Source organism: Phyllobates terribilis, unplaced genomic scaffold (assembly GCF_046119375.1).
Source record: "Phyllobates terribilis strain yellow unplaced genomic scaffold, ASM4611937v1 Scaffold_4__5_contigs__length_816908805, whole genome shotgun sequence".
NCBI lineage: Eukaryota > Metazoa > Chordata > Amphibia > Anura > Dendrobatidae > Phyllobates > Phyllobates terribilis.
The window spans coordinates 508,276,403-508,348,491 of record NW_027362764.1 but is presented as its reverse complement, the minus strand read 5'-3'; positions in this window follow the sequence as shown (position 1 = coordinate 508,348,491).

The window sequence follows — 72,089 nt, the reverse complement described above, 5'->3', positions numbered from 1 at the left end:
AAACGTGGCTGGGTCTTTCAGAATGACAATGATCCCAAGTAAACCGCCAGGGCAACAAAGGAGTGGCTTCGTAAGAAGCATTTTAAGGTCCTGGAGTGGCCTAACCAGTCTCCAGATCTAAACCAAATAGAAAACCTTTGGAGGGAGCTGAAAGTCCATGTTGCCCAGCGACAGCCCCAAAACATCACTGCTCTAGAGGAGATCTGCATGGAGGAATGGGTCAACATACCAGGAACAATGTGTGCCAACCTTGTGAAGACTTACAGAAAACGTTTGACCTCTGTGTGACCTCTGTGTGAAAGACACAGTATTAACTATTTTCTGCCATCTCACTGCTTTTCATGTACTAATGGAAGGTATTATATTGTTTTAGGACATGAAAAGGCTTTCACGCCAAGATCGTGGTGCTAGGAGCTCCCCTCTCACCTAGCGCACTGCAGCTGCAAGCACAGAACTGGGGGGGCTGAATTGACAGAGGGAAGAGACAAGGCCTTATATCTGCCAGATTCATAATGATTGACAGCAATGCCTTGCATTATTATTTATTCCAAAGTATTGTGCAAGCGATCAAAGGATCGCAGAGTAAAAAAAGTTAAACTAAGTTCGATTCAATAACAGTAAGTAAACAAAACAAAAAAGAAAAGATGTAACATTATTTATACTGCACCTCGCATGATGTTCAACAAAAATCCAAAAATAGTTAGAATTGCTGTTTTTTCCATTCTCCTTGCAAAAAAAATAATTAAAAGAAGCTCTCCTCCTCCCATCAAAATTATTATCTTCTTAGTATATTGCAATCATCATATTATTATATAGAACTGTGCACTTACAATTGCTCATTTTGCCTTTCTACCCAGCGAATTCTTCTTTTCCATTAGGCCTATAACATCACATAATCAAAAACTGATTAGCTGAATCCTTCTAAGCTCTATGTAGAAACAGGAGGTCAATTTTTCCTGCATGAGTCATAATTCACTGCAAAAGTCAATGGTGGGGGGGGCAGGCGCTGGGTCAGAGATTAAAGGAGGGAATGATAAATGCAGGGACAGGAGATTTCCTGTTTCTACAGAGAGCAGAGAAAAGAGAAGAACTTACTGAGTAGACAGCTATATAATATGATGGTTGCAATATATTAAGAGGATAAAAACTTTGATGGAAGTGCTTCTACAATAAATTGTATGTGCCTCAAAATGGAGCCTATAAAAAGTGCAACTTGTCCTGCATAAAACAAGCCCATATTGAATTTCCAATGAAGCTTTGTACGTCCTGACGGCTAAAATTAGGCTAAGGAGGAATTACAGTAAACTGTACCATACATCTATCTTAAGATTCACAAGTTCAGGGGATAATCAGCAGAACAAAAATATTTTATAAAAATGTAGTTGTGTTGAGGTGTTGGTACATTATGGTCAGAAATTGCTACATTAATGTCCAGGGTGAATCCGACGTCATGTGAGAATTTTAGATCATATACTGTATATACAGTACAGACCAAAAGTTTGGACACACCTCATTTAAAGATTTTTCTATATTTTCATGACTATGAAAATTGTACATTCACACTGAGGGCATCAAAACTATGAATTAACACATGTGGAATTATATACTTAACAAAAAAGTGTGAAACAACTGAAAATATGTCTTATATTCTAGGTTCTTCAAAGTAGCCACCTTTTGCTTTGATAACTAGTGTTGAGCCACCCCCGTAGTGTTAGAGTTCGGTTCGGTTCGTCGAACACCCGTGTGTTCGCCGAACTGTTCGTCGAACTGTTCGTCGAACACCTTCGAACACCGTTAAAACCAATGGCAGGCAAACAAAAACACATAGAAACACATAGAAAACACCTTCAAAGGTGTCCAAAAGCTGACAAACTGCTCAGAAGACACAACTAACACATGGAAAAGTGACAAGTACATATAGTCATGCGAAAAGAAAAGAGGTGGAGGAGTAAAAGGAGGGGGAGACACAGATATAGGCATGTCATGCCCTTCTAAAATCCAAAAAGTGAGAAGCCGACACGGCCAGTCCGTTCCTGCCCGTGCCACCTCTGTGTCGCCGGGTTTGTGCCAGAGCCGCGGTAGACCCTGACGGCCAGCCCCCCTATCCCAATACTGGTGCCTGTCCGCCGGTGGGTCGAGGCCCCCCACGGTGGGGGGGAGTAACATCTGCAGAAGAAAGACCATCTTCCAGCCAAACTAAGATGTCGACTTCTTTTCGTGGACAATGTGATACGATCCCATTCTTACGGACACGCCCATCGCTACAAATTCTAAATGAGGCACAAAAACAGCAGGTGCTTCAACGGATGTCAAGTGTTCCTTCAAGTGGGCTCTCCATCACCTCAATTTCAACATCACAAATACTCCAGTCCTCAGAGGTGTCACCCCAATCGCACTTGCTTCCTCACAGCTCCCAAGTCTCCAGCTGCCCGTCTGAGTATGGGGTAGCACAGATGGTTGAGTCTGCACAGCTGTTTACTCATACTATAGCCTGGGAAACGGAGGTCTGCTCCAGAGCTTCTGTTAATCCAGATGAGGAAATGATCTGATCTGATGCCCAGAATCTTTATAAGTCGGATCCAGGACCAGATGAAGAAGGTTCTGAGCATAATGTAGACCCTTGTTCCCAAACTGTAACTCCTGTTGGTGGAGACAATGATGAAGATGATGATGAGACTCAAATACCTGATTGGAGCGACAACTTGACTTTTCGGTCAGGGCAGGAAGAGGTTGGCTCTGAGGACGACGGGTGTGATAACACACAGGGTGATGATGACGAGGTTGGAGATCCCACTTACTGTCAACCCACAGTCAGCCAGTCGATGAGGTCAGCAGAGGAGGTGGAGGAGGATGTGACTAGCCCTGGGGATGGGGATGACTCGGTACCCGGGCATTTGCCTGGCCTTGGGGATGTCGCGGTGGTCGGCTCCCTGGCCCGTACCCTGGGGTCTCTCTTTAAAAGGGTGGATAATTGTTAATTTTATAAGAGTTCATGACGCCACCTGTGGTATCTGGTGACAAGCACCAGCGCTGCAGCAGTCCACTGAGGCCGGTGATAAGGCAGCTCGATGGTATAGCTCCCCACAGGTGGACCTAGGTCTCAGGGCAGCGTATGCAGGGGGAATGCAGGACAGGCGAGACCCAGCTGGGTCAGAGCAAGAACGGGAACGGACACGGTAGTCACTTCAGTACCTTTTACTGGTGGAAATTTAGGCACATCCCGGAGCACTGTAGGGTGAAGGGTGCATATCAGGATCCTCCCCAATGAGCGGGTGTAGGGCCTCCTGTTTCTTGCCTCTGCGTAGTAAGTTTCTGACCTGCCTGGAGCTAGGCCTAACTTTGTCCCTGTCCTGCGCTGGCTGACCTTGTGGTAGGGCCTTCTCTTGGAGTTCACGCTCCCAGTATGCGGGGCCTAAGCGTCTCCTGGCTCTGTTACATATCAGCACCTTAGCGATCCTGGGACTTGTAGTTCTCCAGGGATTCCGGTTATGCCTTACTGGGTCATAGAGATACCGGTAAGCTCGGATCCTGTGTCCGGTAAATGCTTCGGGGTGAGCTGGTTAAGCTCCTCTGCCCCTTATGTACTAACTCGCCACTCGCCTTCGGCCTATGTAAGGTGCCCCAGCGAGGTAGTCGTGGGCGAGCTGTAGCCCCCTCTCGCTATGGCACCCTACAGACAATACGTGTCCTCCCTCTGAAGTGTGGCTGTGTATGTAGTGCTCTTCACTTACTTCAAGCCATCCGATCGCGGCCGTCTCCAGGCAATTTTCTTCTGGGACCAGGGCAGCAATAATTTCAGAGGACACGAGGTTCTTAACCAGAACTTGGACTTTACTTGGGGAAGAGGAATATTTACAGTATTTACAGTCAGATATAATGGATAAGGCCCGACAGGCAATCATCTCCCTCACAGGCGCTGTTAACTGCTTCAGCCCTGGTTCCCTCTTTAGGCGGAGCATCTCTGTGGCTATAATTCCTGGCCCTAGAGACTCCTCTGTATTAACAGTGAACGGATCTGATATCTCTCCCCCACGTCTTGGCTTGGAGTACTGTTTAGCTTCCTCTGCTGCCTGCAGACCAGAAGTGCCCCGTGTCCTCACTACGCTTTGGTGAGTTTCTACGGCGAGCGAACAGGACTCGTGCTCTTGCGTGGGGAGAACTGCGCACTGGGATCTCACTGTCTGAGGGTTCGGAGCTCCCGTCTACCCTAGCAGCCACTATAGTAAGGCTGTCTTATCAGGTCGCAATCCCTTCTTGTACTACTGAATCACTTCCTGATTCAGGAAATTAAAACAGAGACTTTCCTAATATGCCCACCCTCAGTGAGCTGTCATCACAGAACCTTAACCCATCACTGTCTATAGCTCGGCTAGCAGACTCAACCTGACATCTGCACCCCGAACAGTGGCATCTTGTGGCTGTTTTCAGGTACTACAGCCCAGAAGGAACTATACCAGGAACAAGCTCTATATCTCTCTAGGCTTGATAAGGGCACTAAGTTCCCCCTCTGCTCTACCAACTGGACCACTAAAGCTAACCCCTTAGCTTGGCCTACCACAGTTGGGGAGGTCTGTCTTCAGGAACTCTTCCTTTTACTCTCTCAGTCTCAAGGGAAGGCTACGCCCTTCCCCACTATTACACCTACTCGGGCCCTCACTAGGCTATACACACTAACGGCAGCTTGCCGCGCTTCACTGATCTTACGGCACCGGCACACCTTAAGCTCTATCTGGGCTCCCTGAATCTAGCAAGCAGGAGCCTCGTGCTCCACTGCTGAACTATTAACTGCGTTCTCTAGACTAGACTGAGCTCCACTGCAGACTGACCTCTCTTAGGCTTCTCTACTGCAGGAACTCTTCAGAGGAACTGAACTGTCTAGCTCCACCTTCCCTATTTATATCCCTAACGGGCTCCCTCTGCTGGTCTGAGGTGGAAGGTGGAGATGTGTGAATGTTTATGGGGGCCTCTTGTGGAGGATTCCATCAATGCACTCTTCTAGGATCTGTGATACCAAGCGCAGCGGGGCATCACAGATGCTATTGATGACGAGGTTAGGTTGCGCCTTCCTGAACAGAGACGGAGTACTGGAAGCACGTCAACAACTGCATCCTCAACCACAACTCTGCCTCTGACCACAAGTCGTAGTGGCGCTTCGGGTCACATGGGCTCTAAGCCTTGCATAGCCTGGGCATTTATTCAGATCGATAAGGATGACCCAACTCGTGTTATCTGTAATATTTGTCAGCAAAAGCTAAGTAGAGGCCAAAAAATCCATAGTTTGAGTACTTCATGCATGAACCGTCACATGGATATGAAGCATAAGTTGCAGTGGGAAGTTCACTGTGCTACAATGCGGCCTAGCCGGCTGGGCCAACCACCGTCTGCCCCATCTTGTGCATCCGCAGCCTCTTCATCCTCTGTGACTGGGGGGACAGCAGTCACACATGTTTTTGGACGCAGACCTGCCACCTCTTTACCCGCAACAGCCAGTGTGATTGGCAGGTCGTCAGTTCATTGGGAAGTGGAAACACCTGCTAGTGTTGAGCGCTCTCCGACATCGAGAGCACCACCTTTGGATCAAGGCAACCTAACATGTCCGCCTGCATCTTCCTCACAGACCGGCAGTTTGCCGGGGACACCCTACTCAACACCGTCTAAGCACAACAGCCAGCCCTCGGTCCCTCAGATGTGGAAAAGTAAAAGACCATTTCCTCCTAGCCATGAGAAAGCTAGGAGGTTGAATTTCACCATCTGCAAGTTGTTGGCTACAGAAATGCTGCCTTTCCACCTGGAGGACACAGAGGATTTTCAAGACCTTATGTCCGTCACAGTGCCCCAGTACCAGATGCCCAGTCGGCACTACTTCTCAAAGAAAGGTGTGCCTGCGCTCCACTAGCATGTCGCACACAACATCACCGCTTCTTTGAGAAACTCTGTGTGTGACAGGGTGCACTTCACCACAGACACTTGGACGAGAAGGCATGGACAGGGGCGTTACATGTCGCTGACTGGGCACTGGGTAACTATGGTGACAGCAGGACAAGGGGCTACTGTCCAAGTCTTACAGTCCCCACGAGTTGTGCGTCAATCCTCTTTATCTCGAAGTTCCTCCACTGCTTCTGCCTCCTCAACCTCCTCTCGGTCCTCCACCTGCACCCAAAGCCTGTCTGGTAATGCCACCTGCTTTCTAACTGCGCAGAAGGAATCCTGCACACCTCCTTACTATGCTGGCAGCAGGGCTCAACGGCATCAGTGTTTACTTTGAAATGTCTGGGAAATGTGAGTCACACAGCTGAGGAGTTGTGGTCAGCTCTGGAGACCCAGTTTCATGAAAGGTTGTCTCCACTGGACCTGCAACCAGGGAAGGCCATGTGCGACAATGCTGCAAACCTGGGTGCGGCACTTCGCCGGGGCAATGTCACACACGTGCCTTGTATGGCTCACGTGTTCAACCTGGTTGTCCAGCAATTTTTAGCCCACTATCCCGGACTAGATGGCCTTCTGCAGAGGGCACGGTCGCTGTGTGCTCACTTCCGCCGTTCGCATCCCGCAGTTCAACGACTTACATCTCTACAGAAGTCGTTGGGCCTGCCAGTTCACCGGCTGAAATGCGATGTGCCGACACGGTGGAATTCAACTCTGCACATGCTGCAGTGACTGTGGCAGCACCGACAAGCCCTGGTGCAATACGTTCTGACGTATAGCCTGGGCCAACGAGATCCAGAGGTGGGGCAAATCACGCTGCAGGAGTGGTCTCAGATCAGGGACCTATGAAGTTGACGCGCCCCCTGGGCCATGGGGTACCCTGAGCCGGGCCGGTAGACGCTGGGGGTTGTAGTCACTGTGGCGGTGACCCAGTCCGTGACCCAGGGCGGTCAATCCAAGGGTAATTTGTATATATGGATTTTATAATGTCTGACTACGCCACCTGTGGAGTGCGGCCAAAGGGGCCGTCGATGCGGAACAGTCCTCTGAAGCTGGTGGTTTTGCAGCAACGGTATTATTACTCACCACAGGAAGAGTGTAGCTTCAGGGCAGTGTGGGTGGATGATGGTGGTTGTAGTGCAGGGAGTCAGCTTGTTGCAGCATGCCCTGGATCCCCACTCCGGCAAGTTGGCCAACAAGTGTAACTCTCCAACATGTCCTTTCTATTTCCAGGCCACGGAGGATCCAGCGTACTCGTATGCAGGACTCTGACCCCCACCCATCACTCTTAACGCTTGTTCCACTCCGTCCTGGAGTCCTGACAGGAATATGTCCAGTCCAATATCTATTAAGTGAACACCGTCGGGCCGTATGAGGCCTGCTTTATCTCCTTCCAGTTGTCGGTGTCGTATCACTACACCGCCTCTGTCTCTTCTAAATTTTGCCATCCGAATATTTATTACCCGCCTTGTCCATTCGATGGCCGTGATGTCTCGCGCACCTTGCCATACCGCTATCGGCACAATCTCTGACCATACTATAGCTAATTTTGTGAAAAATTCTCTGAAGCGCTCAGTGTCTAGTTTCATTATTTCCATTAGTTATGCGCTCTTGTGATGACCTAGGTTGTTTCCCCCGGCCTGTATAACTAAGATGACCGGACCTCTTGCCTCTCTCCCTACCTTGATTACCTCCATTAGTACCTGTGGCCATAGCAGGCCTCTAATACCTCTCCAGTTGAAATATGTGTTATGAAACTCTAATTTCCTCCCGCCTGGGCGGACTGTCACCCTTTTTTGTGCCCAATATATATACGAGTGGCCTATCACTCACACTGTTGGCTTAGCGTCACCTGTAAAAGAAACAAACCACGTTAGGATAACAAGTCCGGTCTTATGTATCTCGCCAAACACGTGGATCGCCATCTCCCTATCCTCTGAACTTCCGTTTCTGACAGTCCTGCTCTTGCTGCTTCCGTGGCTGCACCTATGCGGAATGAGTGTGTCCCGTAATCTTTGGGGTGGTTCCCTGCCGATGTTATGCATTTATTAAATATAGCTTGGAACAGGTATCTTGATAATGGCGTTCCATCAATGTGTGATAGGAAGAAATTACTTTGTGATCTGATGGTTAGATATGTTTTTACTATTGTTACCTGACTCAGTGTACCGTTTGTGGGTTGTAGAAGTACCCAAGTACCCCTGCCCGCTGGAACCGTTTTCGATTGGTGTATGCGTAGACGTATTGCATTATTGGCTATGACTACGTCCTGGTGTAATAAGCCTCCACTGGTGGTAATTTTGGATTGAGGGACTAATTCACTTATATATAGCGCCCCGAAGAAGCCGATCACAAATGCAGTAGACATTAGTGTTGCTTCAAATTGTGAGTGTCATGTTAATGGTGTTAGGGATATGATGTGAGAAATCAGTTTTAGTGACACGGGACGGGACGTCTACATTCCTGACTTGGCTGACCCCTTTTCCACCCTTTTATGGATTGTCTGATGATGAATCTTTGTCACATCTCCCCAATTCAGTAGTTGGAAGTGAAATGCTACTCCGGTGAGACACCGCTGCGCTGACGCTCCAGATATGCCCCTCATCATTAGCTGGTGGAGAAATTCTATGGTGACTTGTGATCTGGCTTGTTCACATTGGTCAACCCGTCTGCCTGCTACTAGTCGTGTCCACTCTTCCCATGCCTTACCGTATGCTTGCCACGTTGACCGGGCAACTGACGCTCTGATTAATGGCATCAACTAATCGCCACTAGATCCCATAGGGAGGGTGGGCAACTGTTGCCCGATGGGTGGGCGTTGTGGAAGAGCTCTGTGAAAATCTGCCAATTGAATTGTTATAAAGCGTTAGCAGCAGCTTTATACCCCTCAGCATAGTGGCTAGCGCGGATCCATACATTGTGTTTTAGGCACAGGAATGCTAGCCTGCGTAGTAGGCCTAGCACTGGGAGAGACGATGATGCCATCTTATTAATGCAGTGCGCTAGGCTGGTGTTTTGTGTTATGAAGCGTATATTTTTGTTAGCCAGGCGCGCGCCCCATATTTCTATTGCTACCACTATTGGGAAAAATTATTTTCAGGGCTAGATGCAGCTAAAAATTATTATTAATTTCAAAGCTGGTGGAGCTTGGTATAGATGGCCTAATACAATGAGTCCCACACACTGCTAGAAGCCCAAATATTTTTTCAGAGCTAGATGCAGATAAAAATTATTTTTAATTTGCAACCTGATGGAGGTCAGTATAGATGAACTAATAGACCCAGTCCCACACACTGCTAGAAGCCCAAATATTTTTTCAGAGCTAGATGCAGAAAAAAATTATATTCAATTTGCAGCCTGATGGAGGTCAGTATAGATGGACTAATAGAACAAGTCCAACTCACTGCTAGAAGCCCAAATATTTTTTCAGAGCTAGATGCAGAAAAAAATGATATTCAATTTGCAACCTGATGGAGGTCAGTATAGATGGACTAATAGACCAAGTCCCACACACTGCTAGAAGCCCAAATACTTTTTCAGAGCTAGATGCAGATAAAAATTATTTTTAATTTGCAACCTGATGGAGATCAGTATAGATGGACTAATATACCAAGTCCCACACACTGCTAGAAGCCCAAATATTTTTTCAGAGCTAGATGCAGATAAAAATTATTTTTAATTTGCAACCTAATGGAGGTCAGTGTAGATGGACTAATAGACCAAGTCCCACACACTGCTAGAAGCCCAAATATTTTTTCAGAAGTAGATGCAGAAAAAAATTATATTCAATTTGCAACCTGATGGAGGTCAGTATAGATGGACTAATAGAACAAGTCCCACACACTGCTAGAAGCCCAAATTTTTTTTCTGAGGTAGATGCAGAAAAAAAGGATATTCAGTTTGCAACCTGATGGAGGTCAGTATAGATGGACTAATAGAACAAGTCCCACACACAGCTAGAAGCCCAAATATTTTTTCAAAGCTAGATGCAGATAAAAATTATTTTTAATTTGCAACCTGATGGAGATCAGTATAGATGGACTAATAGACCAAGTCCCACACACTGCTAGAAGGCCAAATATTTTTTCAGAAGTAGATGCAGAAAAAAATGATATTCAATTTGCAACCTGATGGAGGTCAGTATAGATGGACTAATAGAACAAGTCCCACACACAGCTAGAAGCCCAAATATTTTTTCAGAGCTAGATGCAGATAAAAATTATTTTTAATTTGCAGCCTGATGGAGGTCAGTATAGATGGACTAATAGAGAAAGTCCCACACACTGCTAGAAGGCCAAATATTTTTTCAGAGCTAGATGCAGACAAAAAATTATTTTTAATTTGCAACCTGATGGAGGTCAGTATAGATGGACTAATAGAGAAAGTCCCACACACTGCTAGAAGGACAAATATTTTTTCAGAGCTAGATGCAGATATAAATTATTTTTAATTTGCAACCTGATGGAGGTCAGTATAGATGGACTAATAGAGAAAGTCCCACACACTGCTAGAAGGCCAAATATTTTTTCAGAGCTAGATGCGGAAAAAAATTATATTCAGTTTGCAACCTGATGGTGGTCAGTATAGATGGACTAATAGAACAAGTCCCACACACAGCTAGAAGCCCAAATATTTTTTCAGAGCTAGATACAGATAAAAAATATTTTTAATTTGCAACCTGATGGGGATCAGTATAGATGGACTAATAGACCAAGTCCCACACACTGCTAGAAGCCCAAACATTTTTTCAGAAGTAGATGCAGAAAAAAATGATATTCAATTTGCAACCTGATGGAGGTCAGTATAGATGGACTAATAGAACAAGTCCCACACACTGCTAGAAGGCCAAATATTTTTTCAGAGGTAGATACAGATAAAAATTATTTTTAATTTGCAGCCTGATGGAGGTCAGTATAGATGGACTAATAGAGAAAGTCCCACACACTGCTAAAAGGCCAAATATTTTTTCAGAGCTAGATGCAGACAAAAAATTATTTTTAATTTGCAACCTGATGGAGGTCAGTATAAATGGACTAATAGAGAAAGTCCCACACACTGCTAGAAGGCCAAATATTTTTTCAGAGCTAGATGCAGATAAAAATTATTTTTAATTTGCAACCTGATGGAGGTCAGTATAGATGGACTAATAGAGAAAGTCCCACACACTGCTAGAAGGCCAAATATTTTTTCAGAGCTAGATGCAGAAAAAAATTATATTCAGTTTGCAACCTGATGGAGGTCAGTATAGATGGACTAATAGACCAAGTCCCACACACAGCTAGAAGGCCAAATATTTTTTCAGAGGTAGATGCAGATAAAAATTATTTTTAATTTGCAACCTGATGGAGGTCAGTATAGATGGACTAATAGAGAAAGTCCCACACACTGCTAGAAGGCCAAATATTTTTTCAGAGCTAGATGCAGACAAAAAATTATTTTGAATTTGTAACCTGATGGAGATCAGTATAGATGGACTAATAGACCAAGTCCCACACACTGCTAGAAGCCCAAACATTTTTTCAGAAGTAGATGCAGAAAAAAATGATATTCAATTTGCAACCTGATGGAGGTCAGTATAGATGGACTAATAGAACAAGTCCCACACACTGCTAGAAGGCCAAATATTTTTTCAGAGGTAGATGCAGATAAAAATTATTTTTAATTTGCAGCCTGATGGAGGTCAGTATAGATGGACTAATAGAGAAAGTCCCACACACTGCTAGAAGGCCAAATATTTTTTCAGAGCTAGATGCAGACAAAAAATTATTTTTAATTTGCAACCTGATGGAGGTCAGTATAGATGGACTAATAGAGAAAGTCCCACACACTGCTAGAAGGCCAAATATTTTTTCAGAGCTAGATGCAGATATAAATTATTTTTAATTTGCAACCTGATGGAGGTCAGTATAGATGGACTAATAGAGAAAGTCCCACACACTGCTAGAAGGCCAAATATTTTTTCAGAGCTAGATGCAGAAAAAAATTATATTCAGTTTGCAACCTGATGGAGGTCAGTATAGATGGACTAATAGAACAAGTCCCACACACAGCTAGAAGCCCAAATATTTTTTCAGAGCTAGATGCAGATAAAAAATATTTTTAATTTGCAACCTGATGGAGATCAGTATAGATGGACTAATAGACCAAGTCCCACACACTGCTAGAAGCCCAAACATTTTTTCAGAAGTAGATGCAGAAAAAAATGATATTCAATTTGCAACCTGATGGAGGTCAGTATAGATGGACTAATAGAACAAGTCCCACACACTGCTAGAAGGCCAAATATTTTTTCAGAGGTAGATGCAGATAAAAATTATTTTTAATTTGCAGCCTGATGGAGGTCAGTATAGATGGACTAATAGAGAAAGTCCCACACACTGCTAGAAGGCCAAATATTTTTTCAGAGCTAGATGCAGACAAAAAATTATTTTTAATTTGCAACCTGATGGAGGTCAGTATAGATGGACTAATAGAGAAAGTCCCACACACTGCTAGAAGGCCAAATATTTTTTCAGAGCTAGATGCAGATATAAATTATTTTTAATTTGCAACCTGATGGAGGTCAGTATAGATGGACTAATAGAGAAAGTCCCACACACTGCTAGAAGGCCAAATATTTTTTCAGAGCTAGATGCAGAAAAAAATTATATTCAGTTTGCAACCTGATGGAGGTCAGTATAGATGGACTAATGGAACAAGTCCCACACACAGCTAGAAGGCCAAATATTTTTTCAGAGGTAGATGCAGATAAAAATTATTTTTAATTTGCAGCCTGATGGAGGTCAGTATAGATGGACTAATAGAGAAAGTCCCACACACTGCTAGAAGGCCAAATATTTTTTCAGAGCTAGATGCAGACAAAAAATGATTTTGAATTTGCAACGTGATGGAGGTCAGTATATATGGACTAATAGAACAAGTCCCACACACTGCTAGAAGGCCAAATATTTTTTCAGAGCTAGATGCAGAAAAAAATTATATTCAGTTTGCAACCTGATGGAGTTCAGTATAGATGGACTAATAGAACAAGTCCCACACACTGCTAGAAACCCAAATATTTTTTCAGAGCTAGATGCAGAAAAAAATTATATTCAATTTGCAACCTGATGGAGGTCAGTATAGATGGACTAATAGAATGATGCTATGCCCAAAAGATTTTACTTCACTAGGTGCAGTAAAAAAATTGGTATTCTATACACAGGTGGTATGTCTTGCAACACAGATAGGCTACTCCACTGACTAACACACTCTGCAATAGGCCAAAAAGGATTAGCTTTGCTAGATTCAGCCAAATGCTGTGAAAAAAACTTGCACAGCACTGGCACAGACCTGCCTGGCAAAAACTGATAGGAACTGATGTAACCTAGTCCTGAAAAGGACTGCAATTACAATTAGTCTTTACTCCCACAATCTATCTATTTAAGAGCGCAGACCTGCCTGATAAAAGTCGTAGGAAATGCTGTAACCTAGTGCTTAAAAGGACTGCAATCACAACTATTCCCTACTCCCAAGCTATCTGTAGATTTGTGCGAAAATTGGCTTGAAATTAACAAGGTATAGCGCACACAGCAACAGCGGTGCCGTCTAACACGCAGCTGCAGCAGTGAGAAAATGGTGGCGACAGGGAAAATGGCTGGGTCTTATAGGGCAAGGACATGTGACATACACTGCCAATGACACATGCCCTTGCTTGTGTGAAAAAAAGCACTTCGCTCCGTGTGTGCGCTGCTGATAGGCTGACAGATTGCACCTCCCCACTGTAAATGCGGGAAAGAGAAAAAAAAATGGAGTTCTTCATTATTCCTGCAGAGATCCATCTCCTGCCCCTCCCCCCACCCCGCTGTACACTCAAACTGCGTATTAACATTAATTTTCATCATTACTGAGAAAAAATCCAGTTATGATTTTGGTGCACGAACAGTTATCGAACATAACCTCGAACAGCCGAATTTTTCTCAAATCGTTCGTGTTCGCCGAACGGCTCGAACACCGCCCAAAACAGCTCGAATTTGAGATTGGCGAACAGTTCGAGTAGAACAACGCTCATCTCTACTGCTGATGTCACAGACAAAAGAACTCATGATGTCACAGACAGATAGAAATCATGATGTCACAGACAATAGAACTCATGATGTCACAGACAAATAGAACTGATGATGTCACAGACAATAGAACTGATGTCACAGACAATAGAACTCATGATGTCACACACAAAAAGAACTGATGACGTCACAGACAACAGAACTGATGTCACAGACAATAGAACTGATGATGTCACAGACAAATGGAACTGATGATGTCACAGACAATAGAATTGATAATGTCACAGACAAGTAGAACTGATGATGTCACAGACAATAGTACTGATGATGTCACAGACAAACAGAACTGATGATTTCACAGACAATAGAACTGATGATGTCACAGACAATAGAACTCATGATGTTACAGAAAAATACAACTAATGATGTCACAGACAATAGAACTCATGATGTCACAGACAAATAGAACTCATGATGTCACAGGCAATAGAACTCATGATGTCACAGAAAAACAGAACTCCTGATATCACAGACAAATTGAACTGCAGATGTCACAGAAAATAGAACTCTTGAAGTCACAGACAGATAGAAATTATGATGTCACAGACAATAGAACTCTTGATGTCACAGACAAATAAAACTTGATGATGTCACAGACAAAAGAACTGATGTTTTCACAGAAAAATAGAACTGATGATGTCACAGACAATAGAACTGATGTCGCAGACAATAAAACTGATGTCACAGACAAATAAAACTGATGATGTCACTGACAATAGAACTCATGATGTCACAGACCAATAGAACTGATGTTGTCACAGACAATAGAAATTATGATGTCACAGACAAATAGAACTACAGATGTCACAGACAAAAGAACTCATGATGTCACAGACAAATAGAAATCATGATGTCACAGACAATAGAACTCATGATGTCACAGACAAATAGAACTGATGATGTCACAGACAATAGAACTGATGTCACAGACAATAGAACTCATGATGTCACAGACAAAAAGAACTGATGATGTCACAGACAATAGAACTAATGTCACAGACAATAGAACTGATGATGTCACAGACAAATGGAACTGATGATGTCGAATTGATAATGTCACAGACAAGTTGAACTGATGATGTCACAGACAATAGTACTGATGATGTCACAGACAAACAGAACTGATGATGTCACAGACAATAGAACTGATCTCACAGACAATAGAACTCATTATGTCACAGACAATAGAACTCGTGATGTCACAGACAAATAAAACAGATGATGTCACAGACAATAGAACTGATGTCACAGACAAATAGAACTGATGATGTCACAGACAATAGAACTCATGATGTCACAGACAAATAGAACTGCTGATGTCACTGACCATAGAACTGATGTCACAGACAAATAGAACTGATGATGTCACAGACAACAGAACTCATGATGTCACAGACAAATAGAACTGATGATGTCACAGACAATAGAACTGATGTCACAGACAATAGAACTCATGATGTCAAAGACAAATAGAACTGATGATATCACAGACAATAGAACTCATGATGTCACAGACAAATAGAACTGATGGTGTCACAGACAATAGAACTGATGATGTCACAGACAAATAGAACTGATGATGTCACAGACAATAGAACTGATGATGTCACAGAGAAAAAGAACTGATGATGTCGCAGACAATAGAACTGAAGATGTCACAGACAGATAGAACTGATGATGTCACAGACAATAGAACTGATGTCACATACAATAGAACTCATTATGTCACAGACAATAGAACTCATGGTGTCACAGACAAGTTAAACTGATGATTTCACAGACAATAAAACCGATGTCACAGACAAATAGAACTGATGATATCACAGACAATAGAACTCATGATGTCACAGACAAATAGAACTGATGATGTCACAGACAATAGAACTTATGATGTCACAGAGAAATAGAACTGATGATGTCGCAGACAATAGATCTGATGTCGCAGACAATAGAACTGATGTCAGTGACATATAGTACTCATGATGTCACAGACAATAGAACTCATGATGTCACAGACAAATAGAACTGATCATCTCACAGACAATAGAACTGATGATGTCACAGACAATAGAACTCATGATGTTACAGACAAATAGAACTGATGATGTCACAGACAATAGAACTCATGATGTCACAAATAAAACTCATGATGTCACAGACAATAGAACTCATGATGTCACAGACAAATAGAACTCATGATGTCACAGACAAATAGAACTGCTGATGTCACAGAAAAGAGAAATCATGAAGTCACAGACAGATAGAAATTATGATGTCACAGACAATAGAAATCATGATGTCACAGACAAATAGAACTGATGATGTCACATACAATAGAACTGATGTCACAGACAATATAACTCATGATGCAACAGACAAATAGAACTGATGATGTCAAAGACAACAGAACTGATGTCACAGACAATAGAACTGATGATGTCACAGACAAATAGAACTCATGATGTCACAAACAATAGAACTGATGTCACAGACAATAGAACTCATGATGTCACAGACAAAGAGAACTGATGTTGTCACAGACAATAGAACTCATGATGTCACAGACAAATAGAACTGATGATGTCACAGACAATAGAGCTGATGTTGTCACAGACAAATAGAACTGATGATGTCACAGACAATAGAACTGATGTCGCAAACAATGGAACTGATGTCACAGACAAATAAAACTGATGATTTCACAGTCAATAGAACTCATGATGTCACAGACAAAGAGAACTGATGATGTCACAGATAATAGAACTCATGATGTCACAGACAAATAGATCTGATGATGTCGCAGACAATAGAACTGATGATGTCACAGACAAATAGAACTGATGATGTCACAGATAATAGAACTGATGATGTCACAGACAAATAGAATTAAAGATGTCACAGACAATAGAACTGATGTCGCATACAATAGAACTCATTATGTCACAGACAATAGGACTCATGATGACACATACAAATTAAACTGATGATTTCACAGACAATAGAACTGATGTCGCAGACAAATAGAACTGATGATCTCACAGACAATAGAACTCATGATGTCACAGACAAATAGAAATGATGATGTCACAGACAATAGAACTGATGATGTCATAGAGTAATAGAGCTGATGATGTCACAGACAATAGAACTGATGATGTCACAGACAATAAAACTGATGTCGCAGACAATAGAACTGATGTCACTGACAAATAGTACTCATGATGTCACAGACAATAGAACTCATGATATTACAGACAAATAAAACTGATGATGTCACAGACAATAGAACTCTTGTTGTCACAGACAAATAGAACTGATGATGTCACAGACAATAGGACTGATGTCACAGACAATAGAACTCATGATGTCAAAGACAAATAGAACTGATGATAGCACAGACAATAGAACTCATGATGTCACAGAAAATTAGAACTGATGATGTCACAGACAATAGAACTGATGATGTCACAGACAAATAGAAGTGATGATTTCACAGACAATAGAACTGATGATGTCACAGACAAAAAGAACTGATGATGTCACAGACAATATAACTGAAGATGTCACAGACAGATAGAACTGATGATGTCACAGACAATAGAACTCATGATGTCACAGACAAATAGAACTGATGATGTCACAGACAATAGAACTCATGATATTTCAGACAAATAGAACTGATGATGTCACAGACAATAGAACTCATGATGTCACAGACAAATAGAACTCATGATGTCACAGACAATAGAACTCATGATGTCACAGACAAATAGAACTGCTGATGTCACAGAAAATAGAACTCATGAAGTCACAGACTATAGAATTATGATGTCACAGACAATAGAACTCATGATGTCACAGACAAATAGAACTGATGATGTCACAGACAATAGAACTGATGTCACAGACAATAGAACTCATGATGTCACAGACAAATAGAACTGATGATGTCAAAGACAATAGAACTGATGTTACAGACAATAGATCTCAGAATGTCACAGACAAATAGATCTGATGATGTCACAGACAATAGAACTGATGTCACAGACAATAGAACTCATCATGTCACAGACAAATAGAACTGATGTTGTCACGGACAATAGAACTCATGATGTCACAGAAAAATACTACTGATGATGTCACAGACAATAGAACTAATGTTGTCACATACAAATAGAACTGATGATGTCACAGACAGTTGAACTGATGTCACAGACAAATAAAACTGATCATGTCACAGACAATAGAACTCATGTTGTCACAGACAAATAGAACTGATGATGTCACAGACAATAAAAATCATGATGTCAAAGACAAATAGAACTGATGATGTCACAGACAATAGAACTGATGATGTCACAAACAATATAACTCATGATGTCACAGACAAATAGAACTGATGATGTCACAGACAATAGAACTCATGATGTCACAGACAAATAGAACTCATGGTGGCTCAGAAAATAGAACTCATGATGTCACAGACAAATAGAACTCATGTCATGATTTCACAGACAAATAGAACTGCTGATGTCACAGACAATAGAACTCATGAGGGTGCAGCGGTGCTGTGGAAGAAGATGGCTAATAGGTTGGAGGAGTTTTTAAACTAGAGACGGGTGGGGGAAACCAAGGAAATAGGTGGTATGTGAGGCAAGCAAGGGGGAAGGGGAGAAGTGAATATAATGAGGGTGGAGAGGGGGTTGGGGATAGTACAGTTAGATCGTTAGAGAAGAATAGGATGCTAAATAACCCCAAAGTTTTATCTTGCATGCTGACCAACGCAAGAAGCCTGACCAATAAGGCGGATGAGCTGCGGGCGCTTATATCGGAGGAGAGGTATGACATCGTAGGTATAACAGAGACTTGGCTAGACGATAGCTACGACTGGGCGGTAAATTTATTAGATTATAGTTTATTTAGAAGGGACCGGAAACAGGGGAAAGGCGGAGGAGTCTGCTTATATGTAAAGTCATGTCTAAAGCCCAGACTAAGGGAAGATATAGGAGAGGGAGAAGAGGGGGTCGAGTCCATGTGGGTAGAGATAGAGGGGGCAAAAAATAATAATAAAATATTACTGGGGGTCTGCTATAAGCCCCCAAATATAACAGAGGAGAATGATGATCTGCTGTTAGGACAAATAGACAAAGTAGCAAAACATAATGAAGTGATTGTAATGGGGGATTTCAACTACCCGGATATTGACTGGGCAACAGAAACCTGTAGATCTCAGAAAGGAAAAAGGTTCTTGACAAATATTAAGGATAATTTTCTCTCCCAACTAGTGCAGGAACCAACGAGAGGGAAGGCCGTGTTGGACTTAATATTGACTAATAGGCCTGATAGAATAACTGAGGTACAGATAGGGGGGCACCTAGGTAATAGCGACCATAATATTATCGACTTCAAAATGCCCTTCAGTAGGGTTATCAATAAGGGAACAGCAAAAACATTAAACTTTAGGAGGGCGAAGTTTGATCAGCTGATAGAAAACCTTCAACTTATTGACTGGGACAAAGTACTTAATCAATGGAATACGAATAGTAAATGGGAAACCTTCAAAAGAATTCTGAATACTCAGTGCGAGAGGTATATACCGTATGGGAATAAAAGGGCCAGAAATAAGAGGAAACCAATATGGTTGAACAAGAACGTAAAAGGGGCGTTAAATAGCAAAAAAGAGGCATTCAAGAGATTAAAACAGGAAAACAGTAAGGAGGCACTAATGTGTTACAAGGAAAAAACGAGAACCTGTAAAAAACAAATAAAATTAGCGAAGGAGGAAACAGAGAAACGTATTGCTAGGGAAAGTAGATCAAATCCCAAACTGTTCTTTAAGTATATAAATAGTAAAAGGATTAAATCGGATAATATTGGACCGATAAAAAGTGAGGAAGGCAAAATCATAGAGAAAGATGAGGATAAAGCTAATCTATTAAATTATTTTTTTTCGACAACTTTCACAAAGGAAATAGAACTAACAGGAGAAATGAGAAGTGACAAGCTTAATCCTCCACTAAGTATGACTAATCTAATCCAAGTTGAGGTACAGAAACGCCTCAGTAACATTAAAATAAACAAATCACCAGGACCTGATGGCATACACCCACGGGTACTAAGGGAACTAAGTAATGTGATAGACAGACCGTTATATCTTATATTTAAGGACTCTGTTGAGACTGGGTCTGTACCACTTGATTGGCGACAGACGAATGTAGTGCCAATATTCAAAAAGGGAGCGAAAAGTGACGCCGGAAACTATCGGCTGGTGAGTCTGACGTCCGTTGTGGGCAAAATTTTTGAAAGCTTCATTAAAGAGGCAATTACGGAGCATCTTGATGCTAATAATCTTTTAATCCCGAACCAACATGGATTCATGAGGAATCGCTCCTGCCAAACAAACCTGATTGACTTCTACGAGGTTAGCTCTCGAGTAGATCAGGGGGATCAGGGGGATCCAGTGGATGTCGTGTATCTCGACTTCTCAAAATCATTCGATAGCGTGCCACATAATAGGTTGGTATACAAAATGAGAATGATGGGGCTGGGGGAAAATGTCTGCAAGTGGGTAGCTAACTGGCTAAAGGATAGAAGGCAGAGGGTGGTTATAAATGGAATATACTCAGATTGGGTAAGCGTCACTAGTGGGGTACCACAGGGGTCTGTACTAGGCCCAATGTTATTTAATATCTTTATTAACGACATAGTCAACGGGATAAATAGTAAAATTTCAATATTTGCAGATGACACAAAGTTATGTAAAACAATTAATACAAAAGAGGACAGTGCAGACCTACAGAGGGATTTGGATAAGCTGGGTAGGTGGAGCATTAAATGGCAAATGAGGTTTAACGAGGAGAAATGTAAGGTCATACATATGGGAAGGAAAAATGGAAGTCACCAGTACTCACTGAATGGGAAATCATTGGGGAATTCAGAGATGGAGAAGGACTTGGGCATCTTGATTGATAGCAAACTAAATTGGAGTGCCCAAAGTCAGGCCGCTGCTGTAAGGGCAAACAGGGTAATGGGATGTATCAGAAGAGGTATAGCTGCAAAGGATGAGAACATTGTTCTTCCACTGTACAAAGCACTGGTCAGACCACACTTGGAATACTGTGCTCAGTTATGGGCCCCAATATATAGAAAGGATATAAACGAGCTTGAAAAGGTACAAAGGAGGGCAACAAAATTAATAAAGGGAATGGAGGGACTGCAATACCCAGAGAGGTTGGCAAAACTAGGTCTATTCAGCCTGGAAAAGAGAAGGTTGAGGGGGGACATAATAAATGTGTACAAATATGTTAGGGGACAGTATAGAGATCTTGCCCGGGATTTGTTCAAAATGAGGGATATTACGGTAACAAGAGGGCATTCACTAAGACTGGAAGAGAAAAGGTTTCAGCACCAGCATAGGAAGGGGTTCTTTACGGTAAGAGCAGTGAGAATATGGAATTCACTGAGTGAGGAGACGGTAATGTCAGATTCACTACACCAGTTCAAGCGAGGACTGGATGCATTTCTAGATATCAGGCAGATTTCAGCATATACTTAAAAATAAAATAAAATAGTAGGTTGATACAGGGATTTATTCTGACTGCTGGTTTCAGAGTCGGGAGGGAATTTTTCCACAGGTGAAGACTGGCTAAATCATTTGGGGGTTTTGCCCTCCTCTGGATCAACTTTAGCAATTACAGAACTAACAGGTCGAACTTGATGGACGCAAGTCTTTATTCGGCTTTACAAACTATGTTACTATGTTACTATGTCACAGACAGATAGAAATGATGATGTCACAGACAATAGAACTCATGATGTCACAGAAAAATAGAACTGATGATGTCACAGACAATAGAACTGATGTCACAGACAATAGAACTCATGATGTCACAGACAAAAAGAACTGATGATGTCACAGACAATAGAACTGATGTCACAGACAATAGAACTGATGATGTCACAGACAAATGGAACTGATGATGTCACAGACAATAGAACTGATGTCACAGAAAATAGAACTCTTGAAGTCACAGACACATAGAAATTATGATGTCACAGACAATAGAACTCTTGATGTCACAGACAAATAGAACTGATGATGTCACAGATAATAGAACTGATGTCACAGTCAATAAAACTAACAATCTCACAGACAAATAGAACTGATGATGTCAAGGACAACAGAAGTGATGTCACAGACAATAAAACTCATGATGTCACACACAAATAGAACTGATGATGTCAAAGACAATAGAAATGATGATGTCACAGACAATAGAACTCATGATGTCACAGCAAATAGAACTGATGTTGTCACAAACAATAGTACTCATGATATCACAGACAAATAGAACTGATGATGTCACAGACAAAAGAACTGATGTTTTCACAGAAAAATAGAACTGATGATGTCACACAATAGAACTGATGTCGCAGACAATAAAACTGATGTCACAGACAAATAAAACTGATGATGTCACTGACAATAGAACTCATGATGTCACAGACCAATAGAACTGATGTTGTCACAGACAATAGAAATCATGATGTCACAGACAAATAGAACTACTGATGTCACAGACAAAAGAACTCATGATGTCACAGACAAATAGAAATTATGATGTCACAGACAATAGAACTCATGATGTCACAGACAAATAGAACTGATGATGTCACAGACAATAGAACTGATGTCACAGACAATAGAACTCATGATGTCACAGACAAAAAGAACTGATGATGTCACAGACAATAAAACTAATGTCACAGACAATAGAACTGATGATGTCACAGACAAATGGAACTGATGATGTCACAGACAATAGAATTGATAATGTCACAGACAAGTAGAACTGATGATGTCACAGACAATAGTACTGATGATGTCACAGACAAACAGAACTGATGATGTCACAGACAATAGAACTGATCTCACAGACAATAGAACTCATTATGTCACAGACAATAGAACTCATGATGTCACAGACAAATAAAACAGATGATGTCACAGACAATAGAACTGATGTCACAGAGAAATAGAACTGATGATGTCACAGACAATAGATCTCATAATGTCACAGACAAATAGAACTGCTAATGTCACAGACCATAGAACTGATGATGTCACAGGCAATAGAACTCATGATGTCACAGACAGAACTCATTATGTCACAGACAACAGAACTCATGATGTCACAGACAAATAGAACTGATGATGTCACAGACAATAGAACTGATGTCACAGACAATAGAACTCATGATGTCAAAGACAAATAGAACTGATGATATCACAGACAATAGAACTCATGATGTCACAGACAAACAGAACTGATGATGTCACAGACAATAGAACTGATGATGTCACAGACAAATAGAACTGATGATGTCACAGACAATAGAACTGATGATGTCACAGACAAAAAGAACTGATGATGTCACAGACAATAGAACTGAAGATGTCACAGACAGATAGAACTGATGATGTCACAGACAATAGAACTGATGTCACATACAATAGAACTCATGATGTCACAGACAAATTAAACTGATGATTTCACAGACAATAGAACCGATGTCACAGACAAATAGAACTGATGATATCACAGACAATAGAACTCATGATATCACAGACAAATAGAACTGATGATGTTACAGAAAAATAGAACTGCTGATGTCACAGACCATAGAACTGATGATGTCACAGGCAATAGAACTCATGATGTCACAGACAGATAGAACTCATTATGTCACAGACAACAGAACTCATGATGTCACAGACAAATAGAACTGATGATGTCAAGGACAACAGAAGTGATGTCACAGACAATAAAACTCATGATGTCACACACAAATAGAACTGATGATGTCAAAGACAATAGAAATGATGATGTCACAGACAATAGAACTCATGATGTCACAGCAAATAGAACTGATGTTGTCACAGACAATAGTACTCATGATATCACAGACAAATAGAACTGATGATGTCACAGACAAAAGAACTGATGTTTTCACAGAAAAATAGAACTGATGATGTCACACAATAGAAATGATGTCAAAGACAATAAAACTGATGTCACAGACAAATAAAACTGATGATGTCACTGACAATAGAACTCATGATGTCACAGACCAATAGAACTGATGTTGTCACAGACAACAGAAATCATGATGTCACAGACAAATAGAACTACTGATGTCACAGACAAAAGAACTCATGATGTCACAGACAAATAGAAATTATGATGTCACAGACAATAGAACTCATGATGTCACAGACAAATAGAACTGATGATGTCACAGACAATAGAACTGATGTCACAGACAATAGAACTCATGATGTCACAGACAAAAAGAACTGATGATGTCACAGACAATAAAACTAATGTCACAGACAATAGAACTGATGAGGTCACAGACAAATGGAACTGATGATGTCACAGACAATAGAATTGAAAATGTCACAGACAAGTAGAACTGATGATGTCACAGACAATAGTACTGATGATGTCACAGACAAACAGAACTGATGATGTCACAGACAATAGAACTGATCTCACAGACAATAGAACTCATTATGTCACAGACAATAGAACTCATGATGTCACAGACAAATAAAACAGATGATGTCACAGACAATAGAACTGATGTCACAGAGAAATAGAACTGATGATGTCACAGACAATAGATCTCATAATGTCACAGACAAATAGAACTGCTAATGTCACAGACCATAGAACTGATGATGTCACAGGCAATAGAACTCATGATGTCACAGACAGATAGAACTCATTATGTCACAGACAACAGAACTCATGATGTCACAGACAAATAGAACTGATGATGTCACAGACAATAGAACTGATGTCACAGACAATAGAACTCATGATGTCAAAGACAAATAGAACTGATGATATCACAGACAATAGAACTCATGATGTCACAGACAAACAGAACTGATGATGTCACAGACAATAGAACTGATGATGTCACAGACAAATAGAACTGATGATGTCACAGACAATAGAACTGATGATGTCACAGACAAAAAGAACTGATGATGTCACAGACAATAGAACTGAAGATGTCACAGACAGATAGAACTGATGATGTCACAGACAATAGAACTGATGTCACATACAATAGAACTCATTATGTCACAGACAATAGAACTCATGATGTCACAGACAAATTAAACTGATGATTTCACAGACAATAGAACCGATGTCACAGACAAATAGAACTGATGATATCACAGACAATAGAACTCATGATATCACAGACAAATAGAACTGATGATGTTACAGAAAAATAGAACTGCTGATGTCACAGACCATAGAACTGATGATGTCACAGGCAATAGAACTCATGATGTCACAGACAGATAGAACTCATTATGTCACAGACAACAGAACTCATGATGTCACAGACAAATAGAACTGATGATGTCACAGACAATAGAACTGATGTCACAGACAATAGAACTCATGATGTCAAAGACAAATAGAACTGATCATATCACAGGCAATAGAACTCATGATGTCACAGACAAAATAGAACTGATGATGTCACAGACAATAGAACTGATGATGTCACAGACAAAAAGAACTGATGATGTCACAGACAATAGAACTGAAGATGTCACAGACAGATAGAACTGATGATGTCACAGACAATAGAACTGATGTCACATACAATAGAACTCATTATGTCACAGACAATAGAACTCATGATGTCACAGACAAATTAAACTGATGATTTCACAGACAATAGAACCGATGTCACAGACAAATAGAACTGATGATATCACAGACAATAGAACTCATGATATCACAGACAAATAGAACTGATGATGTTACAGAAAGATAGAACTGCTGATGTCACAGACCATAGAACTGATGATGTCACAGGCAATAGAACTCATGATGTCACAGACAGATAGAACTCATTATGTCACAGACAACAGAACTCATGATGTCACAGACAAATAGAACTGATGATGTCACAGACAATAGAACTGATGTCACAGACAATAGAACTCATGATGTCAAAGACAAATAGAACTGATCATATCACAGGCAATAGAACTCATGATGTCACAGACAAATAGAACTGATGATGTCACAGACAATAGAACTGATGATGTCACAGACAAATAGAACTGATGATGTCACAGACAATAGAACTGATGATGTCACAGACAAAAAGAACTGATGATGTCACAGACAATAGAACTGAAGATGTCACAGACAGATAGAACTGATGATGTCACAGACAATAGAACTGATGTCACATACAATAGAACTCATTATGTCACAGACAATAGAACTCATGATGTCACAGACAAATTAAACTGATGATTTCACAGACAATAGAACCGATGTCACAGACAAATAGAACTGATGATATCACAGACAATAGAACTCATGATATCACAGACAAATAGAACTGATGATGTCACAGACAATAGAACTTATGATGTCACAGAGAAATAGAACTGATGATGTCACAGACAATAGAACTCATGATGTCACAGACAAATAGAACTGATCATCTCACAGACAATAGAACTGATGATGTCACAGACAATAGAACTCATGATGTTACAGACAAATAGAACTGATAATGTCACAGACAATAGAACTCATGATGTCGCAAATAGAACTCATGATGTCACAGACAAATAGAACTCATGATGTCACAGACAAATAGAACTTCTGATGTCACAGAAAAGAGAACTCATGAAGTCACAGACAGATAGAAATTATGATGTCACAGACAATAGAAATCATGACTTCACAGACAAATAGAACTGATGATGTCACATACAATAGAACTGATGTCACAGACAATATAACTCATGATGTAACAGACAAATAGAACTGATGATGTCAAAGACAACAGAACTGATGTCACAGAAAATAGAACTCGTGATGTCACAGACAAATAGAACTCATGATGTCACAAACAATAGAACTGATGTCACAGACAATAGAACTCATGATGTTACAGACAAAGAGAACTGATGTTGTCACAGACAATAGAACTCATGATGTCACAGACAAATAGAACTGATGATGTCACAGACAATAGAGCTGATGTTGTCACAGACAAATAGAACTGATGATGTCACAGACAATAGAACTGATGTCGCAAACAATAGAACTGATGTCACAGACAAATAAAACTGATGATTTCACAGTCAATAGAACTCATGATGTCACAGACAAAGAGAACTGATGATGTCACAGATAATAGAACTTATGATGTCACGGACAAATAGATCTGATGATGTCGCAGACAATGGAACTGATGATGTCACAGACAAATAGAACTGATGATGTCACAGATAATAGAACTGATGATGTCACAGACAAATAGAACTGAAGATGTCACAGACAATAGAACTGATGTCGCATACAATAGAACTCATTATGTCACAGAAAATAGAATTCATGATGACACATACAAATTAAACTAATGATTTCACAGACAATAGAACTGATGTCACAGACAATAGAACTCATGATGTTACAGACAAAAAGAACTGATGATGTCACAGACAATATAACTAATGTCAGAGACAATAGAACTGATGATGTCACAGACCAATGGAACTGATGATGTCACAGACAATACAATTGATAATGTCACAGACAAGTAGAACTGATGATGTCACAGACAATAGTACTGATGATGTCACAGAAAAACAGAACTGATGATGTCACAGACAATAGAACTGATCTCACAGACAATAGAACTCATTATGTCACAGACAATGGAACTCATGATGTCACAGACAAATAAAACAAATGATGTCACAGACAATAGAACTGATGTCACAGACAAATAGAACTGAGGATGTCACAGACAATAGATCTCATGATGTCAAAGACAAATAGAACTGCTGATGTCACAGACCATAGAACTGATGATGTCACAGGCAATAGAACTCGTGATGTCACAGACAGATAGAACTCATTATGTCACAGACAACAGAACTCATGATGTCACAGACAAATAGAACTGATGATGTCACAGACAATAGAACTGATGTCACAGACAATAGAGCTCATGATTAGTGTTGAGCCACCCCCGTAGTGTTCGGGTTCGGTTCGGTTCGTCGAACACCGGGATGTTCGAGGAACTGTTCGTCGAACTGTTCGTCGAACACCTTAGAACACCGTCGAACACCGTTAAAACTAATGGCAGGCAAACAAAAACACATAGAAACACATAGAAAACACCTGCAAAGGTGTCCAAAAGCTGAGAAACTGCTCAGAAGACACTCTCTTTAAAAAAGCCGGCCGGCAAATTCAGCAGCGGCATACACCGGTACCCGACAATTTAGACAAGAAGGAATAGAGCATCACACATAGATTAGATAGATAGAAACATGTCAGTCACATATATATGAAGTACTGTGACAGTGTTGCTTACTGTACTTGTCATTTAGTGTAAAGGATTTATTAAAAAAAATATTAGTGTTTTCGTGCACCGTCTCTTTAAAAAAGCCGTCCGGCAATTCAGCATCTGTACCCGACAATTTAGAACAGAAAGAATAGAGCTTCACACATAGATTAGATACATAGAAACATGTCAGTCACATATATAATAAGTACAGTGATAGTGTTGCTTACTGTACTTGTCATTTAGTGTAAAGGATTTATTTAAAAAAATAATAGTGTTTTCATGCACTGTCTCTTTAAAAAAGCCGGCCGGCAATTCAGCAGCGGTACCCGACAATTTAGAACAGAAAGATAGAGCATCACACATAGATTAGATAGATAGAAACATGTCAGTCACATATATATGAAGTACAGTGATAGTGTTGGTTACTGTACTTGTCATTTAGTATTAAAATAAAGGATTTATTATTAAAAAAATTGGCGTGGGGTTCCCCTTAATTTTAGGCTCTAGCGGAGGTTAAGCAGACGGCTGGGGCAGATGTTTGAAGCCTGGGAAGGGGGTAATACCCACGGAGCTTCCCAGGCTACTAATATCAGCCCCCAGCTGAATACATACCCTTTACTAGCTATTAAAATGGGGGACCCCCCAAAAAAAATGACGTGGGGTCCCCCCTAATTTAATAGCTAGCAAAGGCTAGGCAGACAGCTGGGGGCTGATATTAATAGCCCAGGAAGGGAGCCATGAATATTGGCCCCCTCCCAGGCTAGAAACACCAGCCGTCAGCCGCCCCAGAAATGGCGCATTCATAGGATGCGCCAATTCTGGCACTTAGCCTCGCTCTTCCACGCTGCCCTGGTGCGGTGGCAGGGGGTAATAGGGTTGGGGTTGATGTCAGCTTATAATGCCAGCTGACATCAAGCCCAGGTTAGTAATGGAGAGGCGTCTATAAGACACCCCCATTACTAACCCCATAGTCAAAGTTAAAAAAAACACAAACACCCAGAATAAAGTCCTTTAATTGAAATAAAGACACAATCCTTTATTGTTCTAAATTAAACCATACTTACCATCACGCCCATTCCAGCTGAAGCCAACGATCTCCTGCAATAAAAGAAAAATAATAAAGCAACCTCATCCTTACCTTTCCATGGTTCCCATGACAGCTTCAGCTCTGCTACATCGAGATGACAGGCTGGACCGCAGCAGAACGCTGCCATCCAGCCTGTCATCCCGCAGACACTGAGAAGCGCAGGCTTGCTTGCGCTGCTCAGCGTCTTTCTGTGACGACATCCAGATGAGCCGAGTTCATGTCCAATGAACTCGGCTCACCTCATGCACGTCACTGACAGCGTGGGAAAATTCTCACGCTGATTGCAGGAGAATTTTCCCACGCTGTCAGTGACGTGCAGGAGGTGAGCTGAGTTCATTGGACATGAGCTCACCTCATGCACATCACTGACAGCGTGGGAGAATTCTCCTGCACTCAGCACTTCAGCGTGAGAATTTTCCCACGCTGTCAGTGACGTGCATGAGGTGAGCCGAGTTCATTGGACATGACCTCGGCTCATCTGGATGCCGTCACAGCGAGACAGTGAGGAGCGCAAGCATGCCTGCGCTTCTCAGTGTCTGCGGGATGACAGACTGGATGGCAGCGTTCTGCTGCGGTCCAGCCAGTCATCTCGATGTAGCAGAGCTGAAGCTGTCGTGGGAACCATGGAAAGGTAAGGATGAGGTTGCTTTATTATTTTTCTTTTATTGCAGGAGATCGTTGGCTTCAGCTGGAATGGGTGTGATGGTAAGTATGGTTTAATTTAGAACAATAAAGAATTGTGTCTTTATTTCAATTAAAGGACTTTATTCTGGGTGTTGTGTTTTTATTAAATACTTTACTAGAAATTCATGGCGGTCATGTCTAATACTGGCGTGACCCCATGAATTTTGGGCTTGGGGCCAGCTGATAATACCAAGCTGGCCCTAACCCCTTTATTACCCAGTGAGCCACCGCACCAGGGCCCTGGATGAGTTGGGTACAGCGCCAGAAGATGGCGCTTCTATGAACGCGCCATTTTCCGGGGTGGCTGCGGACTGCAATTTGTAGCGGGGGGGGCCCAGAAAGCTTGGGCCTCCCTGCGCTGAAGATTCCAGCCCCCAGCTGCCTAGTTGTACCTGGCTGGACACAAAAATAGGGCGAAGCCCCACGTATTTTTTTTTTAATTATTTCATGAAATTCATGAAATAATTAAGAAAAAAAGGCCTTCCCTATATTGTTGTGTCCGGCCAGGTACAAATAGGCAGCTGGTGGTTGGGGGCAGCCCGTTCCTGCCTGCTGTACCTGGCTGGACACAAATATAGTGCGAAGCCCCACTTCAATTTTTTTTAATTATTTCATGAAATTCATGAAATAATTAAGAAAAAAAGGCCTTCCCTATATTGTTGTGTCCGGCCAGGTACAAATAGGCAGCTGGTGGTTGGGGGCAGCCCGTTCCTGCCTGCTGTACCTGGCTGGACACAAATATAGTGCGAAGCCCCACTTCAATTTTTTTTAATTATTTCATGAAATTCATGAAATAATTAAGAAAAAAAGGGCTTCCCTATATTGTTGTGTCCGGCCAGGTACAAATAGGCAGCTGGTGGATTGGGGCAGCCCGTTCCTGCCTGCTGTACCTGGCTGGACACAAATATAGTGCGAAGCCCCACTTCAATTTTTTTAAATTATTTCAGGAAATTCATGAAATAATTTAAAAAAAATTGACGTGGGGCTTCGCACTATATTTGTGTCCAGCCAGGTACAGCAGGCAGGAACGGGCTGCCCCCAACCACCAGCTGCCTATTTGTACCTGGCCGGACACAACAATATAGGGAAGCCCTTTTTTTCTTAATTATTTCATGAAATAATTTAAAGAAAATTGACGTGGGGCTTCGCCCTGTTTTTGTGTCCAGCCAGGTACAACTAGGTAGCTGGGGGCTGGAATCCGCAGCGCAGGGAGGCCCAAGCTTTCTGGGCCACCCCCGCTGCAAATTGCAGTCCGCAGCCACCCCGGAAAATGGCGCGTTCATAGAAGCGCCATCTTCTGGCGCTGTACCCAACTCATCCAGGGCCCTGGTGCGGTGGCTCACTGGGTAATAAAGGGGTTAGGGCCAGCTTGGCATCAGCTGGCCCTAAGCCCGAAATTCATGGGGTCACGCCAATATTAGACATGACCACCATGAATTTCTAGTAAAGTATTTAAAAAAAACACAACACCCAGAAAAAAGTCCTTTAATTGAAATAAACACACAATTCTTTATTGTTCTAAATTAAACCATACTTACCATCACGCCCATTCCAGCTGAAGCCAACGATCTCCTGAAGTAAAAGAAAAATAATAAAGCAACATCATCCTTACCTTTCCATGGTTCCCATGACAGCTTCAGCTCTGCTACATCGAGATGACAGGCTGGACCGCAGCAGAACGCTGCCATCCAGCCTGTCATCCCGCAGACACTGAGAAGCGCAGGCTTGCTTGCGCTCCACAGTGTCTCTCTGTGAGGGCATCCAGATGAGCCGAGTTAATGTCCAATGAACTCGGCTCACCTCATGCACGTCACTGACAGCGTGGGAAAATTCTCCTGCACTCAGCGCTTCAGCGTGGGAGAATTCTCACACTGAAGCGCTGAGTGCAGGAGAATTCTCCCACGCTGTCAGTGACGTGCAGGAGGTGAGCTGAGTTCATTGGACATGAGCTCACCTTATGCACGTCACTGACAGCGTGGGAAAATTCTCCTGCACTCAGCGCTTCAGCTGGGAGAATTCTCACGCTGAAGCGCTGAGTGCAGGAGAATTCTCCCACGCTGTCAGTGACGTGCAGGAGGTGAGCTGAGTTCATTGGACATGAGCTCACCTTATGCACGTCACTGACAGCGTGGGAGAATTCTCCTGCACTCACCGCTTCAGCGTGAGAATTTTCCCACGCTGTCAGTGACGTGCATGAGGTGAGCCGAGTTCATTGGACATGAACTCGGCTCATCTGGATGTCGTCACAGAGAGACGCTGAGCAGCGCAAGCAAGCCTGCGCTTCTCAGTGTCTGCGGGATGACAGGCTGGATGGCAGCGTTCTGCTGCGGTCCAGCCTGTCATCTCGATGTAGCAGAGCTGAAGCTGTCGTGGGAACCATGGAAAGGTAAGGATGAGGTTGCTTTATTATTTTTCTTTTATTGCAGGAGATCGTTGGCTTCAGCTGGAATGGGCGTGACGGTAAGTATGGTTTAATTTAGAACAATAAAGGTTTGTGTCTTTATTTCAATTAAAGGACTTTATTCTGGGTGTTTGTGTTTTTTTTTAACTTTGACTATGGGGTTAGTAATGGGGGTGTCTTATAGACGCCTCTCCATTACTAACCTGGGCTTGATGTCAGCTGGCATTATAAGCTGACATCAACCCCAGCCCTATTACCCCCTGCCACCGCACCAGGGCAGCGTGGAAGAGCGAGGCTAAGTGCCAGAATTGGCGCATCCTATGAATGCGCCATTTCTGGGGCGGCTGACGGCTGGTGTTTCTAGCCTGGGAGGGGGCCAATATTCATGGCTCCCTTCCTGGGCTATTAATATCAGCCCCCAGCTGTCTGCCTAGCCTTTGCTAGCTATTAAATTAGGGGGGACCCCACGTCATTTTTTTTGGGGGGTCCCCCATTTTAATAGCTAGTAAAGGCTATGTATTCAGCTGGGGGCTGATATTAGTAGCCTGGGAAGCTCCGTGGGTATTACCCCCTTCCCAGGCTTCAAACATCTGCCCCAGCCGTCTGCTTAACCTCCGCTAGAGCCTAAAATTAAGGGGAACCCCACGCCAATTTTTTTCGTAATAAATCTTTTATTTTAATACTAAATGACAAGTATAGTAACCAACACTATCACTGTACTTCATATATATGTGACTGACATGTTTCTATCTATCTAATCTATGTGTGAAGCTCTATTCTGTCTGTTATAAATTGTCGGGTACCGCTGCTGAATTGCCGGCCGGCTTTTTTAAAGAGACGGTGCATGAAAACACTATTATTTTTTTTGATAAATCCTTTACGCTAAATGACAAGTACAGTAAGCAACACTGTCACTGTACTTCGTATATATGTGGCTGACATGTTTCTATCTATCTAATCTATGTGTGAAGCTCTATTCTGTCTGTTATAAATTGTCGGGTACCGCTGCTGAATTGCCGGCCGGCTTTTTTAAAGAGACGGTGCATGAAAACACTATTATTTTTTTTGATAAATCCTTTACGCTAAATGACAAGTACAGTAAGCAGCACTTTCACTGTACTTTGTATATATGTGGCTGACATGTTTATATCTATCTAATCTATGTGTGAAGCTCTATTCTTTCGGTTCTAAATTGTCGGGTACCGGTGTATGCCGCTGCTGAATTGCCGGCTTTTCATGTTTCACTGTTGGCACTGTTCCCATCGATTTGGGCAATCACTGTAATGCCACAACCACCATGGCTGTGGCATTACAGTGAGTGGCAGACAATCCCTGCATGATTGGTGCTCTAAATAGCGCCAGACATGCAGGACACGCTTTTGGTGCACGAACAGTTATCGAACATAACCTCGAACAGCCGAATTTTTTGCAAATCGTTCGGGTTCGTCGAACAACTCGAACACCGCCCAAAACAGCTCGAATTTGAGATTGGCGTACAGTTCTAGTCGAACACCGCTCATCTCTACTCATGATGTCAAAGACAAATAGAACTGATCATATCACAGACAATAGAACTCATGATGTCACAGACAAATAGAACTGATGATGTCACAGACAATAGAACTGATGATGTCACAGACAAATAGAACTGATGATGTCACAGACAATAGAACTGATGATGTCACAGACAAAAAGAACTGATGATGTCACAGACAATAGAACTGAAGATGTCACAGACAGATTGAACTGATGATGTCACAGACAATAGAACTGATGTCACATACAATAGAACTCATTATGTCACAGACAATAGAACTCATGATGTCACAGACAAATTAAACTGATGATTTCACAGACAATAGAACCGATGTCACAGACAAATAGAACTGATGATATCACAGACAATAGAACTCATGATGTCACAGACAAATAGAACAGATGATGTCACAGACAATAGAACTTATGATGTCACAGAGAAATATAACTGATGATGTCACAGACAACAGAACTGATGTCGCAGACAATAGAACTGATGTCAGTGACATATAGTACTCATGATGTCACAGAAAATGGAACTCATGATGTCACAGACAAATAGAACTGATCATCTCAGACAATAGAACTGATGATGTCACAGACAATAGAAATCATGATGTTACAGACAAATAGAACTGATGATGTCACAGACAATAGAACTCATGATGTCACAAATAGAACTCATGATGTCACAGACAATAGAACTCATGATGTCACAGACAAAGAGAACTCATGATGTCACAGACAAATAGAACTGCTGAGGTCACAGAAAAGAGAACTCATGAAGTCACAGACAGATAGAAATTATGATGTCACAGACAATAGAAATCATGATGTCACAGACAAATAGAACTGATGTTGTCACAGACAGTAGAACTCATAATGTCAGAGACAAATAGAACTGATGATGTCACAGACAATAGAGCTGATGTTGTCACAGACAAATAGAACTGATGATGTCACAGACAATAGAACTGATGTCACAGACAAATAAAACTGATGATTTCACAGTCAATAGAATTCATGATGTCACAGACAAAGAGAAATGATGATGTCACAGATAATAGAACTCATGATGTCACAGACAAATAGATCTGATGATGTCGCAGACAATAGAACTGATGATGTCACAGACAAATATAACTGATGATGTCACAGATAATAGAACTGATGATGTCACAGACAAATAGAACTGAAGATGTCACAGACAATAGAACTGATGTCGCATACAATAGAACTCATTATGTCACAGACAATAGAACTCATGATGACACATACAAATTAAACTGATGATTTCACAGACAATAGAACTGATGTCGCAGACAAATAGAACTGATGATCTCACAGACAAGAGAACTCATGATGTCACAGACAAATAGAAATGATGATGTCACAGACAATAGAACTCATGATGTCATAGAGAAATAGAGCTGATGATGTCACAGACAATAGAACTGATGATGTCACAGACAATAAAACTGATGTCGCAGACAATAGAACTGATGTCACTGACAAATAGTACTCATGATGTCACAGACAATAGAACTCATGATGTCACAAACAAATAGGACTGGTGATTAGAGATGAGCGTTGTTCGACTCGAACTGTTCGCCAATCTCAAATTCGAGCTGTTTTGGGCGGTGTTCGAGCCGTTCGGCGAACACGAACGATTTGAGAAAAATTCGGCTGTTCGAGGTTATGTTCGATAGCTGTTCGTGCACCGAAATCATAACTGGATTTTTTCTCAGTAATGATGAAAATTAATGTTAATACGCAGTTTGAGTGTACAGCGGGGTGGGGGAGGGGCAGGGGATGGATCTCTGCAGGAATAATGAAGATCTCCATTTTTTTTTCTCTTTCCCGCATTTACAGTGGGGAGGTGCAATCTGTCAGCCTATCAGCAGCGCACACACGGAGCAAATTGCTTTTTTTCATTGGCAGTGTATGTCACATGTCCTTGCCCTATAAGACCAAGCCATTTTCCCCATCGCCACCATTTTCTCACTGCTGCAGCTGCGTGTTAGATGGCACCGCTGTTGCTGTGTGCGCTATACCTTGTTAATTTCAAGCCAATTTTCGCACAAATCTACAGATAGCTTGGGAGTAGGGAATAGTTGTGATTGCAGTCCTTTTAAGGACTAGGTTACAGCATTTCCTACGACTTTTATCAGGCAGGTCTGTGCTCTTAAATAGATAGATTGTGGGAGTAAAGACTAATTGTAATTGCAGTCCTTTTCAGGACTAGGTTACATCAGTTCCTATCAGTTTTTGCCAGGCAGGTCTGTGCCAGTGCTGTGCAAATTTTTTTCACAGCATTTGGCTGAATCTAGCAAAGCTAATCCTTTTTGGCCTATTGCAGAGTGTGTTAGTCAGTGGAGTAGCCTATCTGTGTTGCAAGATATACCACCTGTGTATAGAATACCAATTTTTTTACTGCACCTAGTGAAGTAAAATCTTTTGGGCATAGCATAATTCTATTAGTCCATCTATACTGACCTCCATCAGGTTGCAAATTGAATATAATTTTTTTCTGCATCTAGCTCTGAAAAAATATTTGGGCTTCTAGCAGTGTGTGGGACTTGTTCTATTAGTCCATCTATACTGACCTCCATCAGGTTGCAAACTGAATGTAATTTTTTACTGCATCTAGCTCTGAAAAAATATTTGGGCTTCTAGCTGTGTGTGGGACTTTCTCTATTAGTCCATCTATACTGACCTCCATCAGGTTGCAAATTAAAAATAATTTTTATCTGCATCTACCTCTGAAAAAATATTTGGACTTCTAGCTGTGTGTGGGACTTGTTCTATTAGTCCATCTATACTGACCTCCATCAGGTTGCAAACTGAATATAATTTTTTTCTGCATCTAGCTCTGAAAAAATATTTGGCCTTCTAGCAGTGTGTGGGACTTTCTCTATTAGTCCATCTATACTGACCTCCATCAGGTTGCAAATTAAAAATAATTTTTATCTGCATCTAGCTCTGAAAAAATATTTGGCCTTCTAGCAGTGTGTGGGACTTTCTCTATTAGTCCATCTATATTGACCTCCATCAGGTTGCAAATTAAAAATAATTTTTTGTCTGCATCTAGCTCTGAAAAAATATTTGGCCTTCTAGCAGTGTGTGGGACTTTCTCTTAGTCCATCTATACTGACCTCCATCATGTTGCAAATTCAAAATAATTTTTTGTCTGCATCTAGCTCTGAAAAAATATTTGGCCTTCTAGCAGTGTGTGGGACTTTCTCTATTAGTCCATCTATACTGAACTCCATCAGGCTGCAAATTAAAAATAATTTTTATCTGCATCTACCTCTGAAAAAATATTTGGCCTTCTAGCTGTGTGTGGGACTTGTTCTATTAGTCCATCTATACTGACCTCCATCAGGTTGCAAACTGAATATAATTTTTTTCTGCATCTAGCTCTGAAAAAATATTTGGCCTTCTAGCTGTGTGTGGGACTTGTTCTATTAGTCCATCTATACTAACCTCCATCAGGTTGCAAACTGAATATAATTTTTTTCTGCATCTAGCTCTGAAAAAATATTTGGCCTTCTAGCAGTGTGTGGGACTTTCTCTATTAGTCCATCTATACTGACCTCCATCAGGTTGCAAATTAAAAATAATTTATATCTGCATCTAGCTCTGAAAAAATATTTGGCCTTCTAGCAGTGTGTGGGACTTTCTCTATTAGTCCATCTATACTGACCTCCATCAGGTTGCAAACTGAATATATTTTTTTTCTGCATCTACCTCTGAAAAAATATTGGGCTTCTAGCTGTGTGTGGGACTTGTTCTATTAATCCATCTATACAGACCTCCATCAGGTTGCAAACTGAATATAATTTTTATCTGCATCTACCTCTGAAAAAATATTTGGGCTTCTAGCTGTGTGTGGGACTTGTTCTATTAGTCCATCTATACTGACCTCCATCAGGTTGCAAACTGAATATAATTTATATCTGCATCTAGCTCTGAAAAAATATTTGGCCTTCTAGCAGTGTGTGGGGCTTTCTCTATTAGTCCATCTATACTGACCTCCATCAGGTTGCAAATTAAAAATAATTTTTTGTCTGCATCTAGCTCTGAAAAAATATTTGGCCTTCTAGCAGTGTGTGGGACTTTCTCTATTAATCCATCTATACTGACCTCCATCAGGTTTCAAACTGAATATATTTTTTTTCTGCATCTACCTCTGAAAAAATATTTGGGCTTCTATCTGTGTGTAGGACTTGTTCTATTAGTCCATCTATACTGACCTCCATCAGGTTGCAAACTGAATACAATTTTTATCTGCATCTAGCTCTGAAAAAATATTTGGCCTTCTAGCAGTGTGTGGGACTTTCTCTATTAGTCCATCTATGCTGACCTCCATCAGGCTGCAAATTAAAAATAATTTTTATCTGCATCTACCTCTGAAAAAATATTTGGCCTTCTAGCTGTGTGTGGGACTTGTTCTATTAGTCCATGTATACTGACCTCCATCAGGTTGCAAACTGAATATAATTTTTTTCTGCATCTAGCTCTGAAAAAATATTTGGCCTTCTAGCAGTGTGTGGGACTTTCTCTATTAGTCCATCTATACTGACCTCCATCAGGTTGCAAATTAAAAATAATTTATATCTGCATCTAGCTCTGAAAAAATATTTGGCCTTCTAGCAGTGTGTGGGACTTTCTCTATTAGTCCATCTATACTGACCTCCATCAGGTTGCAAATTAAAAATAATTTTTTGTCTGCATCTAGCTCTGAAAAAATATTTGGCCTTCTAGCAGTGTGTGGGACTTTCTCTATTAGTCCATCTATACTGACATCCATCAGGTTGCAAACTCTATATATTTTTTTTCTGCATCTACCTCTGAAAAAATATTGGGCTTCTAGCTGTGTGTGGGACTTGTTGTATTAATCCATCTATACAGACCTCCATCAGGTTGCAAACTGAATATAATTTTTTTCTGCATCTACCTCTGAAAAAATATTTGGGCTTCTAGCTGTGTGTGGGACTTGTTCTATTAATCCATCTATACAGACCTCCATCAGGTTGCAAACTGAATATAATTTTTTTCTGCATCTACCTCTGAAAAAATATTTGGGCTTCTAGCTGTGCGTGGGACTTGTTCTATTAGTCAATCTATACTGACCTACATCAGGTTGCAAACTGAATATAATTTTTTTCTGCATCTAGCTCTAAAAAAATATTTGGCCTTCTAGCAGTGTGTGGGACTTTCTCTATTAGTCCATCTATACTGACCTCCATCAGGTTGCCAATTAAAAATAATTTTTATCTGCATCTAGCTCTGAAAAATATTTGGCCTTCTAGCTGTGTGTGGGACTTGTTCTATTAGTCAATCTATACTGACCTCCATCAAGTTGCAAACTGAATATAATTTTTTTCTGCATCTAGCTCTGAAAAAATATTTGGCCTTCTAGCAGTGTGTGGGACTTTCTCTATTAGTCCATCTATACTGACCTCCATCAGGTTGCAAATTAAAAATATTTTTTTGTCTGCATCTGGCTCTGAAAAAATATTTGGCCTTCTAGCAGTGTGTGGGACTTTCTCTATTAGTCCATCTATACTGACCTCCATCAGGTTGCAAACTGAATATATTTTTTTTCTGCATCTACCTCTGAAAAAATATTTGGGCTTCTAGCTGTGTGTAGGACTTGTTCTATTAGTCCATCTATACTGACCTCCATCAGGTTGCAAACTGAATACAATTTTTTTCTGCATCTACCTCTGAAAAAATATTTGGGCTTCTAGCTGTGTGTGGGACTTGTTCTATTAGTCCATCTATACTGACCTCCATCAGGTTGCAAATTGAATATAATTTTTTTCTGCATCTAACCCAGCCAATAGTTTTGGCCTAATACCACAGTTTGGCCACTCAGCTCTGCTCGGTTCCCATCCATTGTTTTTTTGTGCAAACAACTCCAGAGTTGTGAATTAGTTAACCACCAAAATGAGTGGAAAAAGGCCTGCTGCTGGTGGAAAGGGGAATAGGCATGTTGGGAAGGGGAAAAAAGTTTGTGTCCGTGGGGTAGGTGTTAAAGCAACAGTAACATCTGCAGAAGAAAGACCATCTTCCAGCCAAACTAAAATGTCTACTTCTTTTAGCGGACAATGTGATAAGATCCCTTTCTTACGGCCACGCCAATCGCTACAAATTCCAGATGAGGCACAAAAACAGCAGGTACTTCAACGGATATCAAGTGCTCCTTTAAGTGGGCTCTCCTCCACATCAACTTCAACATCACAAATACTCCAGTCCTCAAAGGTGTCACCCCAATCGCACTTGCTTCCTCACAGCTCCCAAATCTCCAGCTGCCCGTCTGAGTATGAGATAGAACAGATGGTTGAGTCTGCAGAGCTGTTTACTCATACTATTGCCTGGGAATCAGAGGTCGACTCCAGCGCTTCTGTGAATCCAGACGAGGAAATGATCTACACTGATGCCCAGAATCTTTATGAGTCGGATCCAGGACCAGACGCAGAAGGTTCTGACCATAATGTAGACCCTCATTCCCAAACTGTAACTCCTGTTGGTGGAGACAATGAGGAAGACGATGATGAGACTCAAATACCTGATTGGAGCGACAACTTTAGTTTTTTGTCAAGGCAGGAACAGGTTGGCTCTGAGGACGACGGGTGTGATAACGCACAGGGTGATGATGATGAGGTTGGAGATCCCACTTACTGTCAACCCACAGTCAGCCAAGAGATGAGGTCAGCAGAGGAGGTGGAGGAAGATGCTAGTGACGACGAGATCAGGTTGCGCCTTCCTGGACAGAGACGTAGTACTGGAAGCATGTCAACAACTGCATCCTCAAACACAACTCTGCCTCTCACCACAAGTCGTGGTGGCTCTTCAGGTCGCATGGGTGCTAAGCCTTGCATAGCCTGGGCATTTTTTCAGATCGATAAAGATGACCCAACTCGTGTTATCTGTAACATTTGTCAGCAAAAGCTAAGTAGAGGCCAAAAAATAGATAGTTTGAGTACTTCATGCATAAACCGGCACATGGACATGAAGCATAAGTTGCAGTGGGAAGCTCAGTGTGCTACAATGGGGCCTAGCCGGCCTGGCCAACCACCGTCTGCCATATCTTGTGCATCCGCGGCCTCTTCATCCTCTGTGACTGGGGGGACAGCAGTCACACCTGTTTTGGGGCGCAGACCTGCCACCTCTTTACCCGCAACAGCCAGCGTGATTGGCAGGTCATCATTTTCTTTGGAGGTGGTAACACCAGCTGGTGTTGAGCGCTGTCCGACATCGATAGCACCAACTTTGGATCAAGGCAACCTAACATGTCCGCCTGCATCTTCCTCACAGACCGGCAGTTTGCCGGGGACACCCTTATCAACCCCGTCTAAGCACAATAGCCAGCCCTCGGTCCCTCAGATGTGGACAAGTAAAAGACCATTTCCTCCTAGCCATGAGAAAGCTAAGAGGTTGAATTTCACCATCTGCAAGCTCTTGGCTACAGAAATGCTGCCTTTCCGCCTGGTGGACACAGAGGATTTTCGAGACCTTATGTCCGTCGCAGTGCCCCAGTACCAGATGCCCAGTCGGCACTACTTCTCAAAGAAAGGTGTGCCTGCGCTCCACCAGCATGTCGCACACAACATCACCGCTTCTTTGAGAAACTCTGTGTGTGACAGGGTGCATTTCACCACAGACACTTGGACGAGTAGGCATGGACAGGGGCGTTACATGTCGCTGACTGGGCACTGGGTAACTATGGTGACAGCAGGACAAGGGGCTGCTGTCCAAGTCTTGCCGTCCCCACGAGTTGTGCGTCAATCCTCTTTATGTCAACGTTCCTCCACTGCTTCTGCCTCCTCAACCTCCTCTCGGTCTTCCACCTGCACCCAAAGCCTGTCTGGTCATGCCACAAGCTTTCTAACTGCGCAGAAGGGATCCTGCACACCTCCTTACTATGCTGGCAGTAGGGCTCAACGTCATCAGGCGGTTTTTACGTTGAAATGTCTGGGAAATGTGAGTCACACAGCTGAGGAGTTGTGGTCAGCTCTGGAGAACCAATTTCATGAATGGTTGTCTCCACTGGACCTGAAACCAGGGAAGACCATGTGCGACAATGCTGCAAACCTGGGTGCGGCCCTTCACCAGGGCAATGTCACACACGTGCCTCGTATGGCTCACGTGTTGATCCTGGTTGTCCAGCAATTTTTAGCCCACTATCCCAGACTAGATGGCCTTCTGCAGAGGGCACGGTCGCTGTGTGCTCACTTCCGCCGTTCGCATCCCGCAGCTCAGCGACTTACATCTCTACAGAAGTCGTTGGGCCTGCCACTTCACCGGCCAAAATGCGATGTGCCTACCCGGTGGAATTCAACTCTGCACATGTTGCAGCGACTGTGGCAGCACCGACAAGCCCTGGTGCAATACGTTCTGACGTATAGCCTGGGCCAACGAGATCCAGAGGTGGGGCAAATCACGCTGGAGAAGTGGTCTCAGATCAGGGACCTATGCACCCTTCTGCACAGTTTTGAAATGGCGACGAAGATGTTTAGTGCTGACGATGCCATTATCAGCATGACTATTCCGGTGATTTACATGCTGGAGCACATGTTAAGCAGAATTCGGAGTCAGGTGGTGGCACAAGAGAAGGTGGAGGAAGTAGAGGAGGAGGAGTTGTATGCGGAAGGGCTAACATCTGCAAGGTCCAGACGGTCAGCAGCACCAAGGCGGCAGGCATGTGAGGGTGGGGGAGATGGTTTTACCAGGGCGCATGGTAGCAGCCAAACTAGTGAGGAAGGTGCAGGAGCCCAGGAAGAAGTGGAGGACGAACTGATGGAAGACTCATCAGATGAGGGAGACCTTAATCACATTTCTGTTGTGCGAGGTTGGGGGGAGAGGACAGAGGAAGGAAGCATGATTGTTACCTCGCCACCAACACAACAGGGACTTGGTGCTCCTGGATGCGCAACACACATGAGTGCCTTCTTGCTGCACTACCTGCAACATGACCCTCGAATTGTGAGAATTAGAAATAATCCTGACTACTGGGTTGCCACACTGTTAGATCCCCGGTACAAAAGTAAATTTGCAGAAATTATTCCTGCCATAGAAAGGGATGCACGCATGCAGGAGTATCAGCAGAGACTGTTGCAGAATCTTACATGTGCTTTTCCACAAAATACCAGTGGTGCACGTAGTGAATCTCACAGTTCCAACTTGCCAACCGTGGGACCGTCAAGTGTTCAGCACTCAAACCGTAACAGAACCACAGTATCTGCTGGTAACATCAATTTTGCGGAATCATTTCACCACTTTTTTAGCCCATCCTTTGCAAGGCCACAGGAGACAAGAAGTCTGACACATAGTCAACGCCTAGAGACGATGGTACAGGAGTATCTCCAAGTAAACATTGAAGCCACGACTGTGTCACTGGACCCTTGCTCTTTTTGGGCTTCCAATCTGGATAAATGGCCGGAGCTAGCCACTTACGCCTTGGAGATCTTGTCATGCCCCGCAGCCAGCGTTCTGTCTGAACGTGTGTTCAGCGCTGCTGGTGGTGTGCTGACAGATAAGCGCACGCGGCTCTCCACTGATAATGTAGACAGACTCACGTTCATAAAGATGAACAAATCATGGATCCGAAACGACTTTTCTACCCCTGTGTCATCCTGGGGAGAGTAAAAGCTTGATGATTGGTTAAAATCACCCTACCAACCGTTTTAAGCTTTCAAATTACTAATCATGTTTATCTGTATCTTGGCTGGAAAATAATTTGGGCTTTGTAGCAGTGTGCAGCACTGATTCTATTAGGCCATCTATAATAAGCTCCACCAGATTTAAAATTACTAATCATGTTTATCTGTATCTTGACTGGAAAATAATTTGGGCTTTGTAGCAGTGTGCAGCACTGATTCTATTAGGCCATCAATACTAAGCTCCACCAGATTTAAAATTAATAATAATTTTTAGCTGCATCTAGCCCGGAAAATAATTTTGGGGCTCCGAGATGCGCAAGAGACATAAGTGCCTTCTTGCTGCACTACCTGCAACATGACCCTCATATTGTCAGAATTCGAAGTAATCATGACTACTGGGTTGCCACACTCTTAGATCCCCCAAACTTTTCGATCAACCTTTTCATTTTAATAAAGACCAAAAAAATGGTCATTTTTGAAATTATAAGCATTAGCAGGTTATTAGAAACTGAAATCAAACAGTTTTCAACTCAAAACTTTATTCTAGGTGATGTTACATTTTCACATAGGACCCCTTGTTCGAAAGGAGCTTCTGAACTCTCTCGTCCATTGAATTTGTCAGGTTTTGGATGGTTTCTGCTTCAATTGTTTTGCATGAGGATAGAATACCCTCCCAGAGCTGTTGCTTAGATGTGAACTGCCTCCCGCCATCATACACACTCCTTTTGATGATGCTCCAGAGGTTCTGAATGGGGTAGAGGTCAGGGGAGCATGGGGGTCACACCATAAGTTTGTCCCCTTTTATGCCCATATCAGCCAGAGATGCAGATGTTTTATGTGCAGCATGAGATGGTGCATTATCATGCAAAAAAATGATCTTGCTGTGAAATACACGGTTCTTCTTCTTGAACCATGGCAGGAAGTGCTGTTTGAGAAAATCCACATACATTATGGAGTTCATCTTTAGCGCCTTCAGGGATCCTAAAGGGGCCGACAATCTCTCTCCCCATAATTCCAGCCCAAAACATTACTCCACCTCCTCCTTGTTGGCGCTGTAGCCGTGTTTGCGTGGGATGTCCATCAACCAGCCATCCTCCACTCCATCCATATGGACCATCGAGCGCTGCACGGCACTCATCCGTGAACAAAACAGTTTTGAAATCAGTCTTCATGTAATGTTTGGCCCACTGGAGCCATTTCTGCTTGTGTGAAGTGAATAGAGGAGGTCGACAGGATGGCGTATGCACAGCTGCAAACCTCTGAAGGACCCTGCATCTTGTTGTTCGGGGGACGTTGGAGGCACCAGCAGCTTCAAAATTTTGTCTGCTGCTATGACAAGGCTTTTTTGCCGCTGCTCTTTTAACCTGACGTAATTGCCTGTAGGAAAGAGTCCTCAATTTGCCCTTATCAGCACGCACACGTGTGTACTGTGAATCAGCTACATACTTCTTGATTGCCAAGACACTTCATCCTGATAATCGCACAATGTTGATTGTAGTCATGCCTTGACCTAAACACTCCACAATTTGTTGCTTCTCAGCAGCCGACACATCCTTTTTCTTTCCCATTTTGGCAGAAAATGTAAGCTGCTTAATAATGTGAGACAGCCTTCTTAAGTAGTCTTGCCTTTCATTGGACACACCTGCCAAACTAATTAGCACAGGTGTCTGCAATTGCTTACAGTGATATAAAGAGCCCTGACACACATCACCATCAATGAGTTTAACTGACAAACAAACAAATTCTTCCCTTATCACTCCTAAACACTTTTTGCATAATAATTTGGAACACAGTGTACATGTGCTTTTCCACAAAACACCAGTGGTTCACGTAGTGAATCTTACAGTTCTAACTTGCCAACCGTGGTCTGTATGGAGTTGTTCAATAAAGGGCCCAAAATTAAGATAACATAGATGGGAGAGGTCTCTATGAATAGGAATTCCTAAGTATTTGATACCCTGTGAGGGCCAGGCAAAGGGAAAGTTGGACTGGATGGAATCCTATATGGATTTGGGGAGGGAGACATCGAGGGCCTCAGACTTCGCTGCATTGATTTTAAAATTTGACCATGTAACAAAGTGATCTATTTCAGCCATAACAGCAGGGATGGATATATGTGATTGAGTGATATATACTAGGACATCATCAGCAAATAGAGAGCACTTGTACTCGGTGCCTCCCACCTCAATCGACCTAATATTGGGGTTATAGCGAATTGATGAGAGCAGGTGCTCCGTCACTAGGATGTATAAGAGAGGGGACAGAGGACATCCCTGCCTTGTCCCATTGGTGATTGTGAAAGGTGATGAAAATGTTCTGATGCACCCCCTGGGCCTTGAGACACCCGGAGCCGGACCCTTTTTGGTGGATGCTGGTGGTTGTAGTCTTCGTGGCGGCGACCCGGTTCCGTGGCTCAGGGTGGTCAAACCAGTGGCGGAACTATTTATGTGGTTTTGATGTTTAAATGTCCGACTACGCCACACGTGGATTGCGTTCAGAGTGAACCGCCGCTGCAGGGCAGACCGCTGAGGCTGGTGTTGTGGGTGCAGCAGAGCGTAGCATAACTCCCCACGGGAGGAGTATAGCCTCAGGGCAGTGTATGCGGAGGATGGGGGTGATGGTGCAGGGCAGCAGCGGTAACGACACGGAGTCAGTGATGCAGTCCAGGGCCTTTACTCACAGTTCTTATTATCCAGACCACGTCTGCAGGTAACGGCTTCCCACGTCGTACTGTGCTCACCAGGTGAGGGGCTCAGACAACTCCCAGATAACTTTGGAGCGCTTCACAGGACCCCCTTTGTGTGTCCTTTGTCTGGCCTTTCTTACCAACCCTTCTGTCCGGCTGCCTCGGGCCTCCTCTTGGTAAACTTGGCGCCAGTTTCCCTGACCCTATGTGGTGCCTTCCTAGCGGGTGTAGCGAGGGGCTGCGCCACATAAAATGTCACAGCCTCCGGTTTCTAGCTGAGGGTCGTTTCCTGCCTCCACTAGTTTCGGGGACCGGTCTCCCCCTTTGGCCTGACCCCTCCACGCAGGTGGATTCGGGCGTGCGGTGGCGACTCGCCCGTCCGCACCCCTGGGATCCCTTCATTCCTCGTTCCTGGAGCCTTCTCCGCTCCTCTTCCTTCCTTCTCCCTCTTCCAGGCCTGGGCCTCTGTTACTAGTCCCGCCTCCGGAGCAGAGCTCATGCAGAGCCCCTGCTCCCTGCCACTTCTGCTCAGACTTCTCTGCACTGAACTAAGATGGTGCCCACCTTTTATACTCCCTTCTCAATGCACCCAGGAACTGCTTCCTCCCTGCTCCTGCACTACAGGGTTCCCCTTCCTCAGTGTTCCCTCCCCCCACTCCAGCCAGGGACAGGGACTGTCGTGCCCATCTCAGAGGCATATTTGTCGCCCTGCCCCACGGCAATGTGGTGTAATGCATGCAGGTGTCGGGTCCTGATCCACACTCCATTCTTACCTGAGAGTGAGATATCACACCTCTGGGTGAGGTGAAATACCTCTGTAGCAACCGAACCCTCAGGGTGCTACAGTTCCATTTATCTTCAGCCTAGGTGACGTATTGTGATACAGGGCCGTGATTTTGGCTATAAAAGGGTGCCCTAGACCCCTACCCCAAGCTTTTTAAGAGAATCATATATGGCGTGCCAGGAGACTCTATGGAATGCTTTCTCAGCATCCAACGAGAGTATCTAATTACAAATTTTTAACTGCATCTAGCCCAGGAAATACTTTGTGCCTAGTAGCAGTATCTGCTAGTCAGCGGATTATCCCGGCTGTTAAGCAAGCTACACCACCTGTAGTTTGGACACTTAATTTTTTCAAAGGAAATGCTTCGGGACCACGGGATACTCAGTGAAGAGCATCAGGAGGCACCCTAAGGCATAGGGGCTGGGACTGGCAGTAGGATGCCTTGCGGTGGACAGCCGAGCTCGATCCTTATAAAAGCTTTTTAACTGCAGCAGCTTTAGTGGACGCTACTGGAGCTGGAATTACGCGGCTGCTGGCATGAGACTTGCTCTCCAATAGATCCTTGTAAATGGATTTAAAGTGTATTCATTCAAATTAGAGAGACAATTTAAATTAAAAAGCTTAGAGCTGCCTCCACCACAGGGGGGCTCGCTCGACCCACCAGCGGACAGGCACCAGTATTGGGAGAGGGGGGCTGGCCGTCAGGGTTCACCGCGGCTCTGGCACAAACCCGGCGACACGGAGGTGGCACGGGCAGGAGCGGACTGAACGTGTCGGCTTCTCGCTTTTTGGATTTTAGAAGGGCATGACATGCCTATATCTGTGTCTCCCCCTCCTTTTACTCCTCCACCTCTTTTCTTTTCGCATGACTATATGTACTTGTCACTTTTCCATGTGTTAGTTGTGTCTTCTGAGCAGTTTGTCAGCTTTAGGACACCTTTGAAGGTGTTTTCTATGTGTTTCTATGTGTTTTTGTTTGCCTGCCATTGGTTTTAACGGTGTTCGAAGGTGTTCGACGAACAGTTCGATGAACAGTTCGGCGAACACACGGGTGTTCGACGAACCGAACCGAACTCGAACACTACGGGGGTGGCTCAACACTACTGGTGATGTCACAGACAACAGAACTCATGATGTCACAGACAAATAGAACTGATGATGTCACAGACAATAGAACTGATGATGTCACAGACAAATAGAACTGATGATGTCACAGACAATTGAACTGATGATGTCACAGACAATAAAACTCATGATGTCACAGACAAATAGAACTGATGATGTCCCAGACAATAGAACTGATGATGTCACAGACAAAGAGAACTGATGATGTCACAGACAATAGAACTGATGTCGCATACAATAGAACTCATGATGTCACAGACAATAGAACTCATGATGTCCAAACAAATAGGACTGGTGATGTCACAGACAATAGAACTCATGATGTCACAGACAAATAGAACTGATCATCTCACAGACAATAGAACTCATGATGTCACAGACAATAGAACGCATATTACAGACAAATAGAACTGATGATGTCACAGACAATAGAACTCATGATGTCACAGACAACTAGAACTCATGATGTCACAGACAATAGAACTTGTGATGTCACAGACAAATAGAACTCATGATGTCACAGACAAATAGAACTGCTGATGTCACAGAAAATAGAACTCATGAATAGAGATGAGCGTTGTTCTACTCGAACTGTTCGCCAATCTCAAATTCGAGCTGTTTTGGGCGGTGTTCGAGCCGTTCGGCGAACACGAACGATTTGAGAAAAATTCGGCTGTTCGAGGTTATGTTCGATAACTGTTCGTGCACCAAAATCATAACTGGATTTTTTCTCAGTAATGATGAAAATTAATGTTAATACGCAGCTTGAGTGTACAGCGGGGTGGGGGGAGGGGCAGGGGATGGATCTCTGCAGGAATAATGAAGAACTCCATTTTTTTTTCTCTTTCCCGCATTTACAGTGGGGAGGTGCAATCTGTCAGCCTATCAGCAGCGCACACACGGAGCGAAGTGCTTTTTTTCACACAAGCAAGGGCATGTGTCATTGGCAGTGTATGTCACATGTCCTTGCCCTATAAGACCCAGCCATTTTCCCTGTCGCCACCATTTTCTCACTGCTGCAGCTGCGTGTTAGACGGCACCGCTGTTGCTGTGTGCGCTATACCTTGTTAATTTCAAGCCAATTTTCGCACAAATCTACAGATAGCTTGGGAGTAGGGAATAGTTGTGATTGCAGTCCTTTTAAGGACTAGGTTACAGCATTTCCTACGACTTTTATCAGGCAGGTCTGTGCTCTTAAATAGATAGATTGTGGGAGTAAAGACTAATTGTAATTGCAGTCCTTTTCAGGACTAGGTTACATCAGTTCCTATCAGTTTTTGCCAGGCAGGTCTGTGCCAGTGCTGTGCAAGTTTTTTTCACAACATTTGGCTGAATCTAGCAAAGCTAATCCTTTTTGGCCTATTGCAGAGTGTGTTAGTCAGTGGAGTAGCCTATCTGTGTTGCAAGACATACCACCTGTGTATAGAATACCAATTTTTTTACTGCACCTAGTGAAGTAAAATCTTTTGGGCATAGCATCATTCTATTAGTCCATCTATACTGACCTCCATCAGGTTGCAAATTAAAAATAATTTTTATCTGCATCTAGCTCTGAAAAAATATTTGGCCTTCTAGCAGTGTGTGGGACTTTCTCTATTAGTCCATCTATACTGACCTCCATCAGGTTGCAAATTAAAAATAATTTATATCTGCATCTAGCTCTGAAAAAATATTTGGCCTTCTAGCAGTGTGTGGGACTTTCTCTATTAGTCCATCTATACTGACCTCCATCAGGTTGCAAATTAAAAATAATTTTTTGTCTGCATCTAGCTCTGAAAAAATATTTGGCCTTCTAGCAGTGTGTGGGACTTTCTCTATTAGTCCATCTATACTGACCTCCATCAGGCTGCAAATTAAAAATAATTTTTATCTGCATCTACCTCTGAAAAAATATTTGGCCTTCTAGCAGTGTGTGGGACTTGTTCTATTAGTCCATCTATACTGACCTCCATCAGGTTGCAAATTGAATATAATTTTTTTCTGCATCTACTTCTGAAAAAATATTTGGGCTTCTAGCAGTGTGTGGGACTTTGTCTATTAGTCCATCTACACTGACCTTCATCAGGTTGTAAATTAAAAATAATTTTTATCTGCATCTAGCTCTGAAAAAATATTTGGGCTTCTAGCAGTGTGTGGGACTTGGTCTATTAGTCCATCTATACTGATCTCCATCAGGTTGCAAATTAAAAATAATTTTTATCTGCATCTAGCTCTGAAAAAGTATTTGGGCTTCTAGCAGTGTGTGGGACTTGGTCTATTAGTCTATCTATACTGACCTCCATCAGGTTGCAAATTGAATATCATTTTTTTCTGCATCTAGCTCTGAAAAAATATTTGGGCTTCTAGCAGTGAGTGGGACTTGTTCTATTAGTCCATCTATACTGACCTCCATCAGGCTGCAAATTGAATATCATTTTTTTCTGCATCTAGCTCTGAAAAAATATTTGGGCTTCTAGCAGTGTGTGGGACTGGGTCTATTAGTTCATCTATACTGACCTCCATCAGGTTGCAAATTAAAAATAATTTTTATCTGCATCTAGCTCTGAAAAAATATTTGAGCTTCTAGCAGTGTGTGGGACTCATTGTATTAGGCCATCTATACCAAGCTCCACCAGCTTTGAAATTAATAATAATTTTTATCTGCATCTAGCCCTGAAAATAATTTTTCCCAATAGTGGTAGCAATAGAAATATGGGGCGTGCGCCTGGCTAACAAAAATATACGCTTCATAACACAAAACACCAGCCTAGTGCACTGCATTAATAAGATGGCATCATCGTCTCTCCCAGTGCTAGACCTACTACGCAGGCTAGCATTCCTGTGCCTAAAACACAATGTATGGGTCCGCGCTAGCCACTATGCTGAGGGGTATAAAGCTGCTGCTAACGCTTTATAACAATTCAATTGGCAGATTTTCACAGAGCTCTTCCACAACGCCCACCCATCGGGCAACAGTTGCCCACCCTCCCTATGGGATCTAGTGGCGAATAGTTGATACCATTAATCAGAGCGTCAGTTGCCCGGTCAACGTGGCAAGCATACGGTAAGGCATGGGAAGAGTGGACACGACTAGTAGCAGGCAGATGGGTTGACCAATGTGAACAAGCCAGATCACAAGTCACCATAGAATTTCTCCACCAGCTAATGATGAGGGGCATATCAGGAGCGTCAGCGCAGCGCTGTCTGACCGGAGTAACATTTCACTTCCAACTACTGAATTGGGGAGATGTGACAAAGATTCATCATCAGACAATCCATAAAAGGGTGGAAAAGGGGTCAGCCAAGTCAGGAATGTAGACGTCCCGTCCCGTGTCACTAAAACTGATTTCTCACATCATATCCCTAACACCATTAACATGACACTCACAATTTGAAGCAACACTAATGTCTACTGCATTTGTGATCACCTTCTTCGGGGCGCTATGTATAAGCGAATTAGTCCCTCAATCCAAAATTACCACCAGTGGAGGCTTATTACACCAGGATGTAGTCATAGCCAATAATGCAATACGTCTACGCATACACCAATCGAAAACGGTTCCAGCGGGCAGGGGTACTTGGGTACTTCTACAACCCACAAACGGTACACTGAGTCAGGTAACAATAGTAAAAACATATCTAACCATCAGATCACAAAGTAATTTCTTCCTATCACACATTGATGGAACGCCATTATCAAGATACCTGTTCCAAGCTATATTTAATAAATGCATAACATCGGCAGGGAACCACCCCAAAGATTACGGGACACGCTCATTCCATATAGGTGCGGCCACGGAAGCAGCAAGAGCAGGACTGTCAGAAACGGAAGTTCAGAGGATAGGGAGATGGCGATCCACGTGTTTGGCGAGATATATAAGACCGGACTTGTTATCCTAACGTGGTTTGTTTCTTTTACAGGTGACGCTAAGCCAACAGTGTGAGTGATAGGCCACTCGTATATATATTGGGCACAAAAAAGGGCGAAAGTCCGCCCAGGCGGGAGGAAATTAGAGTTTCATAACACATATTTCAACTGGAGAGGTATTAGAGGCCTGCTATGGCCACAGGTACTAATGGAGGTAATCAAGGTAGGGAGAGAGGCAAGAGGTCCGGTCATCTTAGTTATACAGGCCGGGGGAAACAACCTAGGTCATCACAAAAGCGCATAACTAATGGCAATAATGAAACTAGACACTGAGCGCTTCAGAGAATTTTTCACAAAATTAGCTATAGTATGGTCAGAGATTGTGCCGACAGCGGTATGGCAAGGTGCGCGAGACATCATGGCCATCGAATGGACAAGGCGGGTAATAAATATTCGGATGGCAAAATTTAGAAGAGACAGAGGCGGTGTAGTGATACGACACCGACAACTGGAAGGAGATAAAGCAGGCCTCATACGGCCCGACGTTGTTCACTTAATGAATATTGAACTGGACATATTCCTGTCAGGACTCCAGGACGGAGTGGAACAAGCGTTAAGAGTGATGGGTGGGGGTCAGAGTCCTGCATACGAGTACGCTGGATCCTCCGTGGCCTGGAAATAGAAAGGACATGTTGGAGAGTTACACTTGTTGGCCAACTTGCCGGAGTGGGGACCCAGGGCATGCTGCAACAAGCTGAATTATTTTAGAAATAAAATGCCTTTCTAATGGAATGAGTATAAAGAGTTAATAAAGCTGTGACCGATCCTCACCCATCCAGTTGTAAGAGTTACATTAATGTATTGTCCATGAAAGGGGGGCGGTAGGGGGGCTGAGCGTCTGGGTTTGGTTGGGGGTCCCCACAGTCTGCCTAGGCTAGATTCATTTAAAAATTCTTATTAGATACACAGGCGGTGCAGCTTGCTTCGCAGCTGGGCTACTACGCCCAAAGTATTGCCTAGGCTAGATGCAGTTAAAAATTCTACGCTGACTAGCAGACACTGAAGATTTGGAGCAGACCTCTGAGTAAACAGCTCTTCAGACTCAACCATCTGTGTTACCCCAAGCCATAGTGTATGTAGTTTCTTACAGTTAAAAGGGGGGGGGTGCGACCCAACCCACCTGAAATTGATGATGCCAACGTCACGTAAGACACAGCAAGGGGACTCCCAAAATTGTGGCACAGACACCACTTAACCCTAGAACGCATACCTGTGGCCTTGCAGGCCCGCCCAGTTAATTGTTTTCTATTTTCTGCAAGATTACTTTAGTTAGAATTTTGAAACTCTAGGTATTCTTCATGTATATAGTTGTTTGTCATTTGAGTTTGAGTTATTCCATGTTATTTGCACACGGGCCTAAAGGGCCCCAGGTATGTGAAAGTGTAGATTTTTATGGTCATGCGTTCTAGGGTTAAGTGGCATCAATTGCCCCACTGTTGCTTAAAACGGTTGGTGAGGTGATTTTACCAAATCCCCAAGCTTTTAGTCTCCCAAGGATGACACAGGGGTAGAAATGTCCTTGCAAATCTTTATGAACGTGAGTCTGTCTACATTCTCAGTGGACAGCCGCGTGCGCTTATCTGTCAGCACACCACCAGCAGCGCTGAACACACGTTCAGAGAGAACGCTGGCTGCATGGCATGACAAGATCTCCAAGGCGTGAGTGGCGAGCTCCGGCGATTATTCCAGATTGGAATACCAAAATGAGCAAGGGTCCAGTGACACAGTCATGGCTTCGATGTTCACTTGGAGATTCTCCTGTACCATCCTCTCTAGGCATTGACTATGTGTCAGACTTCTTGTCTCCTGTGGCCTTGCAAAGGATGGTCTAAAAAAGGGGTGAAACGATTCCACAAAATTGCTGTTACCAGCTGATACTGTGTTACTGTTACTGTTTGAGTGATGAAGACTCGACAGTCCCACCGTTGGCAAGTTAGAACTGTGAGATTCACTACGTGCACCACTGGTGTTTTGTGGAAAAGCACATGTAAGATGCTGCAACAGCGTCTGCAGATACTCCTGCATTCGTCAATACCTTTTTATGGCAGGAATTATTTCGGCAAATATACTTTTGTACCGGGGATCTAAGAGTGTGGCAACCCAGTAGTTGGGATTACTTCGAATTCTGACAATCCGGGGGTCATGTTGCAGGTAGTGCAGCACGAAGGCACTCATGTGTCTTGCGCATCCAGAAGTACCAAGTCCTTGTTGTGTTGGTAGTGAGGTAAGAATCATGCTTCCTTCCTCTGCCCTCTCCCTCCAACCTCGCACAACAGAAATGTGATCAAGGTCTCCCTCATCTGATGAGTCTTCCATGCCCATCGCCAGTTTGTCCTCCACTTCTTCCTCGGCTCCTGCACCTTCCTCAACAGTTTGGCTGCTACCATGCGCCCTGGTTAATCCCTCTCCCCCACCCTCCCATGCCTGCCGCCTTGGTGCTGCCAACCGTCTGGACCTTGGAGATGTTATCCCTTCAGCATACGACTCCTCCTCTACTTCCTCCACCTCCTCTTGTCCCACCACCTGACTCTGAATTCTGTTTAATGTGTGCTCCAGCATGTAAATCACTGGAATAGTCATGCTGATAATGGCATCGTCGTCAGCACTAAACATCTTCGTCGCCATTTCAAAACTGTGCAGAAGGGTGTGTGGCGCCCCTGAGGGTTCAGTCGCCACAGAGTTACTGCATCTCACCCAGAGGTGTGGTATCTCACCCTCAGGTAAGGAAGGCGTATGGCTCGGGACCCTGACTCCTGCATCCAACACATACCCGCAGTGGGGGTAGGGCGAGATTGCTCCTAAGGGAGAGCACAGTCCCAGGTCCCTAGCTGGTTTGAGGGTCCTATGTAGTGGGTGCTTAGGGGAGCAGCTTAGGGGAGCACATGACAAGGAGAGTATAAATAGGAAGCCATCTTAGAAAGAGCAAGCCAGACAGAGGAGGAAAAGTGACAGGAGCAGACACTAGGCATGAGCTCTGCTCCGGAGGCGGGCCTAGCCTGGGAGGCCCAGGACTGAAGGAGAGAAGAGAGGAGTGGGAGCTGGAAGGCTCCAGGAACCGAAGAGATCCTACGGCTACGGGCCGTGCAGAAGGCCACCCGTACTCCCGCTGCTACCAGGAGGTAGAGGGGTCAGGCCAGATAAGGGGAACCGGTCCCTCAACTAGCGGAGAAACAGCAAGGCTCAACTAGAAACCGGAGGCTGCTGCATTTCATGTACTGCAGGCCAAAGTTCACAACAGTCTCACTAAGAAGGTAGCCACATAGGACCCAGGGGACGGAACACACGTCACCCGCCAAGGCCCGAGGATACCGGATAGAAGTGTCACTGGGTGTGAGGTGCAGGGAGAAGTCCAGAGAAAGGACACACAGAAGGGGGTCCTGCTAAGTACTCCGGAGCTATCTGGGGGTGGACTGAGCCCCTCACTGAGTATGCACAGCACGACGGGGTAGACTGCTCTGGTACCTGTAATCTGGACTACAACAACTGTGAGTAATATCTTGAGACGGCATCACACGGACTCTGTGTTCATTACTGACTCCCTGCACTACAACCACCATCATCCACCCACACTGCCCTGAAGCTACACTCTTCCTGTGGTGAGTAATAATACCGTTGCTGCAAAACCACCAACTTCAGAGGACTGTTCCGCAGCGACGGCCCCTTTGGCCGCACTCCACAGGTGGCGTAGTCAGACATTATAAAATCCATATATACAAATTACCCTTGGATTGACCGCCCTGGGTCACGGACTGGGTCACCGCCACAGTGACTACAACCCCCAACGTCTACCGGCCCGGCTCAGGGTACTCCATGGCCCAGGGGGCGCGTCAACTTCATAGGTCCCTGATCTGAGACCACTCCTGCAGCGTGATTTGCCCCACCTCTGGATCTCGTTGGCCCAGGCTATACGTCAGAACGTATTGCACCAGGGCTTGTCGGTGCTGCCACAGTCGTTGCAACATGTGCAGAGTTGAATTCCACCGTGTCGGTACATCGCATTTCAGCCGGTGAACTGGCAGGCCCAACGACTTCTGTAGAGATGTAAGTCGTTGAACTGCGGGATGCGAACGGCGGAAGTGAGCACACAGCGACCGTGCCCTCTGCAGAAGGCCATCTAGTCCGGGATAGTGGGCTAAAAATTGCTGGACAACCAGGTTCAACACGTGAGCCATACAAGGCACGTGTGTGACATTGCCCCGGCGAAGTGCCGCACCCAGGTTTGCAGCATTGTCGCACATGGCCTTCCCTGGTTGCAGGTCCAGTGGAGACAACCTTTCATGAAACTGGGTCTCCAGAGCTGACCACAACTCCTCAGCTGTGTGACTCACATTTCCCAGACATTTCAAAGTAAACACTGATGCCGTTGAGCCCTGCTGCCAGCATAGTAAGGAGGTGTGCAGGATTCCTTCTGCGCAGTTAGAAAGCAGGTGGCATTACCAGACAGGCTTTGGGTGCAGGTGGAGGACCGAGAGGAGGTTGAGGAGGCAGAAGCAGTGGAGGAACTTCGAGATAAAGAGGATTGACGCACAACTCGTGGGGACGGTAAGACTTGGACAGTAGCCCCTTGTCCTGCTGTCACCATAGTTACCCAGTGCCCAGTCAGCGACATGTAACGCCCCTGTCCATGCCTTCTCGTCCAAGTGTCTGTGGTGAAGTGCACCCTGTCACACACAGAGTTTCTCAAAGAAGCGGTGATGTTGTGTGCGACATGCTAGTGGAGCGCAGGCACACCTTTCTTTGAGAAGTAGTGCCGACTGGGCATCTGGTACTGGGGCACTGTGACGGACATAAGGTCTTGAAAATCCTCTGTGTCCTCCAGGTGGAAAGGCAGCATTTCTGTAGCCAACAGCTTGCAGATGGTGAAATTCAACCTCTTAGCTTTCTCATGGCTAGGAGGAAATGGTCTTTTACTTTTCCACATCTGAGGGACCGAGGGCTGGCTGTTGTGCTTAGACGGTGTTGAGTAGGGTGTCCCCGGCAAACTGCCGGTCTGTGAGGAAGATGCAGGCGGACATGTTAGGTTGCCTTGATCCAAAGGTGGTGCTCTCGATGTCGGAGAGCGCTCAACACTAGCAGGTGTTTCCACTTCCCAATGAACTGACGACCTGCCAATCACACTGGCTGTTGCGGGTAAAGAGGTGGCAGGTCTGCATCCAAAAACATGTGTGACTGCTGTCCCCCCAGTCACAGAGGATGAAGAGGCTGCGGATGCACACGATGGGGCAGACGGTGGTTGGCCCAGCCGGCTAGGCCGCATTGTAGCACAGTGAGCTTCCCACTGCAACTTATGCTTCATATCCATGTGACGGTACATGCATGAAGTACTCAACTATGGATTTTTTGGCCTCTACTTAGCTTTTGCTGACAAATATTACAGATAACACGAGTTGGGTTATCCTTATCGATCTGAATAAATGCCCAGGCTATGCAAGGCTTAGAGCCCATGTGACCTGAAGAGCCACTACGACTTGTGGTCAGAGGCAGAATTGTGGTTGAGGATGCAGTTGTTGACGTGCTTCCAGTACTCCGTCTCTGTTCAGGAAGGCGCAACCTAACCTCGTCGTCAATAGCATCTGTGATGCCCCGCTGCGCTTGGTATCACAGATCCTGGAAGAGTGCATTGATGGAATCCTCCACAAGAGGCCCCCATAAACATTCACACATCTCCACCTTCCACCTCAGACCAGCAGAGGGAGCCCATTAGGGATATAAATAGGGAAGGTGGAGCTAGGCAGTTCAGTTCCTCTGAAGAGTTCCTGCAGTAGAGAAGCCTAAGAGAGGTCAGTCTGCAGTGGAGCTCAGTCTAGTCTAGAGAACGCAGTTAATAGTTCAGCAGTGGAGCACGAGGCTCCTGCTTGCTAGATTCAGGGAGCCCAGATAGAGCTTAAGGTGTGCCGGTGCCGTAAGATCAGTGAAGCGCGGCAAGCTGCCGTTAGTGTGTATAGCCTAGTGAGGGCCCGAGTAGGCTGAAGGCGAGTGGCGAGTTAGTACATAAGGGGCAGAGGAGCTTAACCAGCTCACCCCGAAGCATTTACCGGACACAGGATCCGAGCTTACCGGTATCTCTATGACCCAGTAAGGCATAACCGGAATCCCTGGAGAACTACAAGTCCCAGGATCGCTAAGGTGCTGATATGTAACAGAGCCAGGAGACGCTTAGGCCCCGCATACTGGGAGCGTGAACTCCAAGACAAGGCCCTACCACAAGGTCAGCCAGCGCAGGACAGAGACAAAGTTAGGCCTAGCTCCAGGCAGGTCAGAAACTTACTACGCAGAGGCAAGAAACAGGAGGCCCTACACCCGCTCATTGGGGAGGATCCTGATATGCACCCTTCACCCTACAGTGCTCCGGGATGTGCCTGAATTTCCACCAGTAAAAGGTACTGAAGTGACTACCGTGTCCGTTCCCGTTCTTGCTCTGACCCAGCTGGGTCTCGCCTGTCCTGCATTCCCCCTGCATACGCTGCCCTGAGACCTAGGTCCACCTGTGGGGAGCTATACCATCGAGCTGCCTTATCACCGGCCTCAGTGGACTGCTGCAGCGCTGGTGCTTGTCACCAGATACCACAGGTGGTGTCATGAACTCTTATAAAATTAACAATTATCCACCCTTTTAAAGAGAGACCCCAGGGTAGGGGGGCTGGCCGTCAGGGTCCACCGCGGCTCTGGCACAAACCCGGCGACACAGAGGTGGCACGGGCAGGAACGGACTGGCCATGTCGGTTTCTCACTTCTTGGATTTTAGAAGGGCATGACATGCCTATATTTGTGTCTCCCCCTCCTTTTACTCCTCCACCTCTTTTCTTTTCGCATGACTATATGTACTTGTCACTTTTCCATGTGTTAGTTGTGTCTTCTGAGCAGTTTGTCAGCTTTTGGACACCTTTGAAGGTGTTTTCTATGTGTTTCTATGTGTTTTTGTTTGCCTGCCATTGGTTTTAACGGTGTTCGAAGGTGTTCGACGAACAGTTCGACGAACAGTTTGGCGAACACACGGGTGTTCGACGAACCGAACCGAACTCGAACACTACGGGGGTGGCTCAACACTAATCAGCAGTTCTATTTGTCTGTGACATCATGATTTCTATTGTCTGTGACAACATCAGTTCTATTGGTCTGTGACATCATGAGTTCTATTGTCAGTGACATCATCAGTTTCATTTGTCTGTGACATCAGTTTTATTGTCTGCGACATCAGTTTTATTGTCTGTGACATCATCAGTTCTATTTTTCTGTGAAAACATCAGTTCTTTTGTCTGTGACATCATCAGTTCTATTTGTCTGTGATATCATGAGTACTATTGTCTGTGACAACATCAGTTCTATTTTCTGTGACATCATGCGTTCTATTGTCTGTGACATCATTTCTATTGTCTTTGACATCATCAGTTCTATTTGTCTGTGACATCATGAGTTTTATTGTCTGTGACATCAGTTCTGTTGTCTTTGACATCATCAGTTCTATTTGTCTGTGACATTGTTAGTTTTATTGTCTGTGACATCAGTTCTATTGTCTGTGACATTATCAGTTCTATTTGTCTGTGACATCAAGAGTTCTATTGTCTGTGACATCATAATTTCTATCTGTCTGTGACTTCAAGAGTTCTATTTTCTGTGACATCAGCAGTTCTATTTGTCTGTGATATCATGAGTTCTGTTTGTCTGTAACATCATGACTTCTATTGTCTGTGACATCATGAGTTCTATTTGTCTGTGACATCATGAGTTCTATTGTATGTGACATCATTAGTTCTATTTTTCTGTAACATCATGAGTTCTATTGTCTGTGACATCATCAGTTCTATTGTCTGTGAAATTATCAGTTCTATTTGTCTGTGACATCATGAGTTCTGTTGTCTGTGACATCACCAGTTCTATTTATTAGAGACATCATGAGATCTATTGTCTGTGACATCATGAGTACTATTTGTCAGTGACAACAGTTCTATTGTCTGCGACATCAGTTCTATTGTCAGTGATATCATCAGTTCTATTGTCTGTGACATCATCAGTACTATTTCTCTGTGACATCATGAGTTCTATTGTCTGTGACATCATCAGTTCTATTTGTCTGTGACATCATCAGTTCTATTGTTTGTGACATCATCAGTTCTATTTGTCTGTGACATCATGAGTTCTATTGTCTGTGACATCATCAGTTCTATTTGTCTGTGACGTCAGTTCTATTGTCTATGAAATCATCAGTTTAATTTGTCTGTGACATCATGAGTTCTATTGTCTGTGACATAATGAGCTCTATTGTATGCGACATCAGTTCTATTGTCTGTGACATCATCAGTTCTATTTGTCTGTGACATCATCAGTTCTATTGTCTGTGACATCTTCATGTCTATTTGTCTGTGACATCATCTGTTCGATTGTCTGTGACATCATCAGTTCTATTTGTCTGTGACATCATTAGTTCTATTGTCTGTGACATCAGTTTTATTGTCTGTGACATCATCAGTTCTATTTGTCTGTGACATCATGAGTTCTATTGTCTGTGACATCATTTCTATTGTCTGTGACATAATTAGTTCTATTTGTATGTGACATCATGAGTTCTGTTGTCTGTGACATCACGAGTACTAACTGTCTGTGACATCATGATTTCTATTGTCTGTGACATCAGCAGTACTATTTGTCTGTGAAATCATGAGTTCTATTGCCTGTGACATCATGAGTTCAATTTGTCTGTGATATCATGAGTTCTATTGTCTGTGACATCATGAGTTCTATTTGTCTGTGACATCAGCATTTCTATTGTCTGTGACATCATCAGTTCTATTTATCTGTGACATCATGAGTTCTATTGTCTGTGACATCATCAGTTCTATTGTCTGTGACATCATCAGTTTTCTTTGTCTGTGACATCATGGGTTCTATTGTCTGTGACAATATCAGTTCTATTTGTCTGTGACATCATGAGTTCTATTGTCTGTGATGTCATCAGTACTATTTGTCTGTGACATCAGTTCTGTTGCCTGCGACATCAGTTCTATTGTCTGTGACATCACTTCTATTTGTCTGTGACAACATCAATAATATTGTCAGTGACAACATCAGTTCTATATGTATGTGACATCATCAGTTCTATTGTCTGTGACATCATCATTTCTATTTGTCTGTGACATCATCAGTTCTATTGTCTGTGACATCAGTTCTATTGTCTGCGACATCATCAGTTCTCTATGTCTGTGACATTATGAGTTCTATTGTCTGTGACATCATCAGTTGTATTTGTCTGTGAAATCATGAATTCAATTGCCTGTGACGTCATCAGTTTTATTGTCTGTGACATCAGCCATTCTATTTGTCTGCGACATCATGAGTTCTATTGTCTGTGACAATATCAGTTCTATTTGTCTGTGACATCATCAGTTCTATTGTCTGTGACATACTCCGTTCTCTTTGTCTGTGACATCATGAGTTCTATTGTCTGTGACATCATCAGTTCTATATGTCTGTGACATCATGAGTTATATTGGCTGTGACATCATCAGTTCTATTTGTCTGTGACATCATGAGTTCTATTTTCTGTGACATCATCAGTTGTATTTGTCTGTGACATCACTTTCATTGTCTGTGACATCATCTGTTTTATTTGTCTGTGACATCTTGAGTTCTATTGTCTATGACATAATGAGTTCTATATTCTGCGACATCAGTTCTATTGTCTGCGGTATTATCAGTTCTATTTGTCTGTGACATCGGTTTTATTGTCTGTGAAATCATCAGTTTAATTTGTCTGTGACATCATGAGTTCTATTGTCTGTGACATAATGAGTTCTATTGTATGTGACATCAGTTCTATTGTCTGTGACATCATCAGTTCTATCTGTCTGTGACATCTTCAGTTCTATTGTCTGCGACATCATCAGTTATTTTTGTCTGTGACATCATCAGTTCTATTGTCTGTGACATCATCAGTTCTATTTGTCTGTGACATCATCAGTTCTATTGTCTGTGACATCATCAGTTCTATTTGTCTGTGACATCATGAGTTCTATTGTCTGTGATATCATCAGTTCTATTTGTCTTTGACATCATGAGTTCTATTGTCTGTGACATCAGTTCTATTGTCTGTGACATCATCAGATCTATTTGTCTGTGACATCATGAGTTCTGTTGTCTGTGACATCATCAGTTCTATTTGTCTGTGACGTCAGTTCTATGGCGTGTGACATCAGCAGTTCTATTTGTCTGTGACATCATGAGTTCTATTGTCTGTGACATCATCAGTTCTATTTGTCTGTGACATCAGTTCTATTGTCTGTGACATCATCTGTTTTATTTGTCTGTGACATCACGAGTTCTATTGTCTGTGACATAATGAGTTCTATTGTCTGTGAGATCAGTTCTATTGTCTGTGACATCATCAGTAGTGTTGAGCCTGCCCCGTAATGTTCGAGTTTGGTTCGGTTCGTCGAACACCCGTGTGTTCGCCGAACTGTTCGTCGAACACCTTCGAACACCGTTAAAACCAATGGCAGGCAAGCAAAAACACATAGAAACACATAGAAAACACCTTCAAAGGTGTCCAAAAGCTGACAAACTGCTCTGAAGACACAACTAACACATGGAAAAGTGACAAGTACATATAGTCATGCGAAAAGAAAAGAGGTGGAGGAGTAAAAGGAGGGGGAGACACAAATATAGGCATGTCATGCCCTTCTAAAATCCAAAAAGTGAGAAGCCGACACGTTCAGTCCGCTCCTGCCCGTGCCACCTCCTTGTCGCCGGGTTTGTGCCAGAGCCGCGGTGAACCCTGACGGCCAGCTCTCCTCTCCCAATACTGGTGCCTGTCCGCTGGTGGGTCAAGCGAGCTCCCCTGTGGTGGAGGCAGCTCTAAGCTTTTTAATTTAAATTGTCTCTCTAATTTGAATGAATACACTTTAAATCCATTTACAAGGATTTATTGGAGGGCAAGTCTCATGCCAGCAGCCGCGTAATTCCAGCTCCAGTATCGTCCACTAAAGCTGCTGCAGTTAAAAAGCTTTTATAAGGATCGAGCTCGGCTGTCCACCGCAAGGCATCCTACTGCCAGTCCCAGCCCCTATGCCTTAGGGTGCCTCCTGATGCTCTTCACTGAGTATCCCGTGGTCCCGAAGCATTTCCTTTGAAAAAATTAAGTGTCAAAACTACAGGTGGTGTAGCTTGCTTAACAGTCGGGATAATCCGCTGACTAGCAGACACTGCTACTAGGCACAAAGTATTTCCTGGGCTAGATGCAGTTAAAAATTTGTAATTAGATACTCTCGTTGGATGCTGAGAAAGCATTCCATAGAGTCTCCTGGCACGCCATATATGATTCTCTTAAAAAGCTTGGGGTAGGGGTCTAGGGGACCCTTTTATAGCCAAAATCACGGCCCTGTATCGCAATATGTCACCTAGGCTGAAGATAAAAGGAACTGTATTACCCTGAGGGCTCGGTTGCTACAGAGGTATTGCACCTCACCCAGAGGTGTGATATCTCACTCTCAGGTAAGGATGTAGTGTGGATCAGGACCCGACACCTGCATGCATTACACCACATTGCCGTGGGGCAGGGTGACCAATATGCCCCTGAAATGGGCACGACAGTCCCTGTCCCTGGCTGGAGTGGGGGGAGGGAACACTGAGGAAGGGGAACCCTGTAGTGCAGGAGCAGGGAGGAAGTAGTTCCTGGGTGCATTGAGAAGGGAGTATAAAAGGTGGGCACCATCTTAGTTCAGTGCAGAGAAGTCTGAGCAGAAGTGGCAGGGAGCAGGGGCTCTGCATGAGCTCTGCTCCGGAGGCGGGCCTAGTATCAGAGGCCCAGGCCTGGAAGAGGGAGAAGGAAGGAAGAGGAGCGGAGAAGGCTCCAGGAACGAGGAACGAAGGGATCCCAGGGGTGCGGACGGGCGAGTCACCACCGCACGCCCGAATCCACCTGCGTGGAGGGGTCAGGCCAAAGGGGGAGACCGGTCCCCGAAACTAGTGGAGGCAGGAAACGACCCTCAGCTAGAAACAGGAGGCTGTGACATTTTATGTGGCGCAGCCCCTCGCTACACCCGCTAGGAAGGCACCACATAGGGTCAGGGAAACTGGCGCCAAGTTTACCAAGAGGAGGCCCGAGGCAGCCGGACAGAAGGGTTGGTAAGAAAGGCCAGACAAAGGACACACAAAGGGGGTCCTGTGAAGCGCTCCAAAGTTATCTGGGAGTTGTCTGAGCCCCTCACCTGGTGAGCACAGTACGACGTGGGCAGCCGTTACCTGCAGACGTGGTCTGGATAATAAGAACTGTGAGTAAAGGCCCTGGACTGCATCACTGACTCTGTGTCGTTACTGCTGCTGCCCTGCACCATCACCCCCATCCTCCGCATACACTGCCCTGAGGCTATACTCCTCCCGTGGGGAGTTATGCTACGCTCTGCTGCACCCACAACACCAGCCTCAGCGGTCTGCCCTGGAGCGGCGGTTCACTCTGACCGCAATCCACGGGTGGCGTAGTCGGACATTTAAACATCAAAACCACATAAATAGTTCCGCCACTGGTTTGACCGCCCTGAGCCACGGAACCGGGTCGCCGCCACGGAGACTACAACCACCAGCATCCACCAAAAAGGGTCCGGCTCCGGGTGTCCCAAGGCCCAGGGGGCGCGTCAGAACATTTTCATCACCTTTCACAATCACCAATGGGACAAGGCAGGGATGTTCTCTGTCCCCTCTCTTATACATCCTAGTGACGGAGCACCTGCTCTCATCAATTCGCCATAACCCCAATATTAGGTGGATTGAGGTGGGAGGCACCGAGTACAAGTGCTCTCTATTTGCTGATGATGTCCTAGTATATATCACTCAATCACATATATCCATCCATGCTGTTATGGCTGAAATAGATCACTTTGTTACATGGTCAAATTTTAAAATCAATGCAGCGAAGTCTGAGGCCCTCGATGTCTCCCTCCCCAAATCCATATAGGATTCCATCCAGTCCAACTTTCCCTTTGCCTGGCCCTCACAGGGTATCAAATACTTAGGAATTCCTATTCATAGAGGCCTCTCCCATCTATGTTATCTTAATTTTGGGCCCTTTATTGAACAACTCCATACAGACCACGGTTGGCAAGTTAGAACTGTAAGATTCACTACGTGAACCACTGGTGTTTTGTGGAAAAGCACATGTACACTGTGTTCCAAATTATTATGCAAAAAGTGTTTAGGAGTGATAAGGGAAGAATTTGTTTGTTTGTCAGTTAAACTCATTGATGGTGATGTGTGTCAGGGCTCTTTATATCACTGTAAGCAATTGCAGACACCTGTGCTAATTAGTTTGGCAGGTGTGTCCAATGAAAGGCAAGACTACTTAAGAAGGCTGTCTCACATTATTAAGCAGCCTACATTTTCTGCCAAAATGGGAAAGAAAAAGGATGTGTCGGCTGCTGAGAAGCAACAAATTGTGGAGTGTTTAGGTCAAGGCATGACTACAATCAACATTGTGCGATGATCAGGATGAAGTGTCTTGGCAATCAAGAAGTATGTAGCTGATTCACAGTACACACGTGTGCGTGCTGATAAGGGCAAATTGAGTACTCTTTCCTACAGGCAATTACGTCAGGTTGAAAGAGCAGCGGCAAAAAAGCCTTGTCATAGCAGCAGACAAGTTTTTGAAGCTGCTGGTGCCTCCAACGTCCCCCGAACAACAAGATGCAGGGTCCTTCAGAGGTTTGCAGCTGTGCATACGCCATCCTGTCGACCTCCTCTATCCACTTCACACAAGCAGAAACGGCTCCAGTGGGCCAAACATTACATGAAGACTGATTTCAAAACTGTTTTGTTCACGGATGAGTGCCGTGCAGCGCTCGATGGTCCAGATGGATGGAGTGGAGGATGGCTGGTTGATGGACACCCCACGCAAACACGGCTACAGCGCCAACAAGGAGGAGGTGGAGTAATGTTTTGGGCTGGAATCATGGGGAGAGAGATTGTCGGCCCCTTTAGGATCCCTGAAGGCGCTAAAGATGAACTCCATAATGTATGTGGATTTTCTCAAACAGCACTTCCTGCCATGGTTCAAGAAGAAGAACCGTGTATTTCACAGCAAGATCATTTTTTTGCATGATAATGCACCATCTCATGCTGCACATAAAACATCTGCATCTCTGGCTGATATGGGCATAAAAGGGGACAAACTTATGGTGTGACCCCCATGCTCCCCTGACCTCTACCCCATTCAGAACCTTTGGAGCATCATTAAAAGGAGTGTCTATGATGGCGGGAGGCAGTTCACATCTAAGCAACAGCTCTGGGAGGGTATTCTGTCCTCATGCAAAACAATTGAAGCAGAAACCATCCAAAACCTGACAAATTCAATGGACGAGAGAGTTCAGAAGCTGCTTTCGAACAAGGGGTCCTATGTGAAAATGCAACATCACCTAGAATAAAGTTTTGAGTTGAAAACTGTTTGATTTCAGTTTCTAACAACCTGCTAATGCTTATAATTTCAAAAATGACCATTTTTTTGGTCTTTATTAAAATTAAAAGGTTGATCGAAAAGTTTGGGGGATCTAAGAGTGTGGCAACCCAGTAGTCATGATTACTTCGAATTCTGACAATATGAGGGTCATGCTGCAGGTAGTGCAGCAAGAAGGCACTTATGTGTCTTGCGCATCTCGGAGCCCCAAAATTATTTTCCGGGCTAGATGCAGCTAAAAATTATTATTAATTTTAAATCTGGTGAAGCTTTAGTATAGATGGCCTAATAGGATCAGTGCTGCACACTGCTACAAAGCCCAAATTATTTTCCAGTCAAGATACAGATAAACATGATTAGTAATTTTAAATCTGGTGGAGCTTATTATAGATGGCCTAATAGAATCAGTGCTGCACACTGCTACAAAGCCCAAATTATTTTCCAGCCAAGATACAGATAAACATGATTAGTAATTTGAAAGCTTAAAACGGTTGGTAGGGTGATTTTAACCAATCATCAAGCTTTTACTCTCCCCAGGATGACACAGGGGTAGAAAAGTCATTTCGGATCCATGATTTGTTCATCTTTATGAACGTGAGTCTGTCTACATTATCAGTGGAGAGCCGCGTGCGGTTATCTGTCAGCACACCACCAGCAGCGCTGAACACACGTTCAGACAGAACGCTGGCTGCGGGGCATGACAAGATCTCCAAGGCGTAAGTGGCTAGCTCCGGCCATTTATCCAGATTGGAAGCCCAAAAAGAGCAAGGGTCCAGTGACACAGTCATGGCTTCAATGTTTACTTGGAGATACTCCTGTACAATCGTCTCTAGGCGATGACTATGTGTCAGACTTCTTGTCTCCTGTGGCCTTGCAAAGGATGGGCTAAAAAAGTGGTGAAACGATTGCGCAAAATTGATATTACCAGCAGACACTGTGGTTCTGTTACGGTTTGAGTGCTGAACACTTGACGGTCCCACGGTTGGCAAGTTGGAACTGTGAGATTCACTACGTGCACCACTGGTGTTTTGTGGAAAAGCACATGTAAGATTCTGCAACAGTCTCTGCTGATACTCCTGCATGCGTGCATCCCTTTCTATGGCAGGAATAATTTCGGCAAATTTACTTTTGTACCGGGGATCTAACAGTGTGGCAACCCAGTAGTCAGGATTATTTCTAATTCTCACAATTCGAGGGTCATGTTGCAGGTAGTGCAGCAAGAAGGCACTCATGTGTGTTGCGCATCCAGGAGCACCAAGTCCCTGTTGTGTTGGTGGCGAGGTAACAATCATGCTTCCTTCCTCTGTCCTCTCCCCCCAACCTCGCACAACAGAAATGTGATCAAGGTCTCCCTCATCTGATGAGTCTTCCATCAGTTCGTCCTCCACTTCTTCCTGGGCTCCTGCACCTTCCTCACTAGTTTGGCTGCTACCATGCGCCCTGGTAAAACCATCTCCCCCACCCTCACATGCCTGCTGCCTTGGTGCTGCCGACCGTCTGGACCTTGCAGATGTTAGCCCTTCCGCATACAACTCCTCCTCCTCTACTTCCTCCACCTCCTCTTGTGCCACCACCTGACTCCGAATTCTGTTTAACATGTGCTCCAGCATGTAAATCACCGGAATAGTCATGCTGATAATGGCATCGTCAGCACTAAACATCTTCGTCGCCATTTCAAAACTGTGCAGAAGGGTGCATAGGTCCCTGATCTGAGACCACTCCTCCAGCGTGATTTGCCCCACGTCTGGATCTCGTTGGCCCAGGCTATACGTCAGAACGTATTGCACCAGGGCTTGTTGGTGCTGCCACAGTCGCTGCAACATGTGCAGAGTTGAATTCCACCGGGTAGGCACATCGCATTTTAGCCGGTGAAGTGGCAGGCCCAACGAATTCTGTAGAGATGTAAGTCGCTGAGCTGCGGGATGCGAACGGCGGAAGTGAGCACACAGCGACCGTGCCCTCTGCAGAAGGCCATCTAGTCTGGGATAGTGGGCTAAAAATTGCTGGACAACCAGGTTCAACACGTGAGCCATACAAGGCACGTGTGTGACATTGCCCCGGCGAAGGGCCGCACCCAGGTTTGCAGCATTGTCGCACACGGCCTTCCCTGGTTTCAGGTCCAGTGGAGACAACCATTCATGAAATTGGTTCTCCAGAGCTGACCACAACTCCTCAGCTGTGTGACTCACATTTCCCAGACATTTCAAAGTAAAAACCGCCTGATGACGTTGAGCCCTACTGCCAGCATAGTAAGGAGTTGTGCAGGATCCCTTCTGCGCAGTTAGAAAGCTTGTGGCATGACCAGACAGGCTTTGGGTGCAGGTGGAAGACCGAGAGGAGGTTGAGGAGGCAGAAGCAGTGGAGGAACTTTGACATAAAGAGGATTGACGCACAACTCGTGGGGACGGCAAGACTTGGACAGCAGCCCCTTGTCCTGCTGTCACCATAGTTACCCAGTGCCCAGTCAGCGACATGTAACGCCCCTGTCCATGCCTACTCGTCCAAGTGTCTGTGGTGAAATGCACCCTGTCACACACAGAGTTTCTCAAAGAAGCGGTGATGTTGTGTGCGACATGCTGGTGGAGCGCAGGCACACCTTTCTTTGAGAAGTAGTGCCGACTGGGCATTTGGTACTGGGGCACTGCGACGGACATAAGGTCTCGAAAATCCTCTGTGTCCACCAGGCGGAAAGGCAGCATTTCTGTAGCCAAGAGCTTGCAGATGGTGAAATTCAACCTCTTAGCTTTCTCATGGCTAGGAGGAAATGGTCTTTTACTTGTCCACATCTGAGGGACCGAGGGCTGGCTATTGTGCTTAGACGGGGTTGATAAGGGTGTCCCCGGCAAACTGCCGGTCTGTGAGGAAGATGCAGGCGGACATGTTAGGTTGCCTTGATCCAAAGGTGGTGCTATCGATGTCGGACAGCGCTCAACACCAGCTGGTGTTACCACCTCCAAAGAAAATGATGACCTGCCAATCACGCTGGCTGTTGCGGGTAAAGAGGTGGCAGGTCTGCGCCCCAAAACAGGTGTGACTGCTGTCCCCCCAGTCACAGAGGATGAAGAGGCCGCGGATGCACAAGATATGGCAGACGGTGGTTGGCCCGGCCGGCTAGGCCGCATTGTAGCACACTGAGCTTCCCACTGCAACTTATGCTTCATGTCCATGTGCCGGTTCATGCATGAAGTACTCAAACTATGTATTTTTTGGCCTCTACTTAGCTTTTGCTGACAAATGTTACAGATAACACGAGTTGGGTCATCTTTATCGATCTGAAAAAATGCCCAGGCTATGCAAGGCTTAGCACCCATGCGACCTGAAGAGCCACCACGACTTGTGGTGAGAGGCAGAGTTGTGTTTGAGGATGCAGTTGTTGACGTGCTTCCAGTACTACGTCTCTGTCCAGGAAGGCGCAACCTGACCTCGTCGTCACTAGCATCTTCCTCCACCTCCTCTGCTGACCTCATCTCTTGGCTGACTGTGGGTTGACAGTAAGTGGGATCTCCAACCTCATCATCATCACCCTGTGCGTTATCACACACGTCGTCCTCAGAGCCAACCTGTTCCTGCCCTGACAAAAAACTAAAGTTGTCGCTCCAATCAGGTATTTGAGTCTCATCATCGTCTTCCTCATTGTCTCCACCAACAGGAGTTACAGTTTGGGAATGAGGGTCTACATTATGGTCAGAACCTTCTGTGTCTGGTCCTGGATCCGACTCATAAAGATTCTGGGCATCAGTGCAGATCATTTCCTCGTCTGGATTCACAGAAGCGCTGGAGTCGACCTCTGATTCCCAGGCTATAGTATGAGTAAACAGCTCTGCAGACTCAACCATCTGTTCTACCTCATACTCAGACGGGCAGCTGGAGATTTGGGAGCTGTGAGGAACAAGTGCGATTGGGGTGACACCTTTGAGGACTGGAGTATTTGTGATGTTGAAGTTTATGTGGAGGAGAGCCCACTTAAAGGAACACTTGATATCCGTTGAAGCACCTGCTGTTTTTGTGCCTCATCTGGAATTTGTAGCGATTGGCGTGGCCGTAAGAAAGGGATCTTATCACATTGTCCGCTAAAAGAAGTAGACATTTTAGTTTGGCTGGAAGATGGTCTTTCTTCTGCAGATGCTACTGTTGCTTTAACACCTACCCCACGGACACAACCTTTTTTCCCCTTCCCAACACGCCTATTCTCCTTTCCACCAGCAGCAGGCCTTTTTCCACTCATTTTGGTGGTTAACTAATTCACAACTCTGGAGTTGTTTGCACAAAAAAACAATGGATGGGAACCGAGCAGAGCTGAGTGGCCAAACTGTGGTATTAGGCCAAAACTATTGGCTGGGTTAGATGCAGAAAAAAATTATATTCAATTTGCAACCTGATGGAGGTCAGTATAGATGGACTAATAGAGAAAGTCCCACACACTGCTAGAAGGCCAAATATTTTTTCAGAGCTAGATGCAGATAAAAAATTATTTTGAATTTGCAACCTGATGGAGGTCAGTATAGGTGGACTAATAGAACAAGTCCCACACACTGCTAGAAGGCCAAATATTTTTTCAGAGCTAGATGCAGAAAAAAATTATATTCAGTTTGCAACCTGATGGAGGTCAGTATAGATGGACTAATAGAGAAAGTCCCACACACTGCTAGAAGGCCAAATATATTTTCAGAGCAAGATGCAGAAAAAAATTATATTCAGTTTGCAACCTGATGGAGGTCAGTATAGATGGACTAATAGAGAAAGTCCCACACACTGCTAGAAGGCCAAATATTTTTTCAGAGCTAGATGCAGAAAAAAATTATATTCAGCTTGCAACCTGATGGAGGTCTGTATAGATGGATTAATAGAACAAGTCCCACACACAGCTAGAAGCCCAATATTTTTTCAGAGGTAGATGCAGAAAAAAATATATTCAGTTTGCAACCTGATGGAGGTCAGTATAGATGGACTAATACAACAAGTCCCACACACAGCTAGAAGCCCAATATTTTTTCAGAGCTAGATGCAGAAAAAAATTATATTCAATTTGCAACCTGATGGAGGTCAGTATAGATGGAGTAATAGAAAAAGTCCCACACACAGCTAGAAGCCCAATATTTTTTTAGAGCTAGATGCAGATAAAAATTATTTTTAATTTGCAACCTGATGGAGGTCAGTATAGATGGACTAATAGAGAAAGTCCCACACACTGCTAGAAGGCCAAATATTTTTTCAGAGCTAGATGCAGAAAAAATTATATTCAGTTTGCAACCTGATGGAGGTCTGTATAGATGGATTAATAGAACAAGTCCCACACACAGCTAGAAGCCCAATATTTTTTCAAAGGTAGATGCAG